Source organism: Lactuca serriola, chromosome 8 (assembly GCF_051521515.1).
Source record: "Lactuca serriola cultivar US96UC23 chromosome 8, Lser_US96UC23_V15, whole genome shotgun sequence".
In the NCBI taxonomy this organism is placed as follows: domain Eukaryota; kingdom Viridiplantae; phylum Streptophyta; class Magnoliopsida; order Asterales; family Asteraceae; genus Lactuca; species Lactuca serriola.
The window spans coordinates 208,978,250-209,050,338 of record NC_136415.1 but is presented as its reverse complement, the minus strand read 5'-3'; the positions used below and the strand labels follow the sequence as shown (position 1 = coordinate 209,050,338).

The 72,089-nt window shown below is 37.9% G+C and overlaps 3 protein-coding genes across 3 annotated transcripts; 2 read left to right on the top strand and 1 right to left on the bottom strand.

Annotated features, from left to right (window-relative positions):
* Positions 1–4,354: 4,354 nt before the first annotated feature.
* On the bottom strand, positions 4,355–4,911 carry LOC145070780 (auxin-responsive protein SAUR21-like). Its single transcript, XM_079017740.1, has one exon. The coding sequence runs from the start codon at positions 4,809–4,811 to the stop codon at positions 4,515–4,517; it is 297 nt and encodes a 98-aa protein (XP_078873866.1). The 5' UTR covers positions 4,812–4,911; the 3' UTR covers positions 4,355–4,514.
* Positions 4,912–6,256: 1,345 nt separating this feature from the next.
* LOC145067802 (uncharacterized) lies at positions 6,257–6,718 on the top strand. The gene has a single exon (XM_079014845.1). The coding sequence runs from the start codon at positions 6,257–6,259 to the stop codon at positions 6,716–6,718; it is 462 nt and encodes a 153-aa protein (XP_078870971.1).
* Positions 6,719–49,839: 43,121 nt separating this feature from the next.
* LOC145070134 (transcription initiation factor TFIID subunit 14b-like) lies at positions 49,840–53,698 on the top strand. The gene is made up of 6 exons (XM_079017078.1): positions 49,840–50,066; positions 50,307–50,395; positions 50,488–50,709; positions 50,789–50,973; positions 51,158–51,279; positions 53,442–53,698. Exons 1-6 carry the CDS (start codon positions 49,950–49,952, stop codon positions 53,529–53,531), a joined length of 825 nt encoding a protein of 274 aa, XP_078873204.1. The 5' UTR covers positions 49,840–49,949; the 3' UTR covers positions 53,532–53,698.
* The last annotated feature ends 18,391 nt before the right edge of the window (positions 53,699–72,089 follow it).

The following is a 72,089-nucleotide window of genomic DNA, read 5'->3' as shown; positions in this document are numbered from 1 at the left end:
GATTACTCACTATGCCTTAGGCTTAAAATTATTACTCTATGTTTTTAGTTGTAGGTCTTTCAGGTTCGAAGGGAAAGGAGCTGGCATGATTAGGACATCTGGACATTCTCATAGGGGCATGGAATATGGTTTATCTACTCTATTTTTTGACATGGTTTTCAAAACAAGACTTAGAGGGTGTTTGGGATTACTTTTCAAAAGGACTTTTTGAACTTTTAGCTTTTCCAAAAAGTTAAAAGTTTGAAAAGATGTTTGGCAATTCTAAAACTCTTTTTAGAATGACTTTTTGGCAAGAAGAAAAAGGAGTGATTTTAAAAGCTAGAAATTGTGAATTTTTGTGACTTTTGGCTTTTTAGCCTTTGCTCCCTCAAAAGATAATTCAAACACATTTTAAAACCTTCTTTTGCAAAAAGCTATAAGACAAAAAGTCCTTTTGTTGAAAAGGACTTTTTAGGCTAAAAAGCAATCCCAAACACCCCCTTAGCTTCCGCTCTGTAATGTGATTATGTTGATGTAACGTGAAAAGATAATTTTATGATTTGTTAATGATTATGAATAGAACCTTTGGTAAAACCTACACTCTAATTTTCAAAAAGGTTTATGGATGATTTCGGGATGTTATATATACCCTTGCCTTTGAATCCCTCGCCTTTCTCACTTGTGCCTCAATCTCTTGATACCATACACAATGTTTTCACATAAAATTTAAACTATAGAATCGTTGATACATTACAATTTTAAAATTTTAAAAATCAGTTACTTAGTTAAGTAAATGGTTGCTTTCTGTTTGAAACTTAAACAAGGTGCCCATCCATGTAACAAGAATCACATAGCCACGGTCGTGTTTCATATGAAATGTTTTGTGAAAGTAATAATTATTGTTGTTTCTATGCGATTTCTCTCAAACTATATACTAGTATGAAACATTGGAGGTAAATGCCGACAACATTTGGTCGAGTAAAGGTTTTCGGGAATTTTATGAAGGCTATTAAACATATTTGAAAATTATATTTATGAGAGGGTATAGTAGTCAATTGATAATAATAATAATAATAATAATAATAATAATAATAATAATAATAATAAAGATTTACAATGGTTATAAAATGTTAGAAAAGATTTAGACAAATACGATAATTTGAAATTTATGAAGGGTAAATATGATATTTAGATAATTAGGTTGGGTAAATATGATACTTTTATGTTTAAGAAGGGTATATACAAAATTATTCCAAGATTAAATACATAATATGCAACCAAATTGGTGTTTACAATGTAATTAAATGTTAATGTTAATTATGGCCGTCCAATACTGCGCATTCATACCCACAAGACGTGCGCTCGCACACATGTTTAGTGAACCCAACCCAATTTGGTTTGCATTTGTTCCTCGTACATGTACAAAAGAGAGCATTTGTTGTTTAAGTCTTACAAGGCTTAGAGACTTTCTTACTTATAAACCAACTTTATTTACCCCAACCTATGTGGGATGAACTAAAAATCCATTTAACTCCTTTTTTACTTTTTCCAACACCATTACTGTAAAGATTATCTTTGCATTCATCTTAAATCCCATTTGCGTGTGTGATGTACCAAAATGAAGGTATCACATAGGACAACATAAACGTATAACCGTTTATTCATTTCAATAACGGTTTAGGGTTCGAATTTCGTGTTCAAAAATGAGAAAACCCTATTTTTATAAATCGGTTAAAACCATTTTTCCAACAACCCCCACATGAATGAAAATTGATCATATTTTCAAGCCACCTAAATAAAATCCAGCAGTTGAACCGTGCTTATGATAGGTCAGTGTTACCCTTATATATATATATATATATATATATATATATATATATATATATATATTACTAGCATACTAGTAGATAACATGTCTTTTAACTATTATGTCATTTGTGTATATAATTAATATGTGTCTCACATGTTCTCCAGGACCTAGTTAGGTTCTTATTGATGTATATGTTATGATAGACATTTGCATGGTTCTGTAAGACCTCTTAGGAATGTGCCTACACAATTTCCTTTAAAGTGAACATACTTCTCTCACACATAAATGACTACATTGTAATCATTAAAAGCTAATGCATAATGATTTCCAATTTATCATTGATGTTAGCCAGCAAATATAACATTCATCACTATCTATTTTAGGAATGGGTTAGGTTTGACCACCACAATGATTCACAAAATGTTCTATACAAGAAGGTTCTCATGCTGAACCTAGATCTTGGGATCTCAATCAACTAGGTTGGGTTTTCCTTCTTAATAACTTATTAATCCACAGGTTTTACTCATATTCCTCATAATGACCTCTCACTTTAAGCATTTCATTAGTGCATCTACAATCTTATTTTGAATTATGTAGTCATTAAAGATAAATCATCTTAGGAGTAATTTTTGAATGGTATTGTGCCTTTGACAAATACATCTACACTCACCATTGTTTACATGACCATGTACAAATATTGGTGATATTAGATCATATTATGACATCTCTCAGGAAATTGAAGACCTACTTATATCATTGTCCAAACTTGTATAGAATTATAAATTTATTCTCCTATATTTACCAAAAGATGTTAACTAGTATCAATATGGCTACGTCTATACAAAAAACACCACTATTATATATATATATATATATATATATATATATATATATATTATTGGGTCAACATAATACGATAAGCACACGTACATACATATATTTATATATATATATTGGTGTATTCACAATAACATTGGTCAAATGTAATTATGGATATATTTTACTTGAATCTCCTTGCCAATATTATACTTTTTCATGCAATTTTTTGCTTTAACCATGTACAAGTAAAATTAAGGCATCATATATGTCACAAAATAGAGTATCATTTCAAAGTATTATTTATAGATCTATTTCATCACATTCATTGATTTTTAATGACATATTCAAACTTGTGATACCATTGTTACAAAGTTTACTTTAAGTGATCATATACTGACTTCACATTTTTACACATTTCATTGCCTTCCTTCAGGTAAGATAACTTCTAGGCAGTTTCTTGTAAATTATACTTCTAAAAATAGGTTTAAAAGTTTTAGTTACATATTAGAATGATATACTTCCAAATTTTGAGTAGTTACAACTATATACAATTATAAGTAAAGAGCATACAAATGAAATTATTGAAGACATTTTTATATATGTTTGTAATGCAACCATATGCTTCAAATATGCCATGAGCTCTTACTTCTCATTTGGACAACGGTGGATAGAAATAGAAGGTTTAGGACAAAGATAATGAGTTCACGCTCCATGCTTAAGCAAGCAAGGTCTTCAGGTTTGGGAGAGATGAAGTCGATGGATACGAGCTTAATTGGAATGAAGGCTCGATGAAGGCGATAGAGTCTGATTCCAGGTCAAAATCCACATCAGCTTTCATTTGAGTCTACATTAGCCCTTGGTCAAAGTCCACATAAACATTTTACATAGTCAAATGCCACATCACCTTACTTATACCGGATGTCCTTTTCAACTTTTGCAAAACAGTTCTTTTTTTACATATAATTTGATACTTCAATGGCTTAGAATGCACAAGAAACAGTCCAGGGACCATTTAAAACAAAAAGTAAGAGTTCATAGGGTCTTCATAACAAACACCCTAATGTATTTGAACACCTCCTCACCAAGATAGGTGCATCACCCGAATCCGGAACTTTGATTAGACAAAACACCAAAATAGGTGATTTATTTCCCCCCTAAAAGCTTACCACTAGAAAAGGTCACACAGTTTAACACCATATACAAGCCAATAAATCAACTCTCTAAACAATTCTGGTGTCATGTGTATTTTTACCAACAGTGGGGCATTGCTTCAACCCTTGAAATGATCCAGTTCAACTACTCCTTAAACACCTCCCAACACCCTTTGAAATGGATACGAACGATGGAGTTGGAACAAATATAAAAAACTTGGATGACTACACTTGCCCCACCTCTGCTTTTTTTTTTCTTAATTAAAGTTGTAAGAAATGTACATGCTAATTTCTTGTGGTAATGTTATTATTTTCAGTTGCAAATATTCTTAATTAGGGATCAGTGTAATGGATTACAGGGATTTCACTTACGATTTTGCCAATTCACATCAAGTACTTTTAGTCATTGAGTGATTGCATACGTATTTGTTAGGTTCATCATGAAATACTACGAGATAAGCAAAGAACAAGTGACCTAATGAAAAAACCCAAAACACCAATGCTTAATAAAAGTAAGGAAATACATCAAATTGAATGAAAACCTTTGTCATGGAAACTATTGAAAGCGAATTTTGTTCGTCATTCAAGTATATGATTATAACATCAAAAAATATGCAATGGATTCAAAACAATTTCTAACAAAGTCATAAAACAACATGGACAAGTGACCTAAGTCCCACATGTTGCAAAAAGGTAGTGATAGATCAGTAGTTTACAAAAATGTGTTGGCAAATAAAATTATCTATAACTTGAATTCAGCATGCGCCCAAACGACTTGTGAGATCAAAGAATGTGTGCTCACTACACCGGATTGTGAGGCCACCCATTGGATGATCATAACCAAACTCTTCTTCAGCTTGACATAATAAGTCTTGAAATGAAGGTTGGCTTAAGAAGGACACAGGAATCACAAAGCGCTTCTTTTCTTGCTCTCCAACATAAACTGCCAAATACCCTTTGGGTAGATCCATTGTTGTTGTGCGGGTTCCATTTGACAAAGGCCGTTGGAAAATTTGTTTTGCTTGAATGATCTGAGGCATATGAATACCCATTTTTTTAAGGTCGATGAAGGTAGTAAAATAATGTGAGAGTATTTTCTTAGTGAAAGGTGTTGTGGATGAGTTAGAGATGAAACTATGTTGGTGCTTTGTCTTTTGACATGCTTTATATAGTGGTTCATGGATGCTTCAAATTTTAAAATAAAGGAAATAAAAAAAAAAAGGAAATAAATGAGAGATAGAGACCTTGTTACAGAAAGGCAATATCATGTGTTGTGTGTTTCAACTTGCAAGAAGGTATCATATCACAACCATAAACTCAAATACAATTAAATGCACTTAAACCGGTACTTGTATACAAAAAATAATTCAAGAGAGAAGAGAACATGCATGGCCCTAATTCTAAACAAAGTAAGCGGTGAAGAATAGTACACACATCATGGTCCCATTCGATATTAATGGGATGTGGCTATATATGCTTCCTAACAAACACAAAAGTGTGGCTAAAATATTAAGGGTTTTTATTTATAAATGAATTATGTGTTTAGTTCCTTGTTAAACGTCATTGGAAGACCAAAGCATGTGACATAGCTTTTTCTTCCGCCGAATTTCGCTATCCCTCATTTAAATTCCTATATTATTTGAATATATAAACAAATTAATTTAAATAGAACAACCCCAAGTTCTTTCAAACATTTCATCATGAAGTCGTGCTTTGAAAATTTTCATTTACCATTTGCCTTTTGAAGTGAACAGAACTGCATTCCTTGAAAAATGGTCATACTTATGCCCCGGATCACAAAAGCAAAACAAATTATGCGATGATCATCATCAAATGGAAGCAGCACAACAAAATCTATGGATATCCCAAGAGCCTATTTATAACGAACTAACCACTAGGATCGATCTTGTATCAGTTGTAAATAGAGACAATTGTCCCATTTGTATGAAATTGGGACAAGGATTATCAATATAGAGTTCATTGTATTTTGTTTATTGTTATGAGGTAGGACATAAATAAAAAAATAAACAAATAAAAAAATAAAAAACTACTTTCTGCGTCTACTATTTCCTCGATGTGAATTTCTCACCCATAAACTGATAAAATCACTCCGTACATTTGTTTTTTTTTTTTGTCTTTTTCTGACACTAACCAATATATAGACATATACAACGAAATAACGTTGATCGTCAATTCTGTTGACAAAACATTCTCAAGTAGCAATTCTATCTGTCATATATGGTCATACAGTTTGCCATATACGTACACATGTTAGTAACACACACTCTGCTAAGCTTTAAATTAACAGCAGTAAACAGAGTACCAAATAAAACGAGACTTCATTTCATACTATAATTACAACTATCCAGGTTATGGGAACAAAATATTCAACTTTAAGAAAACATGCATCAGGGTCAAGTATGTTAGTGTATATTAGCCCATTTGCTCCTACTTCCCACTCAAAACCTAAAAAGTTTTGCTTCAACTTCTCTTCATCATGTCTACTCCCACCCCACCACCACACAAAGTATTTTGTGTATCCAACATCAAAACTCACGTTCCCCTCATACTTGATGTTGATAGGTTGAACTACAACTCTTGGCAAGAACTTTTCACAACACATTGCGAAGCCTATGTTGCTATAGATCATATTGATGCCTCGTATGTTTCCATGGGTGACCTCCCTGTCAAAGCTTATTGCACGAAGATCAAATCTCTAGCCGATCTCCTTGAAAATATCGATCCTCAAGCTAAGGTTCTCGATAAAAACCTCGTCATCTACATCATCAATAGCCTCTCCCCTCGCTATGATAACGTGGCTAGCATCATTCGCCACCGTCTCCCATTTCCAACATTTGAAGAAACCCGCTCCATTTTGCTTTCCGAAGAACAACGCCTACTGTTCACTCGGGTTCCTTCCACTATGGCTCAAGTTGACCATTCTTCTTCACCTTCATAGCTTCATACCGCCTTCGGTGATACCCAATGCCGACAAGATCGGCGCCAAGACCGCCGACCTGCAAACAATCGGCGACATCATTCAGGTAATAGTAGCAACCGTCACATCATGCCTCTTCCTTATCAATACGGCTGGGTATTAATCCCACCGTCGGCCCATCATCAGCCCTCTTGGAATCCATCTCCTAGGCCCAACATCCTATATCAGTAGGCTGCTCAGCGGTAACTCCAGTCAGCTCCAAGCCTCCTTGGCCTATCTCCTAAGCACACCATAGCCCCTGCAGGCCTATTTTTTTATTTTGCTTCTCAGTCACCCTCGGGACAGCGTGCTCAAGGCTCGGTATCACCTTCATGGACCTAGTTTGGGACAGAACACTCCCAAGTCTTTTCAAGAACTGGGCTAGCGGGTGATGGAAATGGGAGCAACGAACCACGTTCTTACGAACCAAGTTATACTCCATTTACTTTTAGATAAGAATATTTTTTTTCATAATATCCTAGTTGGGGATGGGTTCAAAATACATGTTGTTGCAACCGGAAATACCCTTTTTCCTATCAAAAACTTTCATCGACCTCTTTATCTCAATAATGTTCTCATCACATCATCTGTTATCAAAAATCTTATTTATGTTCGAAAATTTACTCGTTATAATAAAGGCTTAATTGAATTTGACAAATTTGACAAATTTGGTTTTACTAACCCGCCAACCAACCATTGATCTTAATGTTCGAAAATCTTATCTATATTCGGTTCTTCCTCAATCTCCTCAAGCATTCGTTTCCATCAGCTCATCAATTTGGATCATCACCTTGGCCACCCCCGGCAACCATGTTTTTCAGTTTTTAGTTTCAAATAAATTGATTTCATGTAATAAAATTGATTTTGTTACTCTATGCATTGCTTGTTAACTTGGAAAACATTTTAAACTTCCTTTAAGTACTATGGATTCTAATATTTCTAATGCATTTGAAATCATACATTCTGATGTTTGGACTTCTCATATTACTAGTATTAGTGGTTTGAAATACTATGTTATCTTTCTTGATCATTATACTCAATATCTTTGGGTGTATCCTTTAAAAAAAAGTAAAATGTTTTCTCCAAGTGTGTAGAATTCTCAAATCTCATCAATAATCAATTTCAGACAATGTTTTCTCCATTAAATCATTACAATGTGACAATGGGGGAATACAACAACAAACAATTTCATGACTATTTCTCATCTCATGGAATATAATTATGTTTCTCGTGTCCTCATACATCCCAACAAAACAGAAAAGTCGAATGTATGTTGTGCACCATTAATACCATCATTCGTACTCTTCTTTTCCATGCTCGTCTCCCTCATACCTATTAGGTGGAAGCCTTTCCATGGTCATCCACCTTCTCCACATTCTCCCTTCCACTTCCATCCAAAACAACACTCCCTCATATCGCCTCCTCAAAAAGCATCCCACTTATACTCATCATCACACATTCAACACTCCCTCATATCGCCTCCTCAAAAAGCATCCCACTTATACTCATCATCACACATTCGGGTGTCTTTGCTTCCCTCAAATCACCACCTCTCATAAACTCTTACCTTGATCCTCTGCATGTTTCTTCCTTAGATACCCTTCACACCATAAAGGCTTTTAGTGCCTTAATTTATCCACCCGTAAAATCATCATTTCTAGACATGTCACATTAGACAAAAATATTTTTCCTTTTAAATCCATACCACCATCGATCCATCCTCTTATTCATTTCTTGATGACATCCCACCCCCTTCTGCTCACACATATTTCACTAACGTGACACATTCTCAACTATCTCATCTAACCCATCCGATCATGTCTCAACTTCGGCACCACCCGAAGATACTCCTCTCGGTGATTGTTAGGTTGTATAGTGTTGCTTCATGGGCTCGGTCCTTAGCCCAGTTTTGTAGCCGGTTTGGGCCTGTCCAACCGTGCATTATTTTATTCTAGGGTTTTAGTATTTAAGGTGCATGCATGCATCCTTAGTCAAAAACTTTTTTATTATTTTTCTTATCAAAGTATTGTAAACCCTAGCTCGCCTCTACAGTGGAAGCTCTTTATCGAGCTCTACTGAGGTGTGACTATATTTGAATCATAAGCTTCATATTGATTCCATATTGTGTTCTTAATTGTATTGTGATTGAATTGTTTGTTCTTTATCAATATACTTGTGAAAGATCTAAACGATCAAGAGATTTATTCTTATCAATTGGTATCAGAGCGGGGGCTGTGTAATTCATACACATCTCTTCTGTTGAAGAAATTACTAGGGTTTTTCCGCATTGATTGATATTATTTGAGCCGTCATTCCAAATTGGCGTATCTCATTAATTGTCGATCTTGCCCTAATGATAAATTACAAGTCTGATCTTAAACAGGTTATCGATCAAACGTCACAATGTCTATGGACGATTCTCAATCCAATCCAATCAACATCTCCAATAGTATTGGATCAACAACAAGAATTCCAATCTTATACACTCAGGATTATGAAGTATGGATGCACCACTTCGAAGATTATGTAATCGGCGCAAAGGATAATGGGTACTTGATGTGGGAAGCAATCACAGCTGGTCCGTTTGTTCACACGAGCACTTCAAAGATTGTCAAAACTCAAAAGGAGTACAATTAGCTCGTGAATGATGTGAAAGACATTCCTCAAGACGAGAAAGAGAAGTTTCAATGCAACATCAAAGCCTTAAGAATGATTAGGTTTGCTTTACAATCGGACACGTTTCGATTGGTAAGTTCATGTGCTACAGCAAAAGAGTTATGGGATAGGTTAAAAGAATTATATTCTACTGATGAAGATCTGGAACATTCGATTCAAACCTTGCTGCTTTCTGAATTTGGTGATTTCAAACAGAAGCCCGAAGAGAAACTCATTCAGGCCTTTGATCGTTTTAATCATCTTCTCAGTAAGATGATAAAGCACAGGATCGAAAGGAAGGATATTGAGTAGAAGGTTATGTGACATCCCCAATTTCACGGCCAGAAAAGACCGATTTGTTTATGCTAGTTTTTAAAATCAGAATAATCTTTTAAAGAAAACAGTTACGGAATTTGTTCCCAAAACAAGATATGATAATAACTTATAAAAAGATTTCTCAATGAGAATGTATTTTTATTTAATAATAAAACCTCAGGATATCATGTTCCGATACAGACATATAAGCATAAACAAAACTTACATTCAATTACACTAATGATTTATATCTCCTTTAAATCTCTCTGTGAAATATGTCTTCGTATCGATACCTGCGATACAAATAAAACTGAGTGGATCAGGCTTGGGAGTCTGGTGAGCATATAGGGTTTTCATCCCACAATGTTATATCATATATTTATAAATATAGAACATTCAAACTTGTACAATTTCACCACATCAAGGCAACTCTTATCCCACCCTATCGATCCTCACAACGACACGATCTAAACTCTCGTATCTAAAATTTTCCTCTTTACCTGATCCCTACTCACGGATCTAAAACTATCCTCTTCACCCGATCCATACTCACGGATCTAAAACTAACCTTATCACCTGATCCATACTCACGGATCTAAAACTAACCTTTTCCCCTGATCCATACTCACGGATCTAAAACTAACCTCATGATCTGATCCATACTCCCGGATCAATAATTGTACCCGATCCATACTCCCAGAATAGGGACAAGTAACTATACCTTAATCTTGATCTGATCCATACTCCCGGATCAATAACTGTGCCCAATCCATACTCCCGGACTAGGGACAATTAACTTAGTCTTAATCCATACTCCCGGACTAATAACAAGTTTTATCTCTTTACCTTATCCATACTCCCGGATCTAAAACTAACCTATTGGTCTAATCCATACTCACGGATCTAAAACTAATCTCTTGATCTGATCCATACTCACGGATCTCATCTACCCATGTCCTACCCAACATATTTGTAGATATAAAATACATATACAGTTTAACTCATTAAAACCTATATAGTTCATCCATTCTACCAATATCTCAAATAAACAACAATATATAAACACATAGCACGTATTTCGTAGCAAATACTTCATACTTATGTGTTAGAAGAAAGTAACCACACACTCACTTGATTAGAAGATGATCGAGTAGCACTACGGCTCTTGAAATAATCTTTTGCGACGAAACCGGGATGTTTCCTTCAAAACCAGGCTTCTCGCGGGCAGAGCTTCGGCTCGAGAATCGCACTTCTCGGGATCTTCGGGAATCTCGGGAGCGTAAAACTTCTTTCCAAACTTGGATATGAAATTCGGGATGTCAGGATGGCTTCGGGGGTTTAAACACAGAGCTTCGGCACGAGAAAGAGAAGAAATAAGCAAATATGCTCGGAACCCTCGCACCCCTTTTATAGGAGGCTGAACCGCCTCGGTACGTTGGGCGTACGGGGTTACGCGGGGCATACTCCAGAAATCTTCACTGCATGCGTATGCGAGGCACTCGAGTCCGAGGCTGTTCGTGCTTCGCTTTACGCTGGGCGTAACCCGGATAAGTCCGGTGACTCCCCCTTCTGATAATATCGGGTTTAACAATTAAATTTATATTTTAATTATTTAATAAACTTCAAAATTTCATATCCTCTTCATATGAACTCCGTTTTCGACGTTCTTTATATCCACGCGTAGGTGAGAGTACGCTCTACACCTTTCATTTAGACTATGCCGGCTAATTTTGAATTTATTTTTATTATTTATTTTTAGTAGGTCGGGACAGGAAAACTCCGTTATAAATTCATAAATTCTTCATCTGACGTCCGTTTTCGCCTGTCTTTTTATCGTTTCACTACTATTAACGAGATCTTCGATTCTCGTTTAGATTGTTTAGGCTAAAAACTGCTCGATCTCAAATCGCATATTCGGGCTGCATACTGCTAAGCTGAAACTTACAAAAATCATAACTTCCTCATACGAAGTCAGATTTGGACGTTCTTTTTATGCACGCACACGGTTTAATGAAATCTACGACTTTCGTTTAGATCACTAAGGCTCAATATCGCTCTAACGTAAATTCACTATTTACGACGCGCTGTGTCGTGTCGGTTCTGTCGCGAAACTTCGACAGGTCATAACTTCTTCGTTATAACTCGGATTTTGGTGTTCTTTATATGTAAGGAATCCTTGTAACATATAATACAACTTAGTTAAGATTAATCCTTCTAAATAATCTTCCATCAAAAAGTAATTTTTGATGCTCATCGTCTCTAATTGACTAGCCTGGATCTACGGGCATTACAATTATCTCCCCCTTAGGATGATTACGTCCTGGAATCATCAACGAAATAGGACTTGTATAATGATTCCACACGTTATTTCTTCATCCTATGTAATAATCGTAACTTCTATGTTTCCTCGAAAGAGTATTTATCTCTATGGCTTTCTTAACCGCAGACGATGCCCAATCTTGCATCTGCTTATCGTACTATGTTGTACTTTCAATCGTAACCCTCGAGTTACCAAATAAGTCCTTATTATGGACTCCTTCTTCTTCTTAGGATAAATACTTTCCTTTAACTATTGTAACAGACCGATGGGTCGTGCTCTACTGACCTCTCATCGAATGATGTAATGCTTAGACTCAGGTCTCTTAGAGTTAAATTCCATAATGGAATATACCTTCCTTCATATTCTAATGTGATATAATCACATTTTTACATGTAGCATTTCTAGCTACAAGCTTCCTTAACAACGAGCGTGGTACCAATGATCGCATTAACTTCAATCTTTTGACTTAAGTCAGATGTTACTTCGAACTAGGTTCACCGAACCACGTCACATACTCACCGTAGTCGGACTCCAATTGGATATGACCACTAGCGTCGGAACAAGAACCATCTTACTAGTCATTACCGAAACAATGGTAATGAAATACCAGAATAAAATGGAATCAATAATCAGCTTCTTGGTAACCTAGTGACTTTCCCTGATCCAAGTGCGAGTCCTGTGCTTCCGGTAGTATATGCATCCACTACCTTTCACACCTACTCATACTCGTCCCAAGTATTGTCCCGCAGTGGACCAAGTCACCATACAAGAAAATCATACAATCATTCAACACATCATATAACAAAACTAGGGTTTATATTAATTCCTTGAAACTATAACACAAAAGTTCAAGTTCACCCTATACTATGCCTCTAATAGGCTACACCACATGTTACCTTTCATATCACTATGTAACACCCATTTATTTATTAAGATAAATAAATTAATTAATGAGCGAATGGTGGCCTAAAATAAATAATTATATATGCAGGGTGTTAGGTTCGAGGAGTTAATTGCCATATTTTTGGAAGTCGGGGTTAAAAGTGTGAGTTAGGGACTCATTTTATAAGTATTTATGAAGGCAGGGGCTCCGTGGTAATTATTTGGATTTAATTTAAAGGAAATGAGGTGAAAGGAGCTTAATATGTCATAATTAAGGTTTTGGGGGCTGTTTGGTAAATCTTGTACCTAAGTTGTGAAGAATTTTAATGATAAGGGTTTAAATGGTAATTATCGGATTCATTTTGAAAGGAAATGTTATGGAGAGGGGCCATTCCTACCATTATGGAGGGAAGTTTGATGAGACACGGTATTTAACTGTTGCATTGCCCTCACTAAACCCTAACCCTAAACACTCTTACAGCTGCCACCCTTATGCCTCCCTCATCGGCCGCCACTTTGCCTCCTTGTTTCTCCGACAAACCAAGTCACCGGCAAACCTTGGTGCCGGCAGAACCGTTCTTTGTTGCTGCTCCTGCTGCCGGCGAAGGCAACATCTGTGGTCCTAGCATACGAAGAAAGGAAACCGGGAGCTCAAAGTCGCGATTGCCGCCGCCGGTGGCTGTGAAGATCAATGAGGATGGAATATCGTTTTCCTCCGGTGTCACTGTTGTTGATAAGGTCACAAATCAACCCCTCTCCCCCCCCACCCCACGGTTGTTGTAGTTGTTCCGAATCGCTGCCACTCTCATTCTCTTCTTCTATTTATCTCGTCGCCGGTTGCCTTGTGGGTGGAGGAACTCTAGACGTTTCCTGCTATCACCGGTGGATGATGGTATGGTTCAAGACTCGTGCGCGACGTGGGTGCGATGTGGGGGGAAGTTCTATCGAGAAGGGTCACGAAGAACCACCATGGCAGCCAGCCATGGTGGCTGCCATCGTTATACCGCCGCTGTTGTCGCCGTTTTATGCTGCTGTCGTTGCCAACCGTCATCAGGAGTGTGGCTGGATCCGTTGCAAACAAGAAAGCATGTGGGTGTTTGTTTTTGTTGTGGTGTATTGTGTGTGTAGTTGCTTGGATGGAAAATCTAAGAACCGCCACCACCACCACCGTAAGGTGGAGGCTGCAACCATGCACCGTCGTGTGTATGTGTGTGTTAGTAGGTGTGTGTGTTTATTTGAGATTTAGCATTGTAAAGTGTAATTTCAAATTGGAATAATGAAATGAAAACTAAAAACCACCACCGTGAGGTGGTGGCTGCCGCCACCGGCCGCCGTGTCGGGTGGCGGTGCGCTTTGCCTCTTGTGATAGATTCGTTTGGGGTGCTAGAAACCTTAATGGGCTCAAAGGAGCTCTAATTGGCCCAATGAAGCTTAATGGACTCTAATGGACCCAATAAAACCCATATTGGCTTAATAATATTCTAGTGGGCTTAATAGGCCCAATAAGGCCCTAATTGATCTAAAAGCCCAACAAATTAATTAATGGACTAGTATTGGGTTGGAAACCCTAATTAGGGTTTGGAAAACCCTAATGCCATGAAACCCTAATTTTAGGGAATTAATCGAGACACACAAGAATTATTTAATAACTTGAGATATTAAATAATAAACTTTGGCAAAGATTAATCTAAGCGATAATGGACTTAATGGATTAAGTCCTTAATGGGTTAAGTAGGAAACTTAACCCTAATCATCATTTTATGTGAAACCCTAATTTCACTTGGGTTTATTGTTGGGTCTTTCTTTTCGGCCTTGAGGGTTGGGTAATTAATGGGCCATCCAAAGTCAAGCCAATGAACTAGAATAATTTAATGGGCCTGGGGTAAGGCCCATGTAAGGGGCTTGGGCCCAATTTGGAAAATTGGACCATAGATGGGCCATAATTTGGGCCTTAATGATTATATGATGTTGGGCCTTAGAATAAGACCATGTATAAATTGGGCCATGTGTTGGGTTGGATTCCTAATTGACTTTGGGCCTATGGATTGGGCCTTGGGCTTGAATGAGCCAAGCTTGGGCTAATGTAATAATTATCCAAAGAATGTACTATTGGTTATGTGTTGGGACCCAATTATTAATTGGGTGATGTTTTGATATTGATAGATCGGGAATCTGTCATCCAGTAGCTGGGGTCGAGTCTGCGGGACTTCAGCAGTGTGGGGTGGAGTCTACGGGACTTCAGCAGTGCGATGTGAGTTACCTTCCAGTAGTGGTGGGTCTACGGCTACAATGTCGGCCCACCAGTAGGAGTTGTTGTTAGATGATTGTCTCTATGATAATTGTCTATGTTTGCTACTACCTATTATGTTTATGTGCTAGCATGATGTGATGTTATGTGATAGTGGTAGTAGGGGGTGAAATAGTCCCCGGTTACCGGTCGATAGGGCCGAAGGGGTAGATTAGTACCCAACTATGCTAGACAGATTATGATATATGTGATGATGTTATGTGGTAGTAGTAGGGGGTGAAATAGTCCCCACATACCGGTCGACAGGACCGAAGGGGTAGGCCAGCACCTAGATATGCTAGGCAGTATATGACTTATGTGTTTATACTATGCTTTTATGTGGTAGTGTTAGGGGTGAAATAGTCCCCGGTTACCGGTTGAAAGATACCGAAGGGGAGCCCAGCACCCAGATATGCTAGGCAGTACCCGGTCGAGAGGACCGAAGGGGAGCCCAGCACCTAGATATGCTAGGCAGTATCCGGTCGAGAGGACCGAAGGGGAGGCTAGCACCCATATATGCTAGGCAGTATCCGGTCGAGAGGACCGAAGGGGTAGGTCGGGCACCCAGACATGCCTGACAGTATATGTATGTTATATGATTGTATGGTATGTGGTATGATAGGGGAACTCACTAAGCTTCGTGCTTAGGGTTTTCAGTTTTGGTTTCAGGTACTTCGTGTTTAAAGGAAAGGATCCGACTTGATCGCAGCGCATCACACTATGGTTTTCCGCACATGAGTTCTTTGGGATTACACTCTGATATTGTTTTATGATAACATGTTTGATTATTTCTACTTTGGTTTTGACATGACATGATATTACAAATGTTTTAATACACTGTTGGTTTTATAATGACGTATGTAAAAATGAAATTTTTGGCCTGTATTTTTGGGATGTTACACGCTACTTCATAACTTGATCTTTAGATATAAAATCCTTATTCCTAGTTCCTTGCATTGCCATCTGCTTCATCAAGGATCATTTGAAATGCTCTTGCCTTTGGCTTTGGCGGCACATTTGGCTTTGTAATCTCTTCCCTTCGTGGGCAGTTTTGTTTGAAGTGTCCTTCTTCACCACACTTAAAGCATGCTTCTCTTTTGTTTGGGCATTTGCTGGCGTAATGACCTGTCTTCCCGCATTTGAAGCAGATCATTTCTTTAGAGCATTCCCCAATGTGCTTCCTTTTGCACTTGTCACACCATTGTGCTCCTTCTTCGAGCTTCTTCGAATCAGACTTCGAAAATTTTCTCTTCTCATCGGACCTTGAAGATCCTTCAATCTTTCTTTTCTTGCCCACCTCGATTCTCTCCAGACCCCTTTCCTTTAACTGGGTCTCCATATTTCTAGCTGCTCGGACTGCTGTCTTCAAAGTAGTTTCCATCTTGACCGTTGGGCCAAAGTCGACAGGTAGTCCATTTGCGAACCTCTCAATTTTTGAGAGTTCAGTTGGCACTAAGTATGGAAATAACTTCATCTTTTCGGTAAATGTCGTAGCATAATCATCAATGCTCAATTTACCTTTCTTCAGGTTCTGGAATTCATTGTTCAGATCAATCAGATCTATCTCTAAGCAGTACTGCATCTTTAACTGCTCCAGGAATGATTCCCAAGACATCCTTAGTGCTTCCCCTTGGGGCATCGTATATGCCAGTAACTTCCACCAGCTCAAGACTCCAGTCTTCAGTTGTCTAACTGCAAAGACAATCTTCTGTTTGTTGCTATAGTCGCAACTTTCAAACACCATCTCCATTTCGGAGATCCAGTCCATAATCTCTATAGGCTTTGGGCTCCCAAAAAGACTTTGGGGTTTGGCGCACAAGAAATTCTTATACATATGCCCATCCCTATTTATTTCCCTTTTCGGGTCATTCCTTTCTACCACTGGGGGTTCTGCTTGTCCAACAGTCCCAATGTAGTTACCTCCCTCCAAATGCCCTCTATTCACTTCAGGCTCTTCCACTTGAAGTGACACTTCCTCACGATTTTGTTGAAGTAATCTCCTTGTCTCCTCCATTTGGCGATGCAACATCATCTGTATCATCGCTTGCACCCCAGCCATCGTCATTAGCTCTGGTGTTGCTGCTACAACAGGTGCTTGCTCAACCACTGGTGGTTGATTCCTGTCTTCGTTCACATTTCCAACTCCACTTCTGGTTCTTACCATTTTTGATCTTCACACCAAATAAGGTGAATTCAGATCCTCAATCACGATAGATAATTAAATCATCCTTATTACTCTGAAACGTTTACATGCTAGTTCTAAAATCGTAACCGTACGCTTAGAATCCTAAACACATAAGGTTTCCAGATCCGGTCGGCGACAGACCATAGATCCGAACAAATAATAGCATCAATATAGCTATCACACAAAACATTTAGCACATAAAAGCATCTTAGGCATCATTCCTAAAATAAACTAGTGCTTGTGTCAATTTAGGTGTACTACCTAACATATTTTAGTCACGCTCCTCACAATCATTACTTAGCATTCTAAGTTTAAGTCTAGAAATTTCCTACAAATTCCTAGTTCGCTTAAACTAATGCTCTGATACCAACTGTGACATCCCCAATTTCACGGCCAAAAAAGACCGATTTGTTTATGCTTGTTTTTAAAATCAGAGTAATCTTTTAAAGAAAACAGTTGCGGAATTTGTTCCTAAAACAAGATATGATAATAACTTATCAAAACATTTCTCAAAGAGAATGTATTTTTATTTAATAATAATACCTCGGGATGTCATGTTCCGATACAGACATATAAGCATAAACAGAACTTACATTCAATTACACTAATGATTTATATCTCCTTTAAATCTCTCTGTGAAATATGTCTTCGTATCGATACCTGCGATACAAAGAAAACTGAGTGGGTTTGGCTTGGGAGCCTGGTGAGCATATAGGGTTTTCATCCCACAATGTTATATCATATATTTATAAATATAGAACATTCAAACTTGTACAATTTCACCACATAAAGGCAACTCTTATCCCACCCCATCGATCCTCACAACGACACGATCTAAACTCTCGTATCTAAAATTTTCCTCTTTACCTGATCCCTACTCACGGATCTAAAACTATCCTCTTCACCTGATCCATACTCACAAATCTAAAACTAACCTTTTCACCTGATCCATACTCACGGATCTAAAACTAACCTTTTCCCCTGATCCATACTCACGGATCTAAAACTAACCTCATGATCTGATCCATACTCCCGGATCAATAATTGTACCCGATCCATACTCCTGGAATAGGGACACGTAACTATACCTTAATCTTGATCTGATCCATACTCCCAGATCAATAACTGTGCCCAATCCATACTCCCGGACTAGGGACAATTAACTTAGTCTTAATCCATACTCCCGGACTAATAACAAGTTTTATCTCTTTACCTGATCCATACTCCCGGATCTAAAACTAACCTATTGGTCTAATCCATACTCACGGATCTAAAACTAATCTCTTGATCTGATCCATACTCACAGATCTCATCTACCCATGTCCTACCCAACATATTTGTAGATATAAAATACATATACAGTTTAACTCATTAAAACCTATATAGTTCATCCATTCTACCAATATCTCAAATAAACAACAATATATAAACACATAGCACGTACTTCGTAGCAAATACTTCATACTTATGTGTTAGAAGAAAGTAACCACACACTCACTTGATTAGAAGATGATCGAGTAGCACTACGGCTCTTGAAATAATCTTTTGCGACGAAACCGGGATGTTTCCTTCAAAACCGGGCTTCTCGCGGGCAGAGCTTCGGCTCGAGAATCGCACTTCTCGGGATCTTCGGGAATCTCGGGAGCGTAAAACTTCTTTCCAAACTTGGATATGAAATTCGGGATGTCAGGATGGCTTCGGGGGTTTAAACACAGAGCTTCGGCACGAGAAAGAGAAGAAATAAGCAAATATGCTCGGAACCCTCGCACCCCTTTTATAGGAGGCTGAACCGCCTCGGTACGCTGGGCGTACGGGGTTACGCGGGGCATACTCCGGAAATCTTCACTGCATGTGTATGCGAGGCACTCGAGTCCGAGGCTGGTCATGCTTCGTTGTACGCTGCGCGTATAGCTCTACGTTGGGCATAACCCGGATAAGTCCGGTGACTCCCCCTTCGGATAATATCGGGTTTAATAATTAAATTTATATTTTAATTATTTAATAAACTTCAAATTTCATATCTTCTTCATATGAACTCCGTTTTTGACGTTCTTTATATCCACACGTAGGTGAGACTACGCTCTACACCTTTCATTTAGACTCTGTCGGCTAATTTTGAATTTATTTTTATTATTTATTTTTAGTAGGTCGGGACAGGAAAACTCCGTTATAAATTCATAAATTCTTCATCTGACGTTCGTTTTCGCCTGTCTTTTTATTGTTTCACTACTATTAACGAGATCTTCGATTCTCGTTTAGATTGTTTAGGCTAAAAACTGCTCATCTCAAATCGCATATTCGGCCCGGATAATGCAAAGCTGAAACTTAGAAAAATCATAACTTCCTCATACGAAGTCAAATTTGGACGTTCTTTTTATGCACACACACGGTTTAATGAAATCTACGACTTTCGTTTAGATCGCTAAGGCTCAATATCGCTTTAACGTAAATTCACTATTTACGTCGCGCTGTGTCGTGTCGGTTCTATCGCGAAACTTCGACAGGCCATAACTTCTTCGTTATAACTTGGATTTTGGTGTTCTTTATATGTACATAATCCTTGTAACATATACTACAACTTAGTTAAGATTAATCCTTCTAAATAATCTTCCATCAAAAAGTCATTTTGATTCTTATCGTCTCTAATTGACTAACCCGGATCTACGAGCGTTATAGGTTACCTTCATGAACGGTCTTAGACCCGAATGGATGGCAGTTGTGTCCACAGTGAAGGAACACGAACAATTCAAATCATACGCTCTGGCGAAACTGGTGGGAACTCTGAAGTCCCATGAAAGTGCGGTGTCAAAGGAAACGAACTTGGTTTCTAGTTTGGGGTCGTTAACTCTTATTTCAAAAAGAAAAGGTGTTGTTGAAGAAGAAGAAGAAGAATTGGATCTTGCTGACTATGATCTGACTGGTGAAGAGTATGCCTTGATGGTTTCCAATCCAAGAAAGTTTATCAAAAGAAAGTTCCCAGCCAACGAGAACCGAAACTGGCAGGGAAGTTATAGTTCCGAAAAAGTGAAGGAGGAACCAAAGATGGGTTCAAAGTCAGAAGAATCCAAGAAGGAGACGAAGATTGGTGGCGACTCTGGTTTTGATTGCCATTATTGTGGAGGCAAGAATCACTTTGCCAAAGACTGCATGATGAAGAAAAAGTCTGAAAATGTTGATGAAGATGATGAGGAAGCGAACCTCCTGAGACGATTGGAGGAGATCAAGAAAAGGAAATCAGCAGCTAACAATAACACCATGAATGCTTTGATTGTACAGGATACATGTGACAATGATGAATTTGGTGGAGTGCAAGTGTGGTCCATAGATTCAGAGGACGAAAAAGTGAGAAAGCCGACTCATGGAAAGGTTATGTTGGTGAAAGAAGAAAATGTTGCGGGAAGATGTTTGATGGTGACAGAAGGTGTATCACAGATGTGAGGATACACAATAGATAGTGGGCTGGAAGAAGAGAAGGAGCGAGAGGACAGGTGTTTCGCTGCGAAACATTTCAGTGCACAAATCAACGAATGTGATGAGTTGATCAAGAAGGTACAAAATATTCTTACTTCTCTGAAAATTCCTATTACTAACTATGAAAAGGAACTGAATAGCTTAAAATCTAAATTTTCTAGTTTAATTAGTAGTCTTACCCAAACTCGTGTCATAAACTCTAACCTGACTGAACAAATTAGCAAGATATCGTCGAAGAGTGAGGAGAGGAGGATCTGGATTGAGCATAAGGAGAAAGAATTAATTAGGTCTATGGATGAGTCAATCTATTTGCAATGAGACTATCTTAAGCTTTTAAAACAATGAAACATTTTTTGTTTGATTGCGAAAATATTATATTTTAATATCACTCAGTTACATCTCGATTGTGAAATAGGAAAGAAGATACATCGCATGATTTTACCCTTCCTTGAGTTAAAGGAGGATGAAGTCGATGCCGGAGCTTACAATTGTGAAAATGCTGTATCTTCTGACGAAATCTCTCATGTCTACAAAATTGGTCTTGACAAAATAGAGTCCTACATAAAGTCAAAAGACCATAAGGACATGCTCAGAAATCTGTTAGATGAAAATGATAAATTGAAACTAAGAACCGAAACTGTACAGAAATTTGACTCGTTGAATGTCAAAATATGTTCAGAAAATAAAATTGATGTTGAAAATACATCTGAACTTAATGACGATGATGACATGAGTGAAATCTTTGTCGAGGATGTGGTGGACTGTTCTGAATTCGTCAAAAGTGAACCCGAACCTAATAAAAATCTGATCTCTGAAAACTCCGTTGAGTTCGCTCGCTCATCGACAGACAAAACCAAAATTCTCAAGGCAAAAGCTGTTGTATATCAAAAGGTTCAAACCACTCCAAATCAAGTCTACACAGTTCAGGGAGTCACACCTCATCAAACAGCAGAATTGACAGCAATGGTAGAAGAAGATAATGCAAATGGATGTGAGGAATTCTTCTGGTCAACACCAATAGATAACGCTGATGAAACAAAAGGCCTATCTCAGAAAACCTCATGGAGAGTGAAGGGTAGGTATGTTCCGGAACCACTTAATGAACCTACAAGATATGATGTACCAAGCACAAGTTAGTACCAAAACAACTTCAGGTGAACCAGTGATAACGTCCAGTGAGACGTGTTCGTCAAAGAGCGAAAGCCATGCTCAAGTACCGAAGAAAAAACCCAATATTCATAAAAATCCAAAACAGGTGGCAGAACGAAAACACCAATGTAATCTAAGATACAAGAAGAATCTCTCAGAAAGAAAACAGTTTTGGCGATCTCAGAATCCTCATTACGTAAGGTATGAAAAGACACGTAAGTCACAAGGAGAACCAAGAAGCAACTGAAAGGAAAGCTTCGGTCCTCGGCATGAAAGCAACCTAAAGGAGGGTTTCGGTCCTCAACAGGTAAGCAACCGAAAGAAAGGTTTCGGTCCTCAACATAATTGCAGCCGAAAGGAAGGGTTCAGTGTCAGGTTCAATCAGAAGAACCGAAGGGAAGAATGTTCCTGTTCTCAACCAAGGAAGAGCAATAATCGACGATCTAATATTGCTTCTAAATCTTATTCTTCTCATTTTCATTCTAATTCTTATTCTTCAAAAGATTCAAAGGGGAAAGGAAAGCTCTTTCCAGAAGACAACAGATGCTCGAAAGAGATCCAAAAGCATGCAGACGTCAAATTTTCCAATCCTACGTCTAAATCAAGTGAACTTAAGTCAAACAAAATCAAAGTTTTTACAATAAAAAGAAAAGATGAAACAACTCTAATAAAAAGAACTTATATGGTTGATGTTTCTCTAACTATTCCCTGTCCTGTAAAAGGCTCACAAGGACCCAAGAAACTTTGGGTTCCTAAATCTGCCTGATATTTTGCAAGTTATACCTGACGAGCAATTTGACGAAGAATGGTACATTGGTAGTGGCTGCTCGCGTCACATGACAGGACGAAGGGAAGAACTGAGGGATTTTTGGTCTCTCAAGGATGGTGGAACAATGCAGTACGGCAACAATTCGTTTAGAATTATCAAAGGCTATGGAATGATTACGAATGGTGATTTCTCAATCAGAAAGGTCGCATACGTTGAAGGATTGCAGCACAAACTCATAAGTGTATCACAGCTAGTTGTTGGGACCGGATTGAAGGTCTCCTTTGATGATGAAGGCTCAGAGATTATCGAAAAGAAGTCAAATAACATACTGCTGAATTCGAAGCAAAAGGGGGAAATGTACCCTTTGAATCTCAATCCAATTCGAGGGAAACCAGCAGTTTGCTTGCTAACAAAGGCACACTCAGATGAAAGCTGGTTATGGCATCGAAGGCTCTCTTATCTCAATTTCAAAGATATCAACAAGCTGGTACTGGGAGATCATGTTATAGGTCTTCCAGTTCTCAAATTCGACAAAGAACATCTATGTGCAGCTTGTGAAATGGGAAAGAAAAGTCGACAAAGTCATCTTTCTTTTATCAACACAAAGGTGATAGAACCATTGGAGCTGTTACATATCGATCTATGTGGTCCCTCCTCTATTGAAAGCATTGGTGGAAACAAGTACATTCTTGTCATAGTTGACGACTTCTCTCGCTTCACATGGGTATTTTTCTTGAAGCAAAAATTAGAGGCAACTACTAAGCTCAAGCTCTTCATAAAGCAAGTAGAGGTTCAACTGCGAAAAGTGGTTCGTAATGTAAGAAGCGACAATGGCTTGGAATTCAAGAACAAGGATTTCGAAGATTTTCTGGCTGAGAAGGGAACGACTCACAATTTCTCTGCTCCATATACTCCACAGCAGAATGGAATTGTCGAAAGGCGAAACCGATCTTTGTGCGAAGCAGCTCGAACTATGCTAAGCTTCGCTTCCGTGCCTTTATATTTCTGGGCTGATGCTATTGCTGCTGCATGTTACACTCAGAATAGATCATATCTAAACAAGTGATTCTTTATCACTCCTGACGAGATCTTGAACAACCGCAAGCCTAATGTGAAGTTCTTTCACGTGTTCGGTTCAAGATGCTTCGTCTTCAACTCAAAGGAGAATCGAAACAAGTTTGGTGCTAAGGCCAATGAAGGGATCTTTTTGGACTACTCCTTGCACTCCAAGGCGTATAGAGTTCTGAATAAATGCTCAAAGAAGATTGAAGAGACATACTATATCACTTTTGATGACAATTATGTCAAGAAGTTGAAGACACCTGAAGGTGCAATGCAGGAAACCTTTCCAAAGTCTAGTCAAGTCACTATGCCTATCTCAAATCTTTTTGAGCAATATATGCTTCTCTTTGATGAACCTAAAAAAGCTATCGATTCTGAATCCAAGGCTGAAGATAACAAAGTCGACAGTTTGAAGCAAATTATTGACGATGTTGCACAGAAGATGGCAGCTGAACAACCAAAGGCAAGCGAAAGGCCTGACTCAAGAAAACCTTCTGGTGACTGTTCTTCTATCCAGGGGGAGGGTTCGTCTCTACCAAATGATCGGGATTCATCAATTCAGGGGGAGTATTCATCGTCACAATCATCTAGCTCAACCGAAAGTCCAAACGAAGGGGAACGTTCTGATCCAGAAATTGAAATTGTGTCATCATTCAAGGGGGAGAATACAAATGTCAATGATGATGATATACAATCAGAATTGGAAAAAGAAGTCAATGCAGAACTGGATCCCTCTTGTGATCCAAATTACCCTCCTCTCATTAAATGGACCAAAGACCATCCTCAAAGTCAAATCATTGGGGAATCTTCAGAAAAGGTATTAACTCAATCACATATCAAAGCGAAACAAGTTGCACTATTCTCTCAAGTAGAATTTTGCATGTTCAACTCTTTTGTCTCCAAAGTTGAACCGAAGACCGTGAATTCAGCTCTTGACCATTCTGATTGGGTTCAAGCCATGCAAGACGAGCTAAACGAGTTTGAAAGAAATAAAGTATGGCGTCTAATTCCAACTCCAAAGGATGTTTCAGCTGTCGGTCTCAAATGGGTATTTAGAAATAAGATGGATAAGGAGGGGAATGTGATTCGTAACAAGGCCCGGTTGTTCGTAAAAGGATACTACCAAGAGGAAGGTATAGATTATGAAGAGACCTTCGCTCTAGTTGCAAGATTAGAGTCGGTTCGAATCTTTCTTGCTTATGTTGCACACAAAAACTTTGAAGTCTATCAAATGGACGTAAAGTGTGCCTTTCTCAACGGAGAACTTGAAGAAATTGTGTATGTTGAACAACCGCCAGGCTTCATGAACGAGAAGCATCCAGATCACTGCTACATTCTAGACAAAGCAGTATATGGCCTGAAGCAAGCTCCCAGATAATGGTATGAAACTCTCACTCGATTCTTAAAAATGTCCAAATTTAAACAAGGTTTGGTTGACCCAACCTTCTTTCGTAAGAAAGAGGGTAACCACCTTATGATAGTCCAAATTTATGTTGATGACATCATCTTCGGCTCCACGAATCCTAGCTTAACAGCTGAATTCAGGAAGTTGATGGAAACTAAATTTGAGATGAGCTCAATGGGTCCAATTAACTTTTTCCTTGACTTAAATATTAGATAGGGACCCGAAGGCATTTTTATCAATCAGGAAGCATATACAAAGACATTGCTTGCCAAGTTTGGCATGATGGGAGACTCCAAAGTGAAAGTTCCTATGGATTTTGGGACTAACCTTATACCATCTTTGGAAAAGCCAGTTGTTGACATGACGCTTTATCGTCAGATGATTGGTTCACTGATGTATCTCACAACCAGCAGGCCAGACATCATGTTCTCAGTCTGCTATTGTGCTCGATTCCAAGCTAACCCACGCGAACCTCATATGTTATCCGTGAAAAACATCTTTCGCTATCTGAAGCGAACTTCCTCTCTCGGTCTATGGTATCCAGCTAACTCAAGTTTCTTAGTCCAAGCATTCTCAGATGCTGACTTAGGTGGTTGTGGATTGGATCGTAAAAGCACTACTGGAGGATGTCAATTTCTTGATGGTAAATTGGTTAGCTGGCAATCAAAGAAACAAACATGTGTTTCTCTCTCCACGGCTGAAGCTGAATATATAGCTCCCGCATCATGCACATCTCAGGTTGTTTGGATACAAAGTCAGCTTAGGGACTATGGGCTGAATATGAAGAAAATCCCACTATATTGCGACTCCGAAAGTGCAATTAGGATTTGTCATAACCCTGTGCAACACTCGAAGACAAAGCACATAGCACTACGGTATCACTTCATCAAAGATCATTGGAAGATGATAACGTAGAGATTCACTTCGTTAGGACAACTGATCAATTAGTAGATATATCCACTAAGGATTTACCTGAAGCAAGTTTTAATAAGATTTTACAAGGCCTAGGAATGATGGAAGCAGAATCCGTACCAAAATCACCTTCGCTTCATTAAAGGTAAGAAGCGAAATAGAGCGAACGCTCGGTCTATTTCGGGTTCGGTTCTCCCAGGAACTGAAATGAACCGAACGCTCGGTCTATTTCGGGTTCGGTCCTTCTAAACTCGTTCGCTTCGTTTTCATTAAAAGGGATTTTGGTTGTACTCTTTTGTATACTCTTTTCCATACTCATTTTTATGTTTTTCTTTTCATTTTTTTTTCTTTTCATAAAATCCAAAAATATTTTTCTTTTTGTTTCATTAAAATTTTTTCACAAAATACAAAAATATCTTTTCTTTTATTTCATTTTTCTCATGCTTTTCTTTGTATAGATGCTACTCTCGATGGTGAAGCTCAACCAGGTATAACTTATTTTCTATAAATAAGTTAAGTGTCCCTAGATGCATGTTGTTGCATGTTGACCAAAGCCTCAACATATTTTGAGTGAAGCCTTAATAATGTGATATATACAAATCATGTTTTCCCAAACTAGGCTATTACATTCACTCTAATCGTGAGCTACCTTACTCTTCTCATATTGAGTTTAGAGTTTTCTGCTTGGTCCTTCTTTTATAGCAGAGGTATATTCGCTTCTTAAACCACCTCCATAATATTTCTCCATTACACTTCATCTCACTAATGTAACCCTTGAGACTCTCAGCACTTACTACTGAGGTTTATGGTTACACAAAAATCTATGTTAATGATCTTAGTCTCGTGTCGCTACGTACTAAGTGAAACCCACAATTCAAAACCCTTAATGCATTGACGGTGAACCATTACCATGGTCTAGCTCTCATAAATGTAAAGACTAGATGTTGTAAAAGTCGAAATGTTTGTTTCTTTAGTTTCGCATGTTAGTTATTTTACTAAGTCTTCATTTGTGCGAAGCGTATAGTTCAAGACTTAGTATATTTTTTGTACACTCAGGTTTCCTATAAATAGGGACTGAGGTTAGAAGTAGAGTGAGACGAGTGATTCATTAATCATTCTCAAGTTCTCTCTGCTTAAGTCTGTAATCAGTTTCTTCATCAATATAAGATCTGATTAATATTTACTTTCTGTGTTCTTACTTTTCATTCATACAATCATGATTGCTTTCTAAATCTCGATAACAATTCTCTTCAATAAATGAAATCTCTTTTTATTTTGAGCGATCCTTCTAAAAATGTCTATCACCAAGACTTTTCTTCCCTAAGGATCCAGTTATATTTTTTTTTTGAGATTTCTCAGCTTGTCAACAAGTCACTGAATATGTTTCCTACCTACTTTTTTAACAGGCCACATTGGTCTCACAACTACTTCGTTCTATTTCGGTCTTATATCAAGTATCGAAAACATGAATTGAAGCGAAAGCCACCCTAAATAGCCTTAATTAAAAAGATGTCTTTCAATGCTTCTTAACAAGTACTTGATCGTTATTCAACTAGAATCCACACAAGCACTTTGAAGTCTCTCTTGACTTTGAAAGAAGAGATTCGTGCCCGGGATCAACTGCTTAATGTCTCAATAGACATCACACATTCCCACAAAAAGTTTGCTTTATTTCTTTATTATTTACACTCTTATGCACACACTTTCTAAATTCCCAAAAAGGTTTTGTTCGGTCCTTTGCGAGTTCATGCAGACAGTTTCCAAATTAAAAGCGATGGGTTGCTGTAATGTTTTCGAGCTATTATGGAAATCACAATTTTCTTTGAAGATTCATCTGATGACTCAACAAGAAGTTTAAACGCTTGACAATTTGAATGATGGATAAGTTTGGAAGGCGCCAAAATTTGAATTGGTCAGCATGTGTTATCTCTACTTTATCGGGGTTGCAAGCTGTCAAAATCATGCCTTTTCAGCAGTTGTTTACAAGATTTCAGCAATCATCACTTACGATTTTTCTCTCTCCAGGATCATATATAAGGGCTAATTTCTGTGCGACTATTCCTTACCTCACTTCAATTCTCTAGAGTAAAAGCAGGCGATCAATTTCTCACTGTTCATCTTCTTCCTCGACAAGCTTCATCAATGGCAAAATCATCCTCAGTTCAAGAAACTACTGCTCGCTCCACTCTTCTTGCAATCAAACCTAATCAAAACCTGCTGATCGATCTCTCCCCTTTCCTCTATGATACGCACATGTATCAAGTGGTGGAATGTCTGAAATATTCCCCACTCGCCAAAGCCCTAACCACAGTCAAAGTTGTTCCAATGTCCTGTCTCTCTCTAATCTACTCCACTGCAATGTATGACAAAGGGGCAGATAAAATTTTCTTCGATATTCCTAACCAAAAAGCTTCAATCTCCAAGAATCGTTTTTGCTCTCTTCTAGGGCTTGCATATGAAGACTCCATGGTTAATCCCGATTCTATTGCCACAGGTCAACTCTTCTCAATGTTCTACAACATGGGTTATACTGAAACCCTAACCATTGTGACAAAGTTCAAGAAGTCATGCCTTCCTCCTCAATGGAATGGCCTCTTCACTCTACTCTTCAAAGGGCTTTCTGAACAAAGTGTTGGTTCCGATGGTGCGAGTAAGTCCTTCATGAATCTACTTTATGGGGTGTACCACGGTCTTAATCTAGATTATGGAATGGTTTTATGGCTCCAACTTATTCAGAGTTTATAATCTTCTTCTCGCCACACCGAAGTGCTCGCTTCTGGACTATTATCACTCAGTGGATAATGGATCGTTTTCATGTTCCTATCATGGCCGACTCCATGCTTTCTTCCATTGCTACGTTTCACACTACCAACATCATTGTGACTCATCCTTCAAAATTTGTGTTTCTTGGGTCCATTCCTGAGTCAATGTCTACCTTTGTGCCTCTTTCGAGGAAGATTATTTAGGAATACAAGAAGCTTCCCTCCTCTGGTCCAAGGGAACTCACTGCCGACATGGTGAAATCAATTGAAGACGCAGACAAACCTTCCAAAAGAGGCAAAAAGCCAGAAGTGAAAAAGAGAGATAAGGGGGGTAAAGTCTCAAAAGTTCAAACCCCTAGGAAGTGAAAGTCTGAGAAGGCAACCCCAGCTCAACCTAAGTCGAAGAAAGTCAAGAAACCCGCTCACCGACTAATTCTTCAATCCTCAAGTGATTCTAACTCAGAATATGTGCCGCCTAATCAACCCACAGTTCTTCCCAGTGAATCTGACAGAGAAAGCTCAGATGATGAGGGTTCGGTGCATGGTGATACACCGCCTCACTCGCCTACACCAGAGGTACATGTTCGGTCCCAAACACCTTCTCCTCCACCTGTTTCTATACCTGTCTCCATCCCTCCTATTTTTCCTGTCATTACATCTCAACCATCCTCAACTATTCCCATTTCTGCACCCATATTTACTGAGGCTACTATTACCACCACTACTGGAGTTCGAACCAACGTATCTAATACGGGGGATCGTTCTTTAGCACTTGAACCTCTAGTTACCACCACACCACCATCTCCTACCCAATCCACTGAAAACCAACATTGTTCTTGGAGGTGAGGACTTGGAGTTTGATTCAACTTACTTCAGTCCCTACCACGTCCAAAGTGATGATGATGACGATGCTCCAGTTACCAAGCGCCACCTCAAGGTTGTTACTGATAAGCTTGATCAGCTACTTTCTTCCTCTTCCACTGGTGCTTACTCCGAAGCTGCTCTCAAGGCCTTGTTCTCTTCGGTTGTTCAAGAGCATGATGCCTCTCTCTCTGCCGCAACAAAGGCTATCGATGCCTCTACATCTCAATGTCAGAAGTCCTCGCTTGCTGTTGAGGCCTCCACGAAAGAATGCAAAGATACGACCGCAAAAGTCGAAAACCTAATTTCGGAGGCTCAACTATTCCTAGATTCTTTGCAAGCTGCTACTCAAAAGAACTCTCAGACAGTGAATGCTTCGGTTGATAATCTCCAACGTTCTCTTGAAACCGAAAGGACTAATATTAAAGTCGCTCGAAAGGCCATTGAAGCTGCCAATGAAAATATTCATGCTAATGTCAATGACCGTCTGACTCAGCTGGAAGCCGAACTGGCTGTTGAAAATCGAATTATGGATGCGCTTGACAAACATACTTCTCAGCTCAAAATTCAAAATCTTAAGCTTCGTTCTGCCACAATTGAGCTTAATGATTTAAAGTCTGAAAGAGAAATAATTAGAAGCTCTGTGGGTGACGTTCATTCCATTCTGTTACATCTTCTTGACGCACATGACTTTATTCTGACTATATCCATCAGACGCCATTTAGCTGAAAAACTCAAACCTGCGTTGGATATCCTTAGTTGGATAGAGGGTGTTTCGGTGACTTCTGTTCAGCCGAAACAAAGGGGAGTAAAGGAAAAGGAAAAGGTTAATACTCAACCTCCTCCTGAACCCAAATCAACAGCTGCACCGAAGGTTAATGTAGCTTCAGTCAGCAAAAGGGATAAGAAGAAGAAGAAAATTGGTGAAGATGATGTAGATGATGATGATGATTTTGAAGATACCTTGGGTGAAAATGCCTCTAAGCCTTTTCAGAAAACAAAACCCTTTGACAAGGAGCTTGCAGAAAAGATTGAAAAGGAAACAGTTAAGTTGGAGAAGAAGCTAAAAGAAAAGGAGCTCTTAGATAAAAAGAAGTCCGTTTTTCCAGAATGGACCATTGATTCGCTCCAGAAAGAAGCTACAGATGAACCAAGTACTCATTGGACGCTCAATTTGATATGCTAATCACTCAAAAGGCATTTATCTTTCATTGCTTCAACTCAACTGTTGTCATTCCCTCTCTAGATACGAAGGTGGATTGGGATCTGTTGGAATTTTATCTGGAATTCGCTCAGCCACAGTACTTGACCTGGAGCTCACAGAAGATTACTACTGTCAAGGTACTGAATCCTTATTCATCCGGGAAATTTGTCAACATCAAATTTAAAGTGACCCGAGGCTTTGAAGGCTCGGTTCATAATTTTTCCCTAGCTGATCTACCGAACCTTAACCCTCACGACTAGATACTCCTCAACAATATTCTGCTGTCCAATCCTCAGGTGTATCAGCCGATTATAGACCATATCAAGCGAATGCTTGTTTGCTACATTCATGAAGTAGCGAAGATGGATCAAGAAATCGCATCTGCCATTCACAAGCGACCAACGATCAAACCATCTAGAAGGACTGGCAATGTGAATGTTATGGTCAAGGGTAAAATCGACCCCCAATTTCATACAGTGATGTTCGTCAGGGGTGAAAAATCAAAAATGTCTTTTTGCTCTTTGTGATAAGTACCTATTCTCAACTGCTTGCTTGGAGCATATTTTGGAGATCATTCACAGGTGTAATCAGAATTCTGCAGCTGACAAGAAGTTGTTTACTGATATGCTGCGATGGTATATTCAATTTCGGTAGACTCTTCTTGCTATCATTCCTCGACTGTTCAAAGTTATGAAGATAGTGAAGCCTACTCAACAGAAATAATCTCTCGCCTCATTTGACGCAAAGGGGGAGATTGTTGGGTTGTATAGTGTTGCGTCATGGGCTCGGTCCTTAGCCCAGTTTTGTAGTCGGTTTCGGCATGTCCAACCGTGCATTATTTTATTCTAGGGTTTCGGTATTTAAGGTGCATGCATGCATCCTTAGTCAAAAACGCTTTTATTATTTTCTTATCAAAGTATTTTAAACCCTAGCTCGCCTCTACAGTGGAAGTTCTTTATCGAGCTCTACTGAGGTGTGACTATATTTGAATCATAAGCCTCATATTGATTCCATATTGTGTTCTTAATCGTATTGTGATTGAATTGTTTGTTCTTTATCAATATACATGTGAAAGGTCTAAACGATCAAGAGATTTATTCTCATCAGTGATCATCTGGTTACTACCTCCTCCTTGTCTTCCACCCCTCAAACTAAAGAAACCCAACCCCCACCGCGAACCTTTCCCATGCAAAATCTTTCTCATAGTGACATAATAATACCAATTTAGAAACTAAATCTTCACACTTTCTCAGTCTCCTTTATCCCTTAGTCTCACCTTAAGGCTATTATGGACCCTAACTGACGTCGAGCTGTGAATGATGAATACAAATCCCTTATCTCAAATAGACCTTGGACCTTGGTCCCTCGGCCCCCAAGGGTCAATATTGACAGGTCTATGTGGCTTTTTTATCACAAATTTCATGTAGATGGTTCCCTTTCTCACTACAAGGATAGACTTGTAGCTAATGGTCACAGTCAACAACAAGGTATCAACTTGATGAGACATTCAGTCTGGTTGTTTAACCAGCCAACATTCACATAGTCCTCAATATTGATATTTCAAATGTCCATCGATCATCTTTGTAACACCCACAATTTTCGTTAGACATTTTGTGGATAGACCCTGATTTACATTTTCGTTTAAATATAAATTGTATCGCAAATAAATAATCAATGAGAAGTTTTTCTTATGTGCTATGTGTTTATGGAGTGTTCTTTGTATATAATATGGTATTTATGTTATACGGATAAGTATTATAACGACATCATATTTGTATAAAAATACGATTAAAAACACAACGAAAGGCTTAAAATATAAATTAAAAATAAATCGAAAGTTAGCCAGCGAATTACTAATGAAAGTCGTAGTACTCGTCAATAGCTACACGTGCATATAAAGAACACCTAAATCTGACTTCATATGAGGAAGCTATGACTTTTCAAAGTTTCAAGTGCGACACAATACAATAGTGTGCGACACAAAAATCAAAATAAAAATTGGTTGATTATTAGCCAAAACAATCTAAATGAAAGTTATAGTACTCTTCAATAAGAGACCAACGATATAAAGAACGTCAAAAATGGAGCTCATATGATGCAGTTACAAATATTGCAGCGTTATTTATAGTCTAAGCCTTTTCGGACCATAAAACAAAAAATTAATTGAAAATTAGCCAACAGAGTCTAAACGAAAGTTGTAGTACTCGTTGATAGTTACGCATGAATATAAAGACCTTAAAAATAGAGCTAGTTGTTGGATTAGGTGTCTAAGCCCATAACCATAACTATTATGTACTTGACCTGATAGTAGCATGGTCCTTTTGGGTTGCCTTCACTAGAGCAATTTGATTGGATGGACTTTTGAGGAAGAGGTTATTTGTGATTTATTTATATATTATAAGTATAATATATTAATTGAGAAATCATATTTTTTAATTAGTATTGATCAAGAATTGATTTGGAATTAATTTAGTGATCAAAAGAGACTATTTAAATTTATGAGGACTGATTAAGTAAATCAGTAATACTTATAGTATGGGCTAATAATCCATGGTTGATTAGGACGGGCTAAACCTATATGATAGTCCATGAAGGTTTAAACCCAAAGGGCCTAAGAAATATGAAGGGTCATGGTGAATTAGAGTTTGCATGGATGAAACCCTAGTCTTTGCCACACTATAAAAGCAACCCCTTAACCCCTAAACTCGGCCCATAAATTCTTGATAAGAACCATAACTGATTTTAGTGCTATCTAACCTCTCCTCATAAGCCTCCTCTTGCATTTGGTGTTTGTGACACATTAGAGGCATCACATTTGAGGTGCTAAAGCTTTTAAAGGCCAAGAACTACAAGCTACACCAAGAGGTATTCATCTAACATGGTTTTATGTTGTATATCTTCAATAGCATGCTAGTTAGGATGTATACTTTGGAAATTTGAAATGGCATGTATAATTAGAGAAAACTTAGATCCAAAGCATCTAGGGTTGCATGTGCACCATAGAATTGTTATAGTGCTTAAAACCCAACACTAGTATGCGAAAGTTATAACTTTTTGAAAATAATTAAATTCCAGCCAACGCTGGAGCGACACGTGGCACAACCAGGAGTGTAACACGTGTCGCCATCAGATGTACCCCTTTCTCCTCATGACAAGGTTTGTATGATCAACAAGTGGATAGTGTTGGAATAGTGTCTAAGGCTGCAACTATATTAGGCAAGTATTTGACCCGATTATGCATGGTCCTTTTAGGTTGCCTTCACCATAGCAACTTGATGATTTATTATGAGAGAATAAATGTTATTAATATATTATGAGAATAATATAAGGAATGATAATATTGGTATTTGATTAATATAAGTCATAAATTAATTAGTATTAATTTGGTGACTTAAAGAGATTAATTAAATAAGAGGGTATAAACTGTCAATTGTTTGATAGTTACACTTTAGACTGTAAATCCTTAAGAGATGAGGATTGGACGGATTCTAGAGCTTGGGATAGCTCAAAATTGTCCAAGGCTTATCTATGGTAAGGATTTGGATTGCTTTAAGGAAAGGATTATCCAATTAGGCTTTAAGGTGAAACCCTTAAGGAGTCTAAAAGTATAAATAGACCCTATGGCAAAGGAAAATTGGCATCTCTTCTCAAGTAAGAAAACCCTGGCCGATTTCCTCCTCCCCTCTCTCTCTCAAATCATCTTCATTGTTGTTTGGTGTTTGTAAGCCATTAGAGGAGTGACAATTGTGACTCTAGAGCTCCAAGACAACAAGATCAAAACAAGAGATTCAAAGGTAAACTTCTAGATCTGATTTTGTATTGTTTTATACCTAATTAGTCATTAGAAGTCTTGGATTCAAAGCATGTTTAATTAGAAAACCTAGATCCAAGCATTAGGGTTTTGCATGCGCACATAGGAAAGTTCTTATGCCTAAAACCCATCAGTGGTATCAGAGCCTAGATTGGTTTCTATTAAATTGTTGCTTATTTGTTTGAAACTTGTGTGCAAAATTCGAATTTTGTGTTTCTGTGTCGTAAACTCGACGAGTCCCATGGTGGACTCGACGAGTTGGCCTGACTCGATGAGTCCAGTTGGGAACTCGACAAGTTCAAGCGTCAGGAAAGGCCAGATTCAGGATTTTTCCATACTTATCTTATAGAAACTTACCTTTATCATATTAGATCAATCTTAATCCGAGTTTCTGATATATATGACTATAATCTTGATCTAATTAAAGATATCTATCAACTAATTAAATATTTAATTTCCTTATGTGATAATTAATTAATTATTTTGATTAAATTGGTAATTATCTTCCAAAGAAATAATTAAATAAATCAAATATGGATAATTATGGAATTAATTGTTAATTGATATTATTTGTTATTTGATCCTCCATGTTTTAAATGTTTAAAACTTGTCCTCAAGTTTTGAAATTTATGTTTTGTGATTAAAAGTTTTAATTTAGACAATTTAAATTTCAAACCCTAGATTTATAAAAGTTTAAAATACAACCCTATACTAATATAATATTACAAGATTAATATATACATGTATAACTAAATGCTAGTCTTACCGTTAGTAGGCCTCATTCACGAAGCCGATCTATAAGGTGGGTATAAGGTTGCGGCCTATAAAATGGCGCTTAATGGGTGTACACTCACACCCACCGCTTGCTTGATCGGTGGAGGGTCGTTAGCCGAACGGGTAGGATAGGGCAACCTCATCTTCTCATTAAAAGTATAATATGAAATACAAAGTAACTACACAATTTTAAAAAATTTCCCAATCTTAGTTACTTTAGGAAAAGTGAATTGATGCAATCCCATGAAATTACACTTTGCACCCTTGCTAAGAAGTTAGTGGAGCCTGTGTGGTTTACCGGCACACTAATTGGTTCTAAGCAAAGGTGGCAAAGGGTGATTCATTGTTTATCATAGTTCGATGGAGCGTGTGTGGTTTACCGGCACATCGAATAGGTGATCGTTACAGTGAAGGCACCATGTGAATTTGCATGGTAATTCACACCCGCTTTGTGATCCTCGGTATCCCAGTCACAAACAAGAGGGGCATATCGAGATTTAAACATGTCATTGAATAGTTTCAATGAATCTCATCCGAACCTAGGAATTCTCAATACATTTAGGACTTAAAGTTATGTTTTTATGGTGGAGAATTAGTGAATCGTCATTCACTTACCTTTATATTATTTGCATGTTGGATTACGGCATCCCTTTTCTTATATGTAAATATTGTTGTTGGATCCTAGCCCTAATTTTTCTTATTGGGTGATAATTAAGGATTCATAATCTAATCTATCTTTGTCCTTTCTATTTGTAGATGTCGAACGCAAACAACGCTGCTGCTAGTTCTTTCACATTGATGAGCCTTTGTCAAAAGGTCACCTTCGATGGAACGAACTTTAGCGAATGGATAAGGTACATTCGCACCATTGCTCGCTATGAGGATAAGGAGTATGTCCTCGATGAGAAGCTCGAGAAAATCAACCCTAAAATCGCTACTCCGGATGAAATGAACGCTTTTGAAACTCATGAGCGAGATGCAACGAAGGTACATTGCATCATGATAGCCACCATGAACTCCGAATTCCAAAAGTCCTATGAGGACATGTACCCGTACGAGATGCATCAAGACTTATTGGAGAGATACCACCAAAACGCGAGACAAGAGCGTTATGAGATTTTCACTAACATGATTTCTACTAAGATGGGTCATGGAGAGTCTCTTACCATGCACCTGCAAAAGATGCAAAGGTATGTCGATCGCCTTCGCAAGTTAAATGTTGACTTTGGGGAAGACTTGGCGATCGACATGGTGCTTCACTCTTTGCCTTCGAGCTACAATCAATTTAGGATGAACTACCACATGAATAAAGAGGAGGTCACCCTAAGCAAACTCCAAGGTCTCTTAAGGGTCGCTGAGAGCAACTTCAAGGACAAGTCTGTTGCACCAACTCCCAATCCGCCCGCTGCTCCTGTCTTGGCAATTGGACAAGGAAAGGGAAAGAAAAGGAAGGCTTCATCTAAGAACTATCGTAAGGTTAAAGCCCGAGATGGTGCCTCTTCTAGTGGGACCAAAGTTGATCCTGCTAAACCCTGTCCTAACCCGAAGGAGGCAGAGTGCCACCACTGCCACAAGATAGGGCATTGGAAGAGAAGCTGCCCAGAGTACCTGCAAGCCATCAAGGAAGGAAAGATCAAGCCGTCTTTCGCAGGTATATACACAATCAAATCTAACGATTCATCTCATGCTATTTCTTGGGTTCTTGTTACCGGTTGTGGTTACCACATTTGTTCTAATGTGCAGGGACTAAAAAGAAGTAGGGATGTGGAGGCTGGAAGAATAAATCTAATCATGGGGAACAGAAGATCGTCGCCTGTGACCAAGATTGGAGTGTATTCTTTAGTGCTTAAGAATAGTTTAAATTTAGATTTGAACAATTGTTGCTATTCGCCAGAAATGGCTAGAAACATCATTTTGTTTCATGGTTTGTTTAGACAAGGTTTTAGATTTTCTTTTAATAATGAGAATGGTTCTATTTTAGCTTATCTAAATGGTGTGTTTTATTTTGAAGCTATACCATGTAATGGAATATATGAAATTGTTATGATTGTTGATAATTTAGGAAATGATGTTTTGAACATAGATGCTTCCAATAGTATGGATAGAGCATCCTTGTGGCATTGTCGTCTTGGACATGTCAACAAGAAACGCATAGCCCAACTCCAAAAGGATGGAGTGTTGGAGTCATTCGACCTTAGGGAAGATGACACGTGCAAGTCTTGTTTACTTGGAAAGATGACTAAGTCACCCTTCACAAGCACTTACGAAAGGGGTGAGGGTCTATTGGACCTGATACATACCGATGTATGTGGACCGTTTAGATCAACCACGAAGGATGGGAACCGCTTCTACATGACTTTTATCGATGACTATAGTAGATATGGGTATATCTATTTAATCAAGCAAAAGTCAGAAACTTTTGAAAAGTTCAAAGAGTTCAAGAATGAAGTGGAGAATCAATTGGGCAGGAAAATCAAGATGCTTCGATCCGATCGAGGAGAAGAGTACCTAAGTCTTGAATTCCATGATTATCTCAAGGAGTGTGGAATAGTTTCACAATTGACGCCACCTAGGCCACCACAATTGAATGGTGTGGCAGAAAGGCGTAATCGAACCTTATTGGATATGGTTCGCTCTATGATGAGTCGTGCTTCACTATCAATCTCTTTTGGGGGGTATGCCTTAGAGACTGCTGCCCATATCCTTAACCGAGTCCCTACTAAGAAGGTTGCCAAAACACCTCACGAGATGTGGACAGGGAAAGCTCCCTCGTTGGCACATATCAAGGTTTGGGGTTGCGAAGCTTTCGTAAGACAAGATACTCACGACAAGCTCGTACCTCGAAGTGAGCGATGTATTTTCATCGGCTACCCGCAGAATTCCTTTGGATATCTCTTCTATAGACCGAAGGAAAATGTTGTCTTTGTTGCGAGGAGAGGGGTTTTCCGAGAGCGAGAACTCATAAGCCAACGAGACAGTGGGAGGCAAATCGAGCTTGAAGAGATTCAAGAGTCGATAGATGAAGGAACCTCTACCGCTGGCACTCAACCCGAGGAGGAAACTCTGGTTGAACCGATTGACGAATCCTTACCTCTTAGACGTTCCGATAGAGTTAGAGTTCAACCCCAGTTTTATGGTTTTCATATTACTACCGAAGGGGACACGTATATTAGTGATGGTACACTGATAAACCTTGATGAACCTAATAGCTATAAGGAAGCCATGGCAGGCCCGGAGTCTGCGAAATGGAAAGAGGCAATGGATAGCGAGATCCAATCCATGTATGATAACCAAGTTTGGAATTTGGTTAATAATGTGCCCGGACGTAAGACCGTTGGGTGCAAATGGATCTTCAAGAAGAAGACCGACGTGGATGGAAACGTACACACATATAAAGCGCGATTGGTCGCGAAGGGCTTTACTCAAACTCCCAGAGTTGACTATGATGAGACCTTCTCACCAGTTGCGAAGATAAAATCTATTAGAGTGATGCTAGCAATTGCCGCATTTCATGATTATGAGATTTGGAAAATGGATGTCAAGACCGCTTTCCTTAATGTGAAGTTGGCTGAGGATGTTTACATGGCTCAGCCAGAGGGGTTTGTGGATCTGAAGCATCCGAATAGAGTGTGCAAGCTTGAGAAGTCCATTTATGGACTTAAGCAAGCGTCTCGCAGATGGAATCTTTGCTTCGATGAGAAAGTCAAAGAGTTTGGATTTGTACGAAGCGAAGATGAATCGTGTGTATATGTCAAAGCCAGTGGGAGTATAGTAAGCTTCCTCGTTCTATATGTTGATGACATATTGCTCATAGGAAACGACATCCCGACTCTGCAGGAAGTTAAGTCCTGGCTCGGGAAGTGCTTCGCTATGAAGGACCTCGGAGAGGCTTCTTACATTTTGGGAATAAGGATAGTAAGAGAAAGGAGTAACAGACTAATAGGACTTAGTCAGAACACTTACTTAGATAAGGTACTGAAACGTTTTAGTATGGAAAACTCGAAGAAGGGAGAATTACCGATACAAAGTAATGCCAAGTTGAGTAAGACTCAAAGTCCGAGTACCGAAGCTGAGATAGCAGAAATGAGCCGAGTACCATACGCTTCCGCAGTTGGCTCAATCATGTATGCTATGACTTGTACTCGCCCTGATGTAGCCTTTGCTTTGAGCATGGTTAGTAGATATCAAGGGAATCCTGGCAGAGCTCATTGGATTGCAGTGAAGAATATCCTTAAGTACCTTCGGAGGACGAAGGAATGGTTCTTAGTCCTCAGAGGGAGTGATGACTTGAAGGTGCGAGGGTATAGTGACGCCAGCTTTCAGACCGACAGGGACAACTACCGTTCGCAGTCGGGCTGGGTCTTTACCCTAAATGGAGGAGCAGTGACATGGAAAAGTTCCAAACAGGAGACCGTAGCTGATTCAACGTGCGAATCAGAGTACATTGCAGCGAGCGAAGCGTCAAAGGAGGCAATATGGCTGAAGAACTTCATCGGTGATCTTGGAGTTGTACCCGCCATAAAGGAGCCCATGGAGATTTTCTGTGATAATGAAGGAGCGGTTGCCTTGACAAAGGAACCGAGAGATCATGGTAGATCACGACACATCGACAGAAAATACCACTTTATTAGACATCGTGTAAAAGAAGGACAACTCGTAGTAAAGAGGATATCATCAAAAGATAACCCAGCAGATCCGCTAACGAAGGGACTAAGTAGGGTTAAGCACTTGCAGCATGCTAGGAGTATTGGGCTGAAGGATGATATTAGCATAGATTAGATAGATAGTAGTAGAAACGTGTAATAGATAAATGTAGTTAACATTTGATGATTAAATAAAGGAGTTTTATTTATGAGTAATGTTACTGTCTTATGTTAATTGTTTAACTATTGTTTCATTTTGCATGTTTTGACTTCCAGAATAATTGAATTTATTAAGAATAATTGAATTATTCAAATTGTCCACAATCGTTCATATGTTGGAAGTAGATATGAATGAAGATTGTCGTGAATAGGTGCGTAGATTGTCTAAATGGTATTAGACATGGAAAAAGATTGCTACGACGTTCATGAGTGCTTATGAACTAGTTTTAACCATTGGAACAAACTCGTGCTTGCTGGAATCACCTTATGGAATATGATATAAAAAGGGTGATCGCAAGACGATAATATCATATAGTCTTAAAACCTAGATATATGGTTTGTTATTTGTTAATTGGTTGTACATTGATAATGCGAAAATGCATCAGTAACTCGGTGTTATAAAACGCATTGTTGTGTATAGTTGATTAATGAATAAGTAAATGCATATAAGTCGAAGTTTATCTGTAACTTTTATTCCAAGAAGATAAAAGCGATATCTCGGCCGCTCGATGATTTGATTTGACTTATGTGTCGGGCCCGGTCAGAACTGAATTGATGTGTTCGATTAAGTTCTATGTCAAATAAATCAGAGATCGAGAAACCTAAATGCTTGACTAATCATTCCATAGAATTGTTAGCATGATATCTAACAGAGGACTGTACGATCCCTTATCTAAAGGACAAGATTGATTAGATCAGAGTTTGACAGCGTCTTTGAGAGCTATGATTGCAAATCGAATTGTACTTGTGCATATACTTACTAGACTTATCCAAGTGGGAGACTGTTGGAATAGTGTCTAAGGCTGCAACTATATTAGGCAAGTATTTGACCCGATTGTGCATGGTCCTTTTGGGTTGCCTTCACCATAGCAACTTGATGATTTATTATGAGAGAATAAATGTTATTAATATATTATGAGAATAATATAAGGAATAATAATATTGGTATTTGATTAATATAAGTCATAAATTAATTAGTATTAATTTGGTGACTTAAAGAGATTAATTAAATAAGAGGGTATAAACTGTCAATTGTTTGATAGTTACACTTTAGACTGTAAATCCTTAAGAGATGAGGATTGGACGGATTCTAGAGCTTGGGATAGCTCAAAATCGTCCAAGGCTTATCTATGGTAAGGATTTGGATTGCTTTAAGGAAAGGATTATCCAATTAGGGTTTAAGGTGAAACCCTTAAGGAGTCTAAAAGTATAAATAGACCCTATGGCAAAGGAAAATTGGCATCTCTTCTCAAGTAAGAAAACCCTGGCCGATTTCCTCCTCCCCTCTCTCTCTCTTAAATCATCTTCATTGTTGTTTGATGTTTGTAAGCCATTAGAGGAGTGACAATTGTGACTCTAGAGCTCCAAGACAACAAGATCAAAACAAGAGATTCAAAGGTAAACTTCTAGATCTGATTTTGTATTGTTTTATACCTAATTAGTCATTAGAAGTCTTGGATTCAAAGCATGTTTAATTAGAAAACCTAGATCCAAGCATTAGGGTTTTGCATGCGCACATAGGAAAGTTCTTATGGCTAAAACCCATCAGATAGGACACGGCGCGCCTAGGCACGACACGTCCTATGAATTTCCCTATAAATAGAAGCATTTACAAGCATTTTTCTTTCCTAATTCCTTCACAATCACTTCCAATGTCTCCCGAATCCTCAAGGATTAATTTGTAACATCCGAAATTTCAGGTATATTATTGTATGGTTGAATTTCTGAAGTTTATGGAGTGACTCGACGAGTTGGGAGTCCAACTCGCCGAGTATGGTCGGGTGCCGTGTGGGATTTAATGATTGGACTCGACGAGTCAAAGAGCTGACTCGCCGAGTAGGTGCTGGGCCGAGAAACCCTAATTTCCAGGGGTTAGGGCCTATATAAAGGAAATGTTAGCCTCATTTGCGGCTACCCTTCAGAGGAGAGAACCCTAAATGAGTCCTAAGTGATTTGAGCAAGAAAGAGAGCCATGTTGAGCTTCTTGGTGGGTGTCTTGCAAGGAAGAGGTCAGTTTCAAGCCAAAAGGGACAGAGGAGGTTGTAGATCTGCGATTTGCAATCAAGGAGCATCAGTTGGAGGTATCAATTCGGACCCCTTTCTTCCTTATTTGAGTGGATCTTTCTTTTATGGATTAGGGCTCGTATTACCTTCTTGGTGGGTTTCGAATGCATCAAACCCCTATTATGAGCTGATAGCATATATCTGGACCTTGGAGGGTCCAGAGAGTCTGAAAAGTGGGAAGCCATGGTGGAGCAACCGTTGGGTTTTGAAGCTAGGAACCATTAAGGGAGTTTTTATGGTTTATAATGCAAAATACACCATGCATGGACATCAAGATCAGACCTTTATGCGACTTTTAGGTAGTAGGAGGTCAGATCTATGAGTTAGAGCTACAGATCTGGCCTCAGGTGGCTGAATGAGTAATCCAATGGAGCCAACTCGCCGAGTCCATGGGATGACTCAACGAGTTGTAGCAGGTGTAACCCAATAGTCTTGGCCAATGTTGACTCACCGAGTTGGGAGTCAACTCAGTGAGCTGAGCGAACCCTAGGAAGATCATGGAGATTTCGAGGGGACTCGGCGAGTCACAGGAGTGCACTCGGCGAGTTAGGTCAACATGGAATGTTGACCCAGGTTGACTTCTGTTGACTTCTTGAGTGGACCAGTAAGGGGCAGATGGGGCCAAGGAGGGGTAAAATGGTCTTTTACCCATTCTGAGGGTTAAAAGAGGAAAATAGGAGTTAAGGTATAAAGGGTAATAAGACGGATAATGATTGAGATGCTTGTCTTATGTGTTAGGCGGAGGCTAGTCCAAGATTTTCGAGTGCTTGTCGATTACCTGCTAACTGAGGTGAGTCTTCTCACTATACTTTACCTTGAGTGGTATTTATGTGTGACCAGAGGGTCTTACGTGCTTACTTGAGTTATGCATTTGTTTGTGTGATATATATGATATGCTATGTGTTATTCAGAGTTAGGACCGGAGGGTCCACATAGTTAGGACCGGAGGGTCCATCAGAGTTGTGGGACTGGAGGTTCCCGCTGAGTCACATTGACCGAAGGGTCTTTTAGAGTTATAGCCTCAAGTGGCTAACATGTTGTATGTGGTATTTTGGGGAACTTACTAAGCTTTGTGCTTACCGTGTTATGTGTTTCAAGTTATTCTCAGGATCGTGGGATGACATCGGCTTGATTGTACACACCAGTGAAAGAGTTACGTTTTGAGGATCCTGGATTTTAACCGAGCAATTATGGAGTTTTGAATTGTAAACTTAATAAATGAGATTTTTGTGAATTATATTATGAGAATTATGTGATTTTAAATATAAAAAATTTGTTTTGAAAATTTACGGTGTTACATGATTCTAGTACTTCTTAGGCATTAGTAGGGAAGCTCTGGAGCGTCAAAACGCCTGGTGAAAAAGAGTTTTCTGTTTTAAAGTTATGCACGCGCAAATTCTGGTTTTTCGCTAAACAACTTGTAGGTTGAGTTATGCTTACCGTGCTTTAAATATAATTTATATTTATGTTTGTAATCACTATTATGAACATATAAATAAGATTTTATCAGTAATACCAATCATTATACCGATTGATCTACTTACATGAATGATGACAAGGTAAGATTAGTGAAGTGTTTAAAGTGGATTTTCCAAACACTATATCTTTATATGCTAAAACAGATCCTACCTCCGACACGATCTTACCCGTTTGTTCCTTATCAGATATAAGTCATATTTTGTTTGGGATTATAGATAAAATCTAATAAACTTTAATTATAATCGCGAATTATATTAATGATGACGAAACATAATAATATTTTTCTAGGTTCTTTAAGAAAAATGAAGCGTATATGGGGTGTAGATTTAACTTAAAGTCTTTCACCTTTAATCAGGCGAGTACGTAGTTAATTTCAAGTTCATAATTATAATAAAATTATTTATCATAAGTATTTGTCGTTTGAAGGATTGTTTATATGTTAACTGTTTAATATATGTATTTTTGTGTTGAGTTTATTTACTAAGTTATAATAGTATTGTGAAATCAGGAAACTTTATTTGAAGACGTTTTTCTTTTATTATAGCCTTGTCAAATTTAAATTAAGACTTATAAATGATATTTAGATCGAAGTAAGATGAATAACTGAAAAGTCTCATAGTTGGGTAACGTGTGAGATTTAAAGCGGAGCGTAGTAGTCCTCTTCCTTTTGGATAGTCAGTATTGGCATGTCTAGATCAGACAACTGGCAAGTACGTCTGGATCATCTTCCAGAGTGAGATGTCAAAACTTGATTTTTCTAGACAGTCTTGTGAATTGTGTTACTAGTATGTACTTATAACCCACATACGTAGATAAAATATGATACCATATTTATCAAGTACTCTAAATATTGGTCGCCTTAAAAGACTTAAACTGGTCAAGGACTCACCTAGATGTGTAGTCAAACAGCTGATCAAACGATTTATCACGTTAGGTGATTCTTCCAGATAATTGTTGAGCTAGGATTTATGAGAACTGATTGGGCCGGGTATGTCCCAGTAGAATGTTTTATAGATATTTACGTTGGATTCATATATCTATATTGTTGAAATTATTTATTTTTTCATGATTAATAATACAATTTAATATCATTACATTATTATGGGCTTGAAAACCCTATATATCTCACCAGGTTTCCCAAACCCAACCTACTCAATTTATATACATTACATGTAATAGAACTAATGATGCTGGAAATTAAGTAGTATGCCGAGTGAAATAAGAGACAAGCCTGTAACAGTATTCAAGACCTTATGTCTTGATGTTGTAACCTATGTTGGATATTTAATTATGACATCCTTAATGTTTTGTAATTTTGAAACAATATTTTGTAATCTTAAGATGTTTTGTTTAACGAGATTTTCCACAACTAAGACAAATGATATTTTAAAATCGTAAAGAAAAAGTTTTAATTGGTTCTGAAAAATGGGGAATGTCACACATCTTCATGCCTTTTCTCAAGAAACAAGGAAATCTATAGCATGATGTATTGTCGATCAACACATGTATAAGGAGTAATCAACCTAGCTAAATACTTATTGTGTAATGATAACATACATATAAAACTTACATCATATTCTACCCAGCCGACCTCAAAGTCCATATATACATACCTAAAACTCCAAGAGCAGTTTATAGACGAGAAACCGGTGAGCAAAAATTAGTGAAGCATCCTGATTCAGATAAAGACTTTAGACTCTATCATTCATATAATCATCTAATGACGTTTGGCATACGCATGAATTGTCTTTCCTTTTCGTCTGTATCCAAGGATACTTCAACCATATGAAAGATGTGTTGCTTGTTGTATACACCTAAGTTCCAATGGTGGTTCGAGTAATTTGGTTGTGGAATGAGCTCATCCGGCTATACAAATTCATGCGTCAGTACACTGTTATCTCATGGGGTAGGTTGCTTTACATGATTAATAACGTCACCCTACATAAATACAAGGTTAAGTACAATTAAGCATTCAACTATGCAACAATAAGTATAGTATGTATCTAATATAATATGTACCTCAAACCTATGTGATCAACAACCATCCTAGGGTGTACCATAATCCTTTATGAAAAAATGTTGTACATGGGTAACTATATCACCCTACCATAAGGTAATGGTTTCATTTATTCAATAATCAACAACATAATAACTGGTATACCATAAAGGAAATTAAAAATGTACCTCCAACCCCATGAGGTGTCGTCGTCGTATGTGGTACCTATATTATTAAGTGTACTTTTCTCCTCCAATGTAGGATCTATATGTTACCCTAACTATTTTATTAACACAAAGCATACATATTTCATGTGCCCGCAGCTGCCTCTGGCATTCGTGAAGATCCTTTTTCAACTCCAGGATGATTTGTCCTTATCAACAACAGATCCAATTTTTGGTGGTGGTTGTGAGTCTGATGGATATGGACCTATGTTTGCATCTCGTCATGCCTACTTTTGTGTCAGCTCATAATGAGTTGAGTTGGGAGGTAACTGTGTAAGAGATGATGTCCGGGTATCGGGTGATCATGGAAAATCATCACGTTTAATCCACCACCAAACAACATGACTCTCATCTAGTGTTGGCTCTAACTTCTCTATGGGTTAATTATCTTCCTAATACAATTTTACATCAATTGTTAACAACATTATACAAATGGGTGAAACTAGAAAAATATATAAATAATCATACCCAATACACATTAACAAACACATAACAATGAGTCTTCTATAACTGAGTAAGCATTGACCATGTCAATGACCCGAGAGACCAGATTCGGTTTTTTGGTACCAAACCAAATGCTTAATAAAGAAGTCTCTAGAATCTATATATGAAAAAAAATTATGTATGACGATATTAGCAAACACAAAATGTCAAAAAGTATAATACTATATAAAAAGTATTTTACCTTAAAAGCATAGGTGGATACGTTATTTTTCGAGTTTATATATATATATATATATATATATATATATATATATATATATATATATAGGATGGAGAAGTTCATGATGCTTTCCAAATATCGTCTGCAATTGAGTTTTCAGTTGTTCCTAAATCGGAAGTCGGTCACAAAGCATAATTCCCTTATCCAATGGTCAACTCGAACTCCCCCACTTCAAAAACCATTTCTTCTACATCACATCGAGGTTTTGTGACAACTTCTTTTGTAGAATATGTAATGTAAAAGCAAAGGGGTCCCTTCTCGAATATTAATATCTGACCACCTACCAAAACATGTTTGTTTGAAAATAGTCTCGTACGATGACCGGTTCTTGAGTTTATCAAGAATATCCACAACAATAGCATGTTTGAAAGACATTGTAAGATAAACATTGAAAATGTGACCATACTAAAAAAGGCATAAAGAAAACGTTTTCAAAATTACACTAAATGTAACATCCTGTTTCGGATTGTCTGAGATTAGGGTTTGTGGGCTGCAACCCGGGCATGAGGAAGTCTCGGGGTTGCAACGAGTTGCTAGAAGCGTAGGGCATCTCGACACCTTTCCGTGAGTATGCGGTTCATTGGAATCAGAGTTACATCGATGAAGCTATGGAAGTTTGAAGTTTTGGCAGGATAAGTCCCTCATTTGAGAAAGGTGGCAGCTGAGTACGTTGGGTGTACGTGTATGTACGCTTAGCGTACTCATGTGTGTGACTTTTAAGCAGAGCCACCTAATACGCTGGGCGTACTAGGCTTAGAATGAGAAACCCTAATTGGGGGGTATCCCTATATAAAGAATGAGATGGCCTCATTCCTCGCCACCATCCTCACTCATTAAACCCTCTTAAACCCTAATCCTCGTGCTTGAGCTTGTGTGTGACCATTTGAGAGCCTTAAGTGATTTTGTGTGTTCTTGGAGTAAAGAAGGGGCTTTAGAGAAGAACGAGTGAAAGTCCAAGCCTTGGATTTGAGCATATCTAAGGTGGGAGCTTCATCATGAGGTATAAAGCTCCAAGCTTTCCCACTATTTTGTTTTGAGCTTCATATTAGAGTATTTTTAGGGTTTTTATCCCAAAGCTGTAGACTTTATGAGTTATTGAGCTCCAGAGACTATGACCAACCCCATTTGAGTGTATTTAGTGGTGTTGTGTCATAAAAATCAAGCCTTGGATGTTGAAATCAAGCCATGCATGAGTTATGAGCATTTTAAGTTAAGAAAGTGAGTATTTTGGGTGTTTGTGACCATATCAGCCATGCAAAGGCTTAAAGTCACTGACTTTATGGAGTAAGGGCTATTAGGAAATCCAGATTTGTGATTTGAGTCAAGGTCTTAACTGATTAAGACCAAATGAGTAGAAAGAGTGAACCTGGGGAGTATGCTGAGCGTAATTCTAGTACGCCCCACGTACTACCCCAGTATCCCCGATGGTTAATCTGGATTCGTGAGTACGCTGAGCGTACCAAGGGAGGTATGCCCCGCGTAACCTCACTGTGGACTTTTGAGCTAAGTCTTATTTTTGGGCCTGGATTTTGGGCTTGTTGCAATAGAGTTTTGGACCAGAGGATTATGTATATACACACACACACACATATGTGTGTGTGTATGTGCATTGGGCCCTTGAGTTGGGCTTGCCACTTAGATTTGAGAGTTGGGCCTCGGGAGAGCCCATTTATTATTGGGCCTTGGTAGGCCCAATGAGTTTTAGGTTATGGATGGGCTGGTTAGTGGACTACCTTTAGACCTAATGAGTTAGAGTTTGGACTTAGTTCCTAATTAGGTTAATTGTGAGTTTGGCTCAGAGTTAGAGGTCGGTGTGTAGCAGCAACGTTTATAGGGGTTGTTCATCATCCGAGATGAGTCTTCTCACTATACTTACCATGAGTGGTATTTTTGTGTGACTGAGATGTTTTATGTGTTTATATTAAGTACTGAGATATCCTGCATTATATCTATGTGATTTATGTTGTGTATTATTTTGTGCTTACTGAGTTAGGACCGGAGGGTCCACCCGAGTTATGGGATCGGAGGGTCCCACTGAGACACATTGACCGGAGGGTCTTACTGTGTTATAGCCTCGAGTGGCTAATGAGCTGTGTGTAGTATTTTGGGGAACTCAATAAGTTTTATGTTTACCGTGTCATGTGATATTTGTTTCAGGTTTTCTCAAGATCGCGGGAAGGCACTAGCTTGATTGTACATACCAATGAAAGAGTTATATTTCGAGGATCCTGAATTTTAACCAAACAATTATGGAGTTGCAAGTTGTAAACTAAATAAATGAAATTTTTGTGAAATGTGTTATGAGAATTATATGATTTCAAATGAAACATTTGTTTGAAAATTTACGGTGTTACACTAAATATCATTCCATAATTTTTGACGTTATGATCCAAACTGTTTTACACATTTTGTACTTGTTCTTCGTATTCTGGTGTAGAATATAAAGAGTATTCCGAAGTGTCCAATATACTGCTACTTATGTATAATGTTTTGTGTCATTACTAACACTAATTAAGTAGCTGCCTAAGATGCTAGATTTGAATTAATGTTATATTTCGAATCTATTATTTGTATTTCGGAAGTGTCTTCATATTATAGTGTTTTTATTTATTTTTTTTGTGTGTGGTTAACATTATAAAAATACAATTACAAGTAAATTAACGAAATACTGACTCGTAAACCCTCGAACTCAACGGAATCGAACGCCATTTATTCTTTGCAAAATTTCTCTAAGATATTCATCGCGGAGCCCGGTATACAAGGGGTTAGACCAAACAACTCCTCTTAAGAAAAAAAAAACATTCCAAAAAAGTTGATTATTTCCTTGGTATTTCAATAAATAAACATTTGGTTAATTTATTCAATTTAGCAATCCGGTAATTTTAAATATAAATTGTGCTAAAATGTCAAAAACGCCCTCGTTTGAGACCTTCCATTGTGCAATTCGCAATTTCCCATACGCAAATTAGCGTTGTACCATCGGAAAAAAGCCCTAATTCCTTTTCTTGATTTAGGGCAATTTATACGAGTTCTTCAGGACATGCCACAGCATTCATCTAAATTACACTCATCGAATCAGCAGCCGGACGTCACCCCCTCTACCCCCAAATCACAGGGCACCAAAATGGTTAGATCTTCCGATGATAATGAGAAGAAGGTACAATCTTTACTTTTGAATACATAATGCGAGAGCTCCGTATTGTTCACCATAGTAACATCATTCAATCAATCCAGCAATAAACTTTAAACGAAAAGGGTTTTTCTTCCCTTGGTTTTCTAGCATTTGGGCATAGTTTAATCGCTGATTTATAATCTCTGTGAAAGCTTTGATGAATAGAGTCTAGATGTTGAAGAATTAACGTCTCTGATCATAAGTCATGTACGTGTCTTTGTGCAGAATTTGGTCAAGAAGCTTAAAGATATCGAATTTAGCGTTCCAATTGTTTATGGTAACATCGCATTCTGGCTCGGAAAGAAAGCAAGCGAGTGAGTTTTCAAAGTTTTTTCTAGCGATTGTTGATAGGCGTTGAACTAAATGCCAAAACTTGTAGTTTCATGATATAATCTTTTGCTTTTAGGTATCAATCTCACAGATGGACAGTTTATGTGAGAGGAGCAACTAACGAGGATTTGAGTGTAGTAGTTAAACGGGTCGTGTTCCAATTGCATTCCAGTTTCAATAATCCAATGAGAGTAGTCGAATCTCCACCATTTGAGCTATCAGAATCTGGATGGGGTGAATTTGAAATTGCTATCACTCTTCATTTTCACAATGATGTTTGTGAGAAACCACTACACTTGTTAGTTTCTTTCTTATTCTTTCCATAAATTAATTACAATTTACAATTTTGATAGATTGAAAACATTCACATTTTACAGATATCATCATTTGAAGTTATATCCTGAAGATGAATCGGGTTCCATGTCTGTTAAAAAACCAGTGGTTGTTGAGTCATATGATGAAGTTGTCTTCAGTGAGCCATCTGAGGTGTTATTTGCACGTGTTCAGAATCATCCAGCTGTCATTGTGCCTAGACTGCCACCTGGCATAATCTTACCCCCTGGTGAGTGAGTTGTCATTTTGATTTGACATGTAAATAGGAACATACTTTCATTTCATTTGTTTCTATTCTAAAATTCTACTTTCAGTTTTATTCTTAAGAACATTTTTCCAAATTAACCAATTTGATGACCCTTTTAACCCTTTTAAATGCCCTTGTTTTTATTTTTTTATTTTTTTTGGTGTAGTATCAGTTGAGGATGCAGATAAAAGGAAGAAATTCGATCCAAAAGATAATCCTCTTACACAGTGGTTTACAAATTTTTCTGAAGCAGATGAGCTTTTAAAACTTGCAGCAGCTCGACAACAGGTAACCATGATCTTTTTTTTTTTTTTTTTTGTCTCTTAATAACATCTGAATCATTCAACTCATACATGTTTTGTTTTTTTTTTAATATCATTAAGTCATGTCTGGATAAATATTGTTTAGAAAATATTTTAGAAAATGACACCATAAGTAATGAAAAAAAAATAATGAGGGAAATTTGTAAACCATAAGTATTTCAGAATATGTATATAAATATACAATATCGTTATATAGGATATAGTAGTTTTTACTTTTTACTGTATGAATTTTGAGTTTAAGGGTTAATCTCAAAAAATACCTTATATTTTGTGTGTTTTTTTTCCGGTTTAAACCTCAAATTAATTTTTTGCCTGAAAAAAGCCTTGTATTTTTTCATTTTTTCTGATATGATCCTTTTATTCATTTTTTGCCAAAAAAAATTGTAAAATGTGAGGTTTTTTTTTTTTGAGAAAAAGTAAAAAAGTTGAGGGTTTATTTGGAAGCATTTATAAGGTTGAGGGTTTTTTTTTTTTTTCCCGAAAAAAAGTACAAAGTTTAGGGCTTTTTCGGAAAAAATGAAAAAAAATACAAGGCCTTTTTCAGGAAAAAAATACATTTGAGGTTTAATCCGAAAAAAAAACACAAAATATAAAGTCTTTTTTGAGATTAACCCTTTAAGAAATCACATCACAAACACATAAATGGCACATGCTTAAATCAAAGAAGCAAAGTCTAAGAAAACCCTTGATAAGAAAATCCAATTCCAATATATGTTATTCAAAAATCTATTAAAGTTAAACAAATGAGAACTTGATATGTATGTTATCCATATGTTATTGAAGGTGTTAAACTTAAATCTAAGAGTAAATTACACGAATGGTCCTTATGGTTTGGGGTAAGTTGCACGCTTGGTCCCTAACTTATTTTTTTAACTCAGAAGGTCTCTATTGTTTGTTTTTGTTACGCGCTTGGTCCTTGTCTTACCTAAAAAGACTATTATTTAAAAAGGGAAAAATAGTGGGGTAGGTAAGATAAGGTGAGGGGTGGGGTTGGGGGTGTGTTTATTTAAATAAATTTAAAAAAATCAAGGGCGCAATAGTCTTATTAGGTAAGACAGGGACCAAGAGCGTAACAAAAACAAACCATTGGGACCTTCCGAGTTAAAAAAATAAGTTAGGGACCAAATGCACAGATTACCCTAAACCATAGCCCATAGGGACCATTTGTGTAATTTACTCTAAATCTAAATTTCTTAGTTTGTTTGAAGATAATGAAGGGTTACAAAAAAAGAGAAGCATATTCTTAGTTGATGAAGTTGAAAAGGAAAAGAATGACATGAAAAATTACCCCTCTACTAATAAGATGCTATTTTATTTGGCAAAATCCCAATTTTACCCCTTTAAGTATGAGGTATAGCACATTGCCTCTTTGATTTGTGCGTGAGCCCTCCTTTATATATGTTGTTTCTTAGATTAAAAAAATTAAAAATACCATTTTGCATTATAGTATTTTAACTTACTCATTGAAAATAAAATTTAATGTTAAAAACTATTATTTATTTGATAAACAACAAAACCCAATGATAAAATAATTTTTTTTTCAAAAGTAGAATGCTATAATTGAATGAAATGAAAGTAGGGTGTCACAACACACAAATAAATGAAAGTTTGTTGCTATGTATTTACATTTAACATTTTCTTTATCTATTATTTTTGTTTGAGGAAATAATAAATATAAAAAAAAAAGAATGAGATAAGGAATATACAAACGTTCACTTTATGAACAAACCACTTTCCTCTAATTCATGTAGAACAAAATCCAAGTAGATCCAAAAAATATCTAAAAATTGGTAGATTTTGGATAATGGGAAGTGGATATTGTTTGATTTAATGGGGTGCATATGATTTGTTTGCTTAAATTATTGATGACTAAAAATCGGTGAACATTCTTGCTTATGTTTAATTTTTTTCCCAATTTGGAATTAAGTGTAAAATTTGGTTTTTTTTTTTTTTATCGATTTCATGTGATATTTGATCCTTTTGCACATTCTTCCAAAACCCAACTAGTGAAAAAGCACATGACCTTTGACAACTCCATAACCAAAACCTAATAAAGATGTGAAAGAAATCATCCCGATGAATGAATCATCTGACTCTTAGTAAAATGACCATTTTACCCTTTTGTAGGTGCAAGCTCAAATTGCTAGAGTGAGGCGACAATTAAGCTTAATCGATGGCCAACATCAACAACACTCCAAACCACCCAATGACCTATAAAATGTAACCCCCCCCCCCCCCCCCCCCCCCAAATATTGTCTGTAATTGTATTGAACAAAAGATTTAATTTAAAAAAAGATAGGTTTTATCATCATTTTTGTTTTGAAATTTCATGCTCAATTGTGCAATTTTTGGCTTATTGTAACAAAAGTTGAAATTTTTACTCATTCTTGATCTCTTGTTTGACTAAAAGACGAGAATGCTCTTCTCATCTTCAATATCAGAAATATCACTAGAAAGCTTGTCGAACAACAAATTTAATTTAAAAAATATTGTTGTTTCAAAATTCCATGCTCGCATGTGTGATTTGTGGGATATAATGTGACAAAGTTGCAATTTTTTCTACCCATCCAAAAAGACGAGAATGCCCCACTATCTTTATCATACACATCCCTAAAAAGCTTGTTAGAAAAAAAAAAAAAAAAAAAAAAAAAAAAAAAAAGAGAGCATGTGGATGAAAAGGTAAAAGGGTACATCATTTTCACAACATATCTTGTACGTTTGTTTCTTTTTTATACAATTGACTACTTAAGATAAAAAAAAAAGATTGTTGCTTTACTTTTTTATTGGTTATAGTGCGTGAATTTTATCCAAAGATACTTTTTTTTTTTTTTTTTTTTTTAAAGGGGAATCATTCAGACATTCTCATGTGCTATAACTTTTTGATACTTCTATTCCTTTAGATTTTCCAAATGTTGATTCAGATTCCGATTTTTTAAACAACGCTTTGGCTTATCGCCTTCGGATATTTCATTTGATTTGTACGATGTACAAGGTTTGTTTAAGCAAATTACATTTTGATTTTCTTTTTATTTGTACGAGGTATTATCAATTAGTGTATCGAGGCTTTCCTCATTAAGTTTCAATTTATTACAAATTCACCCTCGTTTCGTTTTTAAACATCATTTAGAAACACCCATTTATAGTTTTACCACATTAAGTCATTTTCTCCAATATTTTTTAATTATCATTTATCTAAAGTTACAATACACGTTATAGGACATCAATCTAACTATTATATGACATCAACATACATAAATCAAGGAATTTTCCACGTAAAAAGCTCGACTTTTTGACTAGATTTATAGTTTTTGTTGACTTCCACGTCAATTTAGCATTTTATTAGGGTTTCAAAATCTGTTTTTCAGGTAATGAAATACGAGATATTTTCATGTGCCATGTGAATCTTGATCACCTTCATTTGTACAATGGTTTTTCCTTTATTTATAGTTCAAAAGTACAAGTTATTAATGCAGATAATGAGTCGTACAATGCAAGGACAATGCCTATGCCAACCATTGTACAGATGGTGCTTGTAGGCCCCACAAACATTAATATACTTGGTTGATTTTCTCTGAGTTGTATATGTGAAACTGACTTCCTTCCTGCAAGTAGTTGAGATTGATCTCACATGTCCTCTCACTCTCTCTCTTTATATATATTTATATATATGAATTTCCATATTTTTACATATTTAGATAATTAGGGACAAGAGTAACATGGGTTCATGTGCATTAAGAAGAACGATGTCCCCATCAAAGGAAGATGGGTGTCCTACGGCTGCCCATGACAAGGCTTAGCTCTACGGATGACCGCATTTTGCTGCCAGTCATGGACCACTATGTTTTTACGTTTTACCCTCTTTTCGTTACAGTTTGACATAACAGTAAAAATGTAATAATCCATAAATAAGAGTAAAAATACGTTTGACGTGATACTAATAATTTGAGAATTCATAAATAACAGTAAAAATACAACCTGACGTAATAGTAAAAATTTGAGAATCCATAAATAACAGTAAGAATACAGGTTGGCGTAATAGTAAGAATTTGAGAATCAAAAAATAACAGTAACAATACAGGATGACGTAATAGTAAGAATTTGAGAATCCATAAATAACAGTAAGAATAGTAAGAATGTGAGAATCCATAAAAACAGTAAAAATACAGTCTGATGTTATAGTAAGAATTTGAAAATCCATAAATAACAGTAAGAATACAATCTGACGCAATAGTAAGAATTTGAGAATCCATAAAAACAGTAAGAATACAGTCTGACGTAATAGTAAAAATTTGAGAATCCATAAATAACAGTAATAATACAGTTTTACGTAATAGTAAAAATGTGAGAATCCATAAATATCCATAAAAAACAATAATAATACAGTCCGACGTAATAGTAAGAATTTGAGAATCTATAAATAACAGTAAGAATACAGTATGACGTAATAGTAAGAATTTAAGAATTCATAAATAACAGTAAGAATACAGACTGATATATATAATAATATGAATTTAAGAATCCATAAATAACAGTAGGAATACAGTCTGACGTAATAGTAAAAATTTGAGAATCCATAAATAATAGTAAGAATACAGTCTGACGTAATATTAAGAATTTGAGAATCCATAAATAACAGTAAGAATACAGTTTGACGTAATATTAAGAATTTGAGAATCCATAAATAACAGTATGATGTAATAGTAAGAATTTGAGAATCATACAGTATGACGTAATAGTAAGAATTTGGGAATCCATAAATAACAGTAGTAATACAATCTGACGTAATAGTAAGAATTTGAGAATCCATAAATAACAGTAATAATACAGTCTTACGTAATAGTAAGAATTTAAGAATCTATAAATAACAGTAATAATACAGTGTAACGTAATAGTAAAAATTTGAGAATCCATAAATAACAGTAATAATACAGTCTTACGTAATAGTAAGAATGTAAGAATCCATAAATAACAGTAATAATACACTTTGACGTAATAGTAAGAATTTGATAATCTATAAATAACCGTAAGAATACAGTCTGACGTAATAGTAAGAATTTAAGAATCCATAAATAACAGTAAGAATGCAGCATGTCATAATAATATGAATTTAATAATTCATAAATAACAGTAGGAATAAGAATTTGAGAATTCATAAATAATAGTAAGTATACAATCTAACGTAATATTAAGAATTTGAGAATCCAAAAATAACAGTCTGACGTAATAGTAAGAATTTGAGAATCCATAAATAACAGTAATAATACAGTCTGCCGTAATACTAAGAATGTGAGAATCCCTAAATAACAGTAATAATACAGTCTTATGTAATACTAAGAATGTGAGAATTCATAAATAAAATAAGAATATAGTCTGACGTAATTGTAAGAACGTAAAAATCTATAAATAACGTAAGAATACAATCTGACGTGACGGTAAATACGTGAAAATCCATAAACTGTGGGATGAGTTGGTAGGGATGTTAAGGGTTGCATACACAAGTCTGTACATGTTTTAACAGTAAAAACGTGAGAATCTATAAGAATAGTAAAACTAGAGGGAGTAAAATGCGGTAAGGATGACATGACGCCTATTTGACATGTGGAACACCACCCCCTCTATACGGTTTGGGGACTGCGGCCATTCTTGGGAGCGCTCCTCTCCATAGGATACCACTCTTTGAGTGTGGTAAAATGAGGGAGTGTGACATCACTCCCTCCGGCCTAAGAGAGTTAGAATCGACAAGTCGATGTATGGTTTTCCTAACAGTGAAAATTAATTAAAATTATATTGACGATGGAACCGATCGGTGCACGTTACTTGTTACATACCAAGGTTACATATGGCGGGGAAGATGGAGAAGAGATGTGTAAATGTTGCACATTGTGCATAAATGATTGTATATTTCTCTAGTAATGGTACATGTTGATTGGATTTATTTGACCTTATAATGACTAGATTTCATCATTTTTGTTTTGGTCCTCGTGTCTTGTCATGTGGTAGAAATCATTTATCTTCCATTAAAAAGTACATGCAAATTGAAGCTTTAATGACTTGTACATTGTACGGTAGTAGTTGTACCTTGCTTTTGATTCTTTGCTAATTGTAGGATTTTGATCTTGACCCTAAGATAGAAAGATTTGAGCTAAAATTACGTTTAAGTAATTGGTAGTTAGGTCACTAAAGTAGTGAATGAGGCTTCAAATCATCCTACGATTGCAATAGCTGAATAAGCAAAAGAAATGAAGCATTAGTGACTTGTACATGATGAAACAGAAGGTGTACTTTGCTTTGAATTCAATGGACACTAGATCCCACCTTGTAGGATCTTGTTGCTAACTATAGATTACTTTGTCTACAAAGGAATGATGCCATAATAAGTTGTGTTTTTTCTTTTTCTTTTTTGCATTTAAAGACGTATCTTATGTGGATTCAATTAGTGAGTTAATGGATACTTTGTTAGAATGTCATAGAGTTGATGGATATGTTTATGGTGACAAATTCGTACTCAAAAGGACATTATTCTATTAGACTTTGGTTTTTAAGTAAAAACAAAAGGAAGAGACCAATATGCCCCTATCGTGTTGGAAATGCCAATATTTATAGAAAGAGACGTAAAAGAGTAGCCATTCTAAGTTTTCCTATTAACACAAGAGGAAAAAGCTTTCGATTGTGAGGTTTCCCTATAAGTCGTGTATATTTCTTTCACGTCTTTTGTCTTTGTTTGTCTATGATAGGAAAAAAGTAAATAGACTATTGGGGAATTGAGGGGTCATGGTAAAAAGTAAAAACATCGTTTTTCCTACTTTGGCCCGCATCACTTTAGTTTATGTATTTTGTGCGTTGGAATTTCAGCAATTGTCTAAAAAACTTTTTTTTGATAGTCGTTTGAATGATCGAGGGGTCATTATAAACAGTGGTGGAGTCAGGATCAAAGTAAAGGGGTATCCAAATTTTATTTTTAGGGTAACCCAATATTTTTTCCGGAGAACTTGGGTTTCCCCGGTTCAATTTTGGTTTTAAACCCAAACGTTAATTGAATCATTAACTAACCTGAAGTCTAGTTATATAAACATGAAGTTGAGGAATATTTTGATACTTGAATCAATGTGGGATTTAAAGTAGATATCAAATTTAGTATGAGGATAATAGGCTTATATAATAGACAAAAATTGTTGAGTTTACATATGTTTGACGATGTGGGATACAATAGTTATAAAACAAAAATAAACAAAAAATATGTAAGGAGCAAGAATTGAACTTGATAGCTTTATTTTGAAAAGGCAACACTTTAACCAGTAACTCTACTATTTGCTTGTGTTTATAATTGAAGGGATACATTAGAGGTGACAAAAATTGACACGACACGAAACCCGACACGAACCCGACACGAAATAAACGGGTTTGGGTAAGATATTTCAACTCATTTAAATAAACGGGTTGACACGACATGACACGAAAATTAAACGGGTAAGGCTAGGGTTGAGAATTTCAGCTCGAATATGACTCGAAAATGACCCGTTTATTTATATGCAAAACTTTGAATTATTTAAATAAACTAGAAAGATACAAAACCAAAACCATAAGTAAAAGAAAACCTTCGAATTGAGTCGTTTTGTAATTTTGAAATGACTTAGCCGTCTAGATCAAGACTTAATTTCAGTTTTTCCATTCTCTCCCAAACTACCCAGTCTTTTTCACCACTCTCACATCCTCGCGACCTTTTCATCCGCCTCTCCAACTCCCACTCTTTTAATTTTGTCATCTGAACTTGCTATGATTTCATCTATTCTGCCTCCAAACTATTAGTTTTTCCTCTCCGCCTATCTAACTCCTATTCTTTCAACATGCTCAATCTTTTAACCTCACATGACACGGCATATTTCAAGGTATAGCCCTAACCCGAAACCCAACACAAAAATAAACGGGTTGACACAACACGACACGTTAATTAAATGGGTCGGGTTAGGGTCAAACACTTTCAACCCGTTTAGTGTTTCGACACGACACGAACCCGACACGACACGACACTATTGCCACCTCTAGGATACATATATATATATACATTTTACCGAAAAAAATTGAAAAATCCGTAAACAAAAATTACATTACCAAAAAAAATTTGAGGGGTATCCCGGGCTACCCCGAGATCCCCTTGGATCCGCCTATGATTATAAACCCTCATATGTCAGTAAAAATTGTTTTAGCATGCAAAAATATAATTAAGCGGGTGTTTGGATGTGAATGTTTGAAAAAAAAATGATATGAATTAATTAAAATTATATTATTTGTTGTAACAAAGGGTTTGGTATGGAATATTGGAATGCATAGCTTGCTAAAAGTGATCCTAGTGCGTATTTGAACATGTCTGTATCATCAAAAGTCAAATTTATGTGCAAGGATCGATGTAGAAGATAGTTCTCGAATGTGATGCTTTTGAGGTTTTCATAATTCACCGATCATTGTTTGAGTCCGCAACATTCCTAACATCCTTTGGACACCATTTTTACAAAACAACTATGGTTGTGCTATCAAACTTGGTATTCAAGGCATAACTATTTACAAACATTCTAAGACTTTATTACATTATATAACTCTTCTAAAGCAAGGTTATTGTTACTCTAGCCCAACAATATTTAGTATATTGGTTTAAAAGGTTTCTCATGACTTTTTTTTTTGTTTTTTAGGAGTACAGACTTTTATGTTACCGTTTTAAAAAGGTCATTATAAAAAATATTAAGGGGTCGCCCGATAAACCCTTCCTAATCATCAGTTGTAAAATGTCACGTAATGCCACATATATGAAAAATAGTCCATGTCGGTTGCCACATAAGTGTAATTAATTGACCTAAATAATTGGTTAACTTGAAACATGGTGGATGAGATTCGAACCAAATGAGAAGACCCATTAAATATACAGATAACCACCTGAAAAATTTGCTTGACAGATTGAAGAACACTATCTACATCATCATTTATCATATCTCCATTTGAGAGTTCATTTCTTCTTACAATCCATAGATCAAACCCCTTCAATTTGTTGTAAGTGTAACTAACTGTTCATCATACTCAGTCACACATGAATTCAAATCAAAATGATTCTTGAAATTCTTGATTTCTGCATATATTTCTTCCCCATCAATCCATTTCTCATCGATCACATCATCCCAAGCTACATTGCTATCGATCCCTCTTTTTTCAATTGATGTAAAGGTCGAAACAACAGAAGAAGAAGCATCATTTTTACAAAAGTTCCCTAAAACTAGAAACCCTAATAGCTTTTTATTATCTTTCTCCTTTGCTACATCAACATTTTTACAGATACCCGGTTTAGATTTAAGCCATGGAAACACAATTTGATCGCATTTTCTTGAGTCGTTTTCATTATTAGACAAATTTTGAATAACATTCAAGTCCATACCCTTGGTAGTAGTATCTATTAAATCTATAAAGTTTGAACCTTTAAATTTCTTTTAGGACCCATCGTTAATCTTTTTGCAGTTTCGATAATCAAATACTTCTTTTGATCCATATGAAGACACGTGAAGAAACTGGTCCCCGTAACACCTGTTTCCTGTAGTAGATGATAGAAATGAAGGGTATTTTTGTAATTTGCGAGTCAAGCTATCGCAGGTACTGATAAATGGGTATGTATTTGGGTTCTTCGTTTTCGAATCTGGCAACATCTACAGTTGCAGGAGTGGATATGAAAGCAACATCGGAGCTCCATATCTTACATGATATCTCGAAAGTGATCTAATCATGGGCGCTCTTGAAGACATATTCTTTTCCGAAACTAATCTTACTGAGAACATTCTAGTACTTCTTCTTCAATCTCAGGAGCTTCTCACCAATTGATTCTTATTAATGTCCAACCGCAATCTATTCTTGATACGATGATAAAAAGCAGTGGTATCATGGTGATGGTAATGAAACAGGTTGTTTTGGGGTGTTGGTTGAAATAAATGACAATCATTAATCACTACACATGTGGCGTCAAGTCAAATCAATAGCGAGTCTATGTTAACTGACTAGCTTAGTTGGCAGATGACAAGGAAGGTGTAACGACCCAATTTTTTAGAAAGAAAATTTTCATTTTTGAATAATCAAACACATTTCCAACATCAAGAAATCCAATTATAATTGTTTTCAAAACATAAGTCAAATACAAATTTTATTCCAAACATCAGAGTGTCCCGTGAAAATGCCTGAGAGAGAGTGCACGTCGCGCCATCACGCCTTACCTTTACCCTTGGGATCTGAAGTGCCTGAAACAAATCCACAACCAGTAAACTAATGCTTAGTGAGTTTCCCAGGGCATACCACACACACAATCCACATATCACATATCATGTTAGCTATAAAAGCTACCTATATTACATAAGCCATGCATACATAAACCTGTAAGGATGTCGTGGACTCCCCTCAAGGTCTTACACCATTGTGCCATGGGCTACCCCACATGGTCTTATATCCTATTGCCACGGGCTCCCCCTGGGGTCTTCCATGCAATAACATACATAATCACATAACATATCATATATCACAGAATTATCTATACATAACACAAACATAAACCTGTAAGGATGTCGTGGGCTCCCCCGGGTCTTATACCATTGTGCCATGGGCTACCCCACATGGTCTTAACCTGGGAATGCCTTGGGCTACCCTACATGGTCTTATATCCAATTGCCACGAGCTCCCCCCGGGTCTTCCATGCAATAACATACATAATAACCTAACATAAAATGGGCCGACCTTGGTGCCTTAGACCCATTGGTATGGTGAGAAGACTCACCTCTGTCCGAAGAATCCGAAACTGCCCTCCTAACTGTCCATAAACTCCCATGCTAAATAATAATATTAACCAATGTTAGGGATTCACATAATCAAAGGGAAACCCAAACTCCAAGTCCTTTTACAAAGGCCCAAATATTCTTCATTTGTTAATGGGCCCAAAGTCCATGTCTAAAAACCATTAATGGACCTCATGGACCAATAAGGCGCAATCATAACATCCATGGCCCGAAACAGATAAACTACCCCACCATCCCCAAAATAAAATCTAGCCCAATAACCTATTGAGGCCCAACAGTTCAAAGGCCCCAAACAGATCCAAGTCTATCTGTGGTGCGTATGCTTAGCGTACCACGCTGGTACACGCAATGTACTGAGTCTTTGGGACTTACGCGCTGTGTACGCTAGGTTACGCCCAGCGTACTAAAAAATTAAGCACTTTCTCCATTAACTGCTTAATACTTGATTCCCTCACATCCAAAAGTCAGATCTAAGCTTATTAAGACGACCTATGGCATAAAGTTGGCAACTTTATACCTTTGCATGACTCATCTGTTCCTAACACCCCCATTAAGACCTTTTTAAGGTTCTTAACCCATGCATGAGGTTAAAACACCCACCAAGACTTCATTTTTATGTTATAAACGGACCAAAGGACCTTAGATCTAACATTCCCATCCTTTGGAGTCGGTCAACCCACAAGAGAAGATCCAAAATCAACAAAGGGGAGAAAACTAGAACAACCTAGCTAGATCTAGTGATTAAGGTGGAAAGGTGCAAGCTTTATACCTCCAGAAGCTCCTCAAGGTGATCTTGATGCAGATTCTTGAAGGTCAATGTCACTACAAGCTTCCTTGAGAACTTCTCCTTCTTGAATGTCACTAAAAATGGCCACCAATACCCCTTCTAAGCTCAAATTGGTCTCACAAGCTCTCTCTGGAGTAGAAGGATGTTCTAAGGCTATGGAGGCTCTTTAGGGTTTAGCCCAATGGGCTTAAGGACATTTAAATAGGACTCAAGTCCGAAAATTAGGGTTTGGTTATCCGACACGTACGCCCAACGTAATTTTGGTACGCCCATCGTACTTGCTGCCCCTCCACAATCATCTATGCATAGTACACTAAGCGTACTCATAAGTACGCCCATCGTATTTAAGGGACTATTATACTAAAATTTGATTTCTTCAAGGGTTTCAAACTATACCTTATTTGGAGTGTTACAACTCTCCCCCACTAGAACTAGACTTCGTCCTCGAAGTCCATGGCTGTGAATAGATTGGGATAATGCTCCCGCATCTCCTCTTCCGGCTCCCAAGTCCATTAAGAGCTTCTTCAGTGTTGCCATTGCACCTTTACCAACTTTACCTCCTTGTTTCGAAGACCCTTTGTCTTCCTATCTAAGATGGAAACCGGTCTCTCGACGTAGTTCAGGCCCTCATCCACTTGAATATCGTCCAATGAAATAACTAGGAACTCGTAAGTGACACACTTTTGAAGCTGAGGCACGTGGAAGGTGTTGTGAATCTGGCTAAGCTCCTCCGACAGATCCAAGCGATATGCCACCTTGCTCACCCGGGCCGTGATCCTGAACTGGCCTATGAACCGAGGCCCCAACTTTCCCCTCTTCCGAAACCTGATAATTCCCTTTCAGGGCGACACCTTCAACAACACAAAATCCCCCACCTGAAATTCAAGATCCGATCGCCGTCGGTCAACATAACTTTTCCGATGGCTCTGCGCAACCTGTATACGGTCGCGCACCTGCTGAATCAGCCCGGTAGTATTGAGTACTAATTTAGTGCTCCCCATGACCCGGTGCCCAGCCCCATCCCAACAAACCGGGGTCCTACACCTCCGACCATATAACATCTCGAATGGAGCTCGATCGATACTGGCATGATAACTGTTATTGTACGAAAACTCCACCAGTGCGATGTACGTGTCCCAACTACCTCTAAAATCCAACACGCATGCTCGAAGCATGTCCTCCAGTGTCTGGATCATCCTCTCACTCTGGCCTTCAGTCTGGGGGTGGTACGCCGTGCTAAAATGTAGCTGAGTGGCCAATTCCTCGTGGAACATCTTCCAAAACTTGGATGTAAACCGGACATCCCGGTCAGAGACTATAGATACTGGCACCCCGTTCCTAGCCACCACCTCTAGTACATAAATATATGCCAACTTTTCTGCGGATATACTCTCCGAAATCGAAATGAAGTGGGCACTCTTCGTCAGTCTGTCCACGATCACCCATATAGTGTCCACACCCCTTGCCGTCCTAGGTAACTTCGTGATGAAGTCCATAGTGATCTCTTCCCATTTCCACATGGGAATGGGTAGTGGTTGTACCTTGCCATGAGACCGCTGATGCTCGGCCTTGACCTTCCTGCAGGTCAAGCAACGCTCTACGAACCAGACGATCTCCCGCTTCATGCAGGTCCACCAATAACTCAGTCTCAAGTCCCTATACATTTTTGTAGCCCCTGGATCTATAGAGAACTTGGACTTGTGCGCCTCCTCTAATATCCTCTGCCTCACTCCTATAATCACCGGTACCCACACCCGGCCACTGCATCAAAAGGCCATGACTATCCTTAACAAACAAAGGATACTGTCCCCGAATTTTCTCTATCTTCTAATTCTCTTTCTTCACTCCCTCAACCTGGGCCTCTTTGATCATATCCAACAAAGGAGAAACCACTTTGTCGCATGTTGGAAGATCTCACAATCATAATCCTTCAGCACATCCAGCCACCTACTTTGTCGCATGTTGAGGTTCTGCTGATCCATAAAATACTTTAAACTCTTGTGATCAGTATAAATGGTGCACCACACTCTATATAAATAGTGCCTCCAAATCTTGAGGGCAAACACCACTTCCCCCAGTTCCAGGTCGTGAGTGGGGTAATTCGCCTCATGAGGCTTCAACTGCCTCATGGCGTAAGCTATCACGTGCCCCCTCTGCATCAGTACCGCATTTAACCTTGAAATCGATGCGTCATAGTACACCACCAAATCGTCTAACCCCTCGGGTAGTACTAGGATCGGGACCTCGCATAACCTCCATATCAGGGTCTCAAAATCCATCTCCTGATCCGTGCCCCACCAAAAAGTCACATTCTTCTTGGTTAAGTGGGTCAATGACACATCAATCTTGGAGAAATCCTGGATAAATTTCCGATAATAGCCCACTAAACCCAAGAAGCTAAGAATCTATGATGCATTCTTTGGTACTTCCTACCGCATCACAGCCTCAACCTTGGCTGGATCAACTGAAATGCCCTCCTGATTGACGATATGCCCTAAAATTGTACCTCCCACAGCCATAAATCACACTTGGAGAACTTTTCATAAGTCTTCTCCGCCCTCAGGGTCTCCAGTACTTCCCTCAATTGTTGTTCATGCTGTTCCCTGGTCTTAGAATAGACCAGGATATCATCAATAAAAACGATCACCGACTGATCCAACATCGGTATACACACCCTGTTCATGAGATCCATGAACGCTGCTGGGGCATTGGTGAACCCAAACGGCATCACCAGAAACTCATAATGCCCATTCCGAGTCTTGAAAGCTGTCTTCAGGATATCCTCATCCCGAATCCTCATCTGATGGTACCCTGACCGAAAATCAATCTTGGAAAACAAAGTCGCACCCTGCGAGGCTCTCTCACCACAAATAACCAGTTCTCCCCCACTTGGGGTTCAAACCCTAACCAAATATTGCTCGCAACCAATCATGGCCCCGTTGGCCTCTAACCAATCTATCCCAACACTCACCTTCAGCCCTCGCAACGGCATCGGGACCAGATCCACGTGAAACCTCTTGCCCAACACATTCAGGACGTAATCCTGAATCATCCTCCAGCACTCACAGTGTGGTCATCTGCAATCTCTACCTCGAGCGGGGAACCCAAAGTTCCCGGCACGTCCTGGAACTTCTTGCAGCGCAAGCAACACAAATGATTGGGTAGCACCCGAATCAAACAAAACATGAGCAGACATACCATTGACCAAAAAGGTCTCTATACAAGCATAAAGTACAAATATGTCAAACAAATAATAAGAAAAGAGAATAATAGACACATACCAGCCACAACGTCTGGCGCTGCCCGAGCCTCCTCGGTAGTCAGCTGAAATGCACGACTCATCACCATCGGCGATCCTCAGTGTGGCGGGTACATGCATCGCCACTGCTCATCCCTCCCTGCAACCTAGGACAATCAGCCTTTTTATGGCCAGTCTGGTTGCAGTGGAAACATATCAAGCCCTTCTTGGGGAAATCCCTGCTCAAGTGGCCCTGTTGACCACAAGAGTAACATCCTAATATCCCTATTGTTCGACAAGCACACTATGCGATTTACCGCACCTGGCACACCGGACCCGACCCTGCTGGCCCCTGCTGGAAGTGTCTAAAGTCTTAGGCTTCTTAGCCTGACCCGCTGTTGCTTGTGCCTGCTCCGGCTTCCGCTTGGTGCGGAAGTCTAACTCCATCTCCCGTTCCCGGGCCTTTTCCACCATCTCATTCAGGGTTTTGCACCCTATAAAGCTCACAAACTCCCGAATATCATCCCTCAGCATGGAATTATATCTCATCCTGCACATATCCTCGTCAGTAGCATACTGAGGAATCAACAAAGATCGCTCGCGAAACTTGGCGGTGATCTCCGCCATAGTTGGTGGTCTGTTGGAGTTCCTGGAACTCCCTCAGCATCCACTGCACCTCAATGGCTGGTGCAAACTCTAAATCAAACCATCATACAAACTCGACCCACGTCATCTCAGCCACCCGACTGCTCCTACCTGGCTAGTAACCTCGCCCCACCAATCCCGGGCCCTGTCTCTCAACATGCAAGAAACAAATCCAACCTTTGACGCATCCGGGCAAGAACTCGTGCGCTGGGCATTTTCGATATCCGCCACCCAGCGTCGGCTAGCAATGGGGTCCCTGACCCCGAAAAACTCCAGCGCCCCGCACCCTTTAAACTCCTGGAATGAGGGAGTTCGGGCCTCAATCTAACCCACAACAATATCATCCCTAAATGCCCTGAGTCTCTCCTCCATAATCTCCATCATACCGTCCTTGACCATCCCAAAAATGACTGGGGTAGCGTCAAGGATGCCCCTGGTAACCTCGACTATGATAAGCTCGCGCAACCTCTCATCAATGACATCGGTAGTGTCGACTAATCCAGCCCTGGATCCAGATCCCCCTGCTCCAAATCGTGTCACCACCATGCTGAACTGAAATGTCATAAATCACAACGATCAGGATTTCCATATAAGGGATCTTCCCATACCAGTCCTCCTTAAAGTCGTCAGACTTAACATTAGTTCGGGTACAGGTCCTGTGCTTTCAGTAGTACGTGCCCAATACTACGTTCCACACCTACCTGTACCTTTCCCCAAGGCTCTACCTGATAACTTCATTTCGTCCCAAAACTAAACCATATCCCACAAACTACCACATACATCAAATCTCAGGCTGTCCTAAGATTTGCTCCACTTATATCTACCATGTTGAGAGAAAAACTTTGAGACACACTTGAACAAACGTTAGAACAAGTATATTGCGGAATAGTTAATCTCGAAGGATCTAAAAGATCAATAATAATATTTAGAGTTAGATAGTTAGATAGTTAGTTGCGGAAAGGTAAAGAAATGTAAATGACAACAATTATTATATCAAGTATACACTTAAGCTGATTCATAACGAGGAATGCATTCAAACCAAGTTAATGAGTGAGATCAAACTTAGTGATTAAGTCTTAAAAGACTTGCTCCGAAGAGAGGTTGTAATCGATTATGAGAGTAAGAAGACTGAGTAAGAAAGATAGAAAGGATAACTTCAGAGATTGCAATTCAGAATTAGATGCGTAAGTTTTTTTGGATACAAGAGGACGAGCTCTATTTATAGAGACTCATGAAGTACACTAGATTACATCTCTAAGAGTAGCCATGCAAGGCATACTGGACAATAGAGAGCATTACAACAAGACAAGTAAAGTAATCTAGTAAAGAGATTGTGGTAGGTAGAGACTGCGGTAGCGATTGCTGATGAAAAAACTAGATTGCGGGTGTTTGTCGGCTGCAGTAGTTGAAGTTCAAGTGGGTCACTTCTTATGATTCAACAATTTCCCCTAAGTGACCTCTTTAACTTTTGATCAGCTATCAAGTTTAAGAAACTTGATCAGGATCCACCAAAACTTCCTTATGCTCTCCAACCAGATGATTCTTCTTAAGATCTCGAACTTAACTTCTGCAGTTGTGTGCTTTGATTTTTCCACCGCGTTTCGGCAGATATCAAGTTGCTTCCTGGTGAGGCGATGCATGGCCGTCATAGGAATGAAGTATTTGACATTATCGGTCTTCCTTTTGAAAATGACTCCAAGTTCAGGGTAGTTGGTTGCACCTAAGGATCTTTCTTCATAGCCTTCGGTAGGCATTGGTGCCGGGTCAAGTGGTGACAGATCAAATTTCTTGGCAGTGATGGGGTAGATGTCTGCGTTGATTTTGGCAAAGTCATAGAATGTTTCCTTCAAGAAAGTATTAGCCCTTTCAAGTGCAATCTTCATCTTCGGGTGCTTCTCCGACTTGTGGTGGAACACCTTTGCAATGAGAAAGACTTCTTCCGGATTCATATAGGGAAAATCAGCCTGGGTGCGGACACAATCGTGTTCCCTTCTAGTTAGAGTGTACTGGATGAAGTCAGCCTTCATGAACTTCCTGATTTTGTAGTTCTTGACTATGGATGGTCTATCGTTAGACCAAATATTCTCAATGGGAGAGGCATGCTTAGCATAAAATAGATTAAGTCTCTCAAATTCCATTGGCAGTTTTTTGGAGTCTGGAAGGCTGCGGTCGAACTGCTCAAATACAGTGAAGTATCTGGCATTTGGAGAGATTGGAACATCCCAGTAGCCATCCGAAGGGGGTTCCGCATAGGTGAGGTGAGGAGTGTAGTCATCATCAAGCAATATTCGGTGAAGATTGATCCAAGAATTTATCAAGGACTCATCCATGATGGTATCAAAATCACATTCTCTCCATACTTCTTTAGCAAGTTTGGCTGCCTTCCAATCTTTTTTCCTTTGGTGGTGGCAGGTGAGTCATTTGAGCTAGGAGAAGACATGTGCTCCGCAAGATTTTTGAAGTGAGGGGGAGTCTCTGGTTTCTCAGGAGTGTTTTCTTCTTGCGGTGGAGAGTTGTGAGATGGAGTATGTGATGGGTTTTGGTCCTAAGAACATCCTATGTGCTCATACAAACCCTAATGCTTGGATCTAGGTTTCTCTATTGTACATGCAAGTTATCCAGTACTATAAACCCTAATTCTAGCATACAAGTAATCATATTAACATAAGAATGGGTTTAGATCATACCTTGATTGTTATATAGTAATAACAATCACAACTCCTTCTTGTATTGACTTTAGAAAGCTTAGAGTCACAAATGTCACTCCTCTAATGGTTCACAAACACCAAGAGCAAGAGGATGGAGGCTGCCCTAAAACGTGTGAAACCTTAGAAGGATGCTTGGCCATGTTTTTGGGTCATAAGGGATGTATATATAGTTAGGCTATTAGGGTTATCTAACAAGGAAACCCTAATTTGGATGCTTAAGCCCTAAGCAGCCCATAGATTCCTTTCCTTAAGGCCTTGGACGAATTCCCCATGGGCTTCCCCATAGAATTCTTCCACTCCTTAATATAAGGCAATCCATGGCCCAAATTGCAATTATCTTATAATTACAATTCCAGTCCCTTAAGTTTAATTAATCTCTTTTAGTCACAAAAATAAATACTAATGAATTCTTGACTAATATTAATTAAACAATATGATTTCTCCTTTAATATATTATTCTCATAATATATTAATAAATCATATTTAATCCTTTCTCTCCATAATTCATCCTATCAAGTTGCTTTGGTGAAGGCAACCCAAAAGGACCATGCACCATCGGGTCAAGTACATACCAAAATAGTTATGGACTTAGACACTAATCCAACAGTCTCCCACTTGGATAAGTCTAATAACTATTACGCGTATGGCTTCAGATCCTGATCTGCAATCGTAGCTTTCCAAAGCCGCTGTCAACTCTGATCATATTAGATACGCATGTCCTTTAGATAAGGGATCATATATTCCTCCATTCTAGATATCGTATGAGACATGATTTCTAATCATTCTCTTTGTACTATTTCTCGACTTCCGATTTATGACGACTGACTAATTGAACAAATCAAATTAGCCCTAGCCCGGCCGAGCAATTACGTTTGTCATCACTAAATCATCGAGGGGCCCAAAGATATCGCTTTTATCCTACTTTGGATAAAGGGACGGACAAACTTTGATACAATGCTTGATTGTACTCACTCACCGAATTACACACAACAATATGTTTTATAACACCAAGTTACTAGTGCGTTTACATATTATCAATGTGCAACCTATTTGCAAGATACAACTCACACATCTTGGTTTCAAGAATATAAGATGTTATCGTCTCACCAATCACTTGTGATACAATTCATGGAGTGATCCAAGTGAGCGTGGGTTTAATCCAATGCTCAAATCATATTCATAAGCACTCATGACCGTTGTAGCAAACATTTGCTTATGTCTAATACTCTTTTAGACAATCCACACACCAATTCACGACAGTCTTCATTCATATCTACTTCCAACATATGAACGACTATGGCCCGTTCGAATAATTTGACTGTTCTAAACCAATTAAATTATTCAGGAAGTCAAAAATGCAAAGTGAAACACAAGAATAATACTAATCCCATATGGCCTCAAACCTTTGAGCATAAATAAAACACCTTTTATTTATCACCATATCGATTACTCATTATTTGTCGTTACGGGTAATCAACTTCTTACTTGAATTATTACACTTGTCCCATGCTCCTAGCATGCACACAATGTTTATCTATGGTTCTTACTTTGTGGAATAGATCAAATTGAGCACATTTCCAATCATTCTCATTTCACAACTCCAAATCCTTTTTCATAAGTGAAAGAATATCAAATTCTTGCTACTTATAAAATATGATAGATTCTAACATTTTATGCAATGATCCTTTCGTAATGTCACTGCACCAAAGTCACAAAGACTATTGCCCATGATATTACAAAGTCCTCTATCGGAAATTGTTACAATACAATTCCTTAGATATGATGTCTCTCACTCAAAGTACATTCCTTTGAACATCCTTTTGCATAAAAGTTTCTAATCTAGTCATAGATTTTCAATATTCAATTCCCAATATGGACACGTTTCCATATTTTCCATATGACAACTCATTTTTAATAGAATCTTATCTATTCATAATAATGTCGATATGGTCCATCCAATATGGAAACATTTCCATATTTTCCAATACTATACTTCCAACTACTCACAAGCGACCAATCCTCGGCGAACTTTGGATTGTCCTTTGATAGTTGTTTAATTATCTTAGTCAAAACCGATTCTTGTCCTTTTTCCCTCTAAATGCGCTAGACATTTGGAAAATTTTAGAATGGTCGAATATTATAGCATTTGCAATCGATCCTATACCCGAAGCGTATGGGACACGATGCATAATGTCTTACATAAAGATTTGATACTATATCAATCTTCTGCCATAATATTTTATTTGCTATGTTCTCAAAATACGAATTGTGAAGAGGAATGCCGTAATCATAATCGAAATTTTAAGAACACACTATGTTTCTTTGACTAAGTTATTAACATTCCACAACCTAAGCCTTTAGATTTGAAATGAAGCATAATATTCTCTCCCTTAATTATAGCAAAACAACTTTACAACTCTTACGACTTTGCAAGGTGCAACTTTTTTTTTTCTATAATTAATATTGCCAACTTGCAATACGTGCCTTAATAATCATACAATCATAACATTTATGCTCCCACTATCATGATGATTATTATAAACATAACACTTATGCTCCCACTAGCTTTGACATGTATTCAGA

What these genes read in the sequence shown, in the direction of transcription:
- LOC145070780 (XM_079017740.1), bottom strand. Translation starts at nt 4,811, where the DNA reads ATGGGTATTCATATGCCTCAGATCATTCAAGCAAAACAAATTTTCCAA.
- LOC145067802 (XM_079014845.1), top strand. Translation starts at nt 6,257, where the DNA reads ATGTCTACTCCCACCCCACCACCACACAAAGTATTTTGTGTATCCAAC.
- LOC145070134 (XM_079017078.1), top strand. Translation starts at nt 49,950, where the DNA reads ATGCCACAGCATTCATCTAAATTACACTCATCGAATCAGCAGCCGGAC. An exon ending in CCGATGATAATGAGAAGAAG is followed by an intron (nt 50,067 to 50,306) that starts GTACAATCTTTA and finishes GTCTTTGTGCAG; the next exon opens with AATTTGGTCAAGAAGCTTAA. An exon ending in TGTGAGAAACCACTACACTT is followed by an intron (nt 50,710 to 50,788) that starts GTTAGTTTCTTT and finishes CACATTTTACAG; the next exon opens with ATATCATCATTTGAAGTTAT.